Source organism: Schistocerca gregaria, unplaced genomic scaffold, assembly GCF_023897955.1.
Source record: "Schistocerca gregaria isolate iqSchGreg1 unplaced genomic scaffold, iqSchGreg1.2 ptg000333l, whole genome shotgun sequence".
NCBI lineage: Eukaryota > Metazoa > Arthropoda > Insecta > Orthoptera > Acrididae > Schistocerca > Schistocerca gregaria.
In genome coordinates, this window is record NW_026061799.1 from 6,073,372 (window position 1) to 6,145,460 (window position 72,089).

A 72,089-nucleotide genomic window follows, 5' to 3' on the forward strand; every position below is an offset into this window, starting at 1 on the left:
AATGAATTCTAAATTCAACACATTAATCTGTCAAAATAGTAAATAAAGTAATATTAATCAATATAACAAAAAATATTTTAACCATATGGTCCTTTCGTACTAATATGGATTAACAATCTTAGGATAGAAACTGACCTGGCTCACGCCGGTCTGAACTCAGATCATGTAAGAATTTAAAGGTCGAACAGACCTAATCATTGGGCTCCTGCACCCAAAATTTTTCTTAATCCATCATCGAGGTCGCAATCTGCTTTGTCGATATGAGCTCTCAAAAACAATTACGCTGTTATCCCTAAGGTAACTTAATCTTATGATCATAAATTATGGATCAAAATAACAAACATAAATAAATGATATAATAATGAGGAGTTTATCTATTCTTCATGTCACCCCAACAAAACATCATCATTAAATATAGAAAGACAAACAAAAAACTATATAAAAGTAAAATGTCAAGCTCTATAGGGTCTTCTCGTCCTAAAGAAGAATTTAAGCCTTTTGACTCAAAAGTTAAATTCAAAAATTTATTAAGAGACAGTTGATTTCTCGTCAAGCCATTCATTCCAGCCACTAATTAAGAGACTAATGATTATGCTACCTTTGCACGGTCAAAATACCGCGGCTCTTTAAAAATACGCTCAGTGAGCAGGCCAGACCTCAAAATATAAACAAGAGGACATGTTTTTGATAAACAGGCGGAAATCAATTTTGCCTAGTTCCTTATAATAAGTTCACAAGGTAAAAATTTCATACAAATAAATATACTAATTCTATCATTATTACAAAAATTTTAAAATGAAATTAATAATCTTAATAAAAAACCTAAAATATTTATAAAATCAAAATAAAAAATAATGAACTAAAACGTAATCTTAAAGATAGCTGGTTTAAAGCTTACTATTATATTTTTATAAAATAAATTATAGGTTATTAACTTCAAAGCTTATCCCTTAAAGAATAAATAAGTTAATATTTTTACTTAAAAAATTAAATAAAAACAAAAAACTTTAAAAAATTAAATTTTTTCTTAAGAAACTAGATATCTTGGGAAACGATTAACATCTCATTTCTATAAATAATTTAATAATAATTATGATACATTAACTATAAATTATTTATAAATCAACCCAAATCGAGACAAGTAAAATAAATACTAAAATTTTGATAAACCCTGATACAAAAGGTACAATAAATAAAATCTACTTAATAAAATTTAAAATAATATTTCATAAAACACTTACATTACCAATAAACTATAATTTAAAAAATCAATTCTATAAAATATACTAAGACAAAAATACAATAAAATTATTTATATTAAATAATTAAATAAACAAAAAATAAATATAATAAAATAAATAATCAAGATATCCTGATTTGCACAGAAAAATTTTCAGTGTAAATGAAACACTTTACTAATAAGTTATATCTTGAAACTCTTCCTAGATACACTTTCCAGTACATCTACTATGTTACGACTTATCTCATCTAAATTGAAGCTACTTTAAAATAAAATAGAATAATCAATAATGAGAGCGACGGGCGATGTGTACACATCTCAGAGCGAATATCAGTTAAATTAAATAAATTAAATTACTATCAAATCCACCTTCATTAACAGTATTTCACTATCAAATCCGTTATAAACAAAAATCTATTGTAACCCACCTCCTCTTAACTATAAGCTGCACCTTGACCTGAAATATTTTATAATTATAAATCTTGAGAATTATAACTCTAAAAAGATTCTCTGATAACGGAGATATACAAACAAATAAATTAAGTAGAGTAAATCGTGTATTATCAATCATGGGGTAGGTTCCTCTGAATGGAATGAGATACCGCCAAATTCTTTGGGTTTAAAGACCTTAACTAATAGTACCCTGGTAAATATAATTAACATTTAAAATAATAGGGTATCTAATCCTAGTTTATTGTTTAAATTTCACAGATTCATAAAAAGGGCCACAAATAAATTTTAACATTTCACCTTACAAATTTATATTTCAACCCTAATAATATAAACAACTGTTTTAACCAATAATATTCACTTGTATCAATCGTATAACCGCGGCTGCTGGCACGAATAATGCCGATACTAAATCAATTGCTAAATCCAAAATCACTTGATAATTAAATCAAATTACTGCAAAAAGAACATTTAGTCTAACAAAACTTACATATAATACAAAGAAAAAGTGAATAAACAAGCAAGAATAAAACTTTTAAAAATAAAAGATAAGAAAATTTTAAATCTATTAATTCAGGAAAAAATAAAAGATTCAAATATTTAAAGAAAAAAAAGAAAAAAACCACAAACATTAACAAAAAAAAAAGAAACGCCCCTATGTATGACCACAACAACTTCTCTATTATATATAATTAAAGATTAATATGGAACATGTATAGCAATAAATGTATTATATTCTTTCATATTTAATCTTTCTTTTCACTAATAAATAAAGAAAGATTAAATAATATAATAAATATATTTTATACAATTATGTAATTTAATATAATATGTTATTAATATGAATTCTTTTTTTTATATTAAGTTAACTTTCATATATATTAGTTAAATAATCTAATTATAGATAATTTTCATAATTATATTATTATAATTAATATAATTATTTATATTAATTATAATATTTTATATTTAAATTAATAATTTTATTTATTATATCCAATTATAATAATATTAAATATTAAATTACATATTATTATATATATATTATATTATAATAACCTATTTTAATCTAAAAACATAAGTAGCTATAATCCTAGGTAAATAATTGCATTAAAATAATCAATTGATAATGGTAAGATGAACTTATAATACTTTAATTTCAATTAAATGTAATATATTAATATAAATTATTTATTATATATATATATATATAAAATAAAATGAGCAGGATAAATTAATCCTAATTAAACAAAATAATACATAAAAGAATTTCAAAAAAAAACTTTCGATTTATATATTAAATAAATGATGTGCCTGATTAAAGGGTTACCTTGATAGGGTAAATAAAGTAAATAAAATTACCTTCATTAAAATTACATAAGATAGAATTAAACTACCTCCTTTAGTATCAAAAACTAACGTGCATCATACACCTTAATGTAAAAAGGTAAGCTAAACAAGCTAATGGGTTCATACCCCATTTATAGAGGTATCAATCCTCTCCTTTTTAATGACCACAACTCTACATAACTTCTCTTCCTATCAACATTAATGATAGGAACGATCCTGTCCATTTCATCAAATTCCTGATTTGGGGTTTGAATAGGACTTGAGATCAACTTACTTTCATTTATTCCGCTCCTAACAAGAAATAAAAATATAATAATAAATGAATCATCAATTAAATATTTTATTGTCCAAGCAATAGCATCGACAATATTATTATTTTCAATTTTGCTGATTCAAATAAAATATCCCATGGGATGGGAAACAGAATTTATCCCATCAATAATAATTAGATCTAGACTATTATTAAAGATTGGAGCTACACCTTTCCATTTCTGATTTCCAGAAGTTATAGGAGCATCAAGATGAAATAATTGTTTAACATTAATAACATGACAAAAAATCGCCCCAATAATGGTCTTATCTTATTGTATTCAATTAAGAACTTTTATTTGAACAATTATTATCTTAAGAATTATTATTGGGGCAATAGGAGGTTTAAATCAAACATCCTTACGACAACTTTTAGCATATTCATCAATCAGACATCTAGGTTGAATAATTAGATCATTAACAGTCAGAGAAAACATCTGAGAACTATACTTCATTATTTACTCACTATTAAGATTAATTATAGTTTTATTATTTAAGCAAATAAATTTATTTTTCATAAATCAAATTTATTCAGCCAGAAATATAAAAACCGAAATTAAATTCATAATATTCTTATCTTTATTATCTTTAGGTGGACTACCACCATTCCTTGGATTCTTACCAAAATGAATTGTAATACAACCATTAATAGAAAACAATATAACAACTATTATAACTATTATAGTTGTATTAACTACAATTACACTCTACTAGTATATACGTATTAGATTCTCAGCTCTAATTATATCATACACAGAAAATTCGTGATCTATAAAGATAAAGTCCCAAAAATCAAGAATCATTCTTCCTATAACAGTAATAATTTCAACAATAGGATTGATTTCAACATCAACCTTAATTTCATTATACTAAGGACTTAAGTTAATCAAACTAATAACCTTCAAAGTTATAATTAAAAGAATAATCTTTTAGGCCTTAGTAAAATTTTACACCTCTAGAATTGCAGTCTAGAATCATAATTGAATATAAGACCTAAATATGATAAGAGAGAAAACATCTCATAAGTAGATTTACAGTCTACCACCTAAAATTCAGCCATCTTACCGCAAAAATGATTATTCTCAACAAACCATAAGGACATTGGTACTTTATACTTCATATTTGGAGCATGAGCAGGAATAGTAGGAACATCAATAAGAATACTTATTCGTGCTGAACTTGGCCAACCCGGATCTCTAATTGGGGATGACCAGATTTATAATGTTATTATTACAGCTCACGCATTCGTAATAATTTTCTTTATAGTAATACCTATTATAATTGGTGGATTTGGTAATTGACTTGTTCCACTAATAATTGGTGCACCAGATATAGCATTTCCACGAATAAATAATATAAGTTTTTGATTACTACCACCTTCACTAACCCTTCTTCTTACATCTTCTATAGTAGATAATGGTGCTGGTACAGGATGAACAGTTTACCCTCCTCTAGCAGGAGCTATTGCACACGGGGGTGCATCTGTAGATCTAGCTATTTTTTCACTGCACTTAGCAGGTGTATCATCTATTCTTGGTGCAGTGAATTTCATTACAACAGCAATTAATATACGATCAGAAAGTATAACTTTAGATCAAACACCTTTATTTGTATGATCTGTAGCTATTACAGCATTACTTCTCCTTCTTTCACTTCCAGTTTTAGCAGGAGCTATTACTATATTATTACAGATCGAAATTTAAATACATCATTCTTTGACCTCGACGATACTCTGACTACCCAGACGCATATACATCATGAAACGTAGTATCAAGAATTGGGTCTACAATTTCTATTGTAGGAATCATTATATTCATTGTAATTATATGAGAAAGAATGATTACAAACCGAGCAATTATATTTAGAGCTAACATAAGAAGATCAACAGAATGACTACAAAATAACCCTCCTGCAGAACATAGTTACTCAGAATTACCATTAATCTCTAGATTCTAATATGGCAGATTAGTGCAGTAGATTTAAGCTCTACAAATAAAGGTTTGACCTTTTATTAGAAAATATTTATTAATGGCAACATGATCAAATTTATCTCTTCAAGATGGAGCTTCACCATTAATGGAGCAATTATCATTCTTTCATGATCATACTATGGTCGTATTATTATTAATTACAGTAATTGTAGGTTATGCCCTAAGTTATATATTATTTATTGCCTATACTAACCGTAATATACTTCATGGACATTTAATTGAAACAATCTGAACAGCTTTACCAGCAATTACATTAATTTTTATTGCCCTTCCATCATTACGACTATTATATTTACTTGATGATTCAGTAGATGCAATAATTACAATTAAAACCATTGGACGACAATGATATTGAAGATATGAATATTCAGACTTCATAGACGTAGAATTTGACACTTATATAACACCAGAACATGCCCTAGAAAATGATGGATTCCGACTACTAGATGTAGATAACCGAACAATCCTACCAATAAATACAGAAGTACGAGTATTAACAAGAGCATCAGATATTCTACACTCATGAGCAGTTCCTGCATTAGGGGTTAAAATTGATGCAACGCCAGGTCGGTTAAATCAAGGAACATTCACAATAAATCGACCTGGATTATTCTTTGGACAATGCTCAGAAATCTGTGGAGCAAACCACAGATTTATACCAATTGTAATTGAAAGAACTTCAGTAAATTTATTTATTAAGTGATTATCTAAGATAATTTAAGGAGTTAGTTAAAATAAATAACATTAGAGTGTCAATCTAAAGTAACTAAAAAAAATTAGTACACCTTGAAATTCATCAGATGACTGAAAGTAAGTAATGGTCTCTTACACCAAATAATAGTAAATTAACGACTACTTCTGATGGGGAAATTATATCCAAATCCCTCAAATATCCCCTCTTATATGATTCTCACTATTCATTATATTTTCAGCTACATTAATCTTGTTTAATCAAATAAACTTCTTCTCATTTAAACCTAACCTTATTAAAAGAGCAGAAAAAGGAACAATTGAAATAAAAAACTTAAATTGAAAATGATAACAAATCTATTCTCAGCATTTGACCCATCAACTAACATCTTTAATTTATCATTAAATTGAACTAGAACATTTCTAGGACTATTATTAATCCCATCACTATTTTGACTTACACCATCACGAATTAACATTATCTGAAATAAACTAAATTTAACCTTACATAATGAATTTAAAACACTTCTTGGACCAAAATCATTTAATGGAACAACATTCATTTTCATCTCAATTTTTATTATAATATTATTTAACAATTTCATAGGATTATTCCCTTATATTTTTACTAGAACAAGACATTTAGCATTAACATTTGCAATTGCCCTACCTATATGGCTAAGATTTATATTATTTGGATGAATTAACCATACTAATCATATATTTACACACCTTGTACCACAAGGTACACCGCCTGCATTAATATCATTTATAGTACTAATTGAAACAATTAGTAATGTTATTCGACCAGGTACATTAGCAGTACGGTTGGCAGCAAATATAATTGAAGGACACTTATTATTAACCTTATTAGGAAACACAGGACCATCTATAGCAATAAACTTAATCTCATTACTAATTATTGGACAAATACTTCTATTAATTCTAGAATCAGCAGTAGCAATAATTCAAGCCTATGTTTTCTCAATTCTAAGAACTCTATATTCTAGAGAAGTATATTAAACCTATGTTAACAACTCACTCAAACCACCCATTCCACTTAGTAGACTATAGACCTTGACCATTAACAGGAGCAATTGGAGCAATAGTCCTAGTATCAGGACTAGCAAAATGATTCCACCTATTTAATATTAACTTATTCATAATTGGATTTGGAATTACCCTACTAACTATAATTCAATGATGACGAGATGTAGTACGACAAGGAACATATCAAGGATTACATACAGGATTTGTATCAATTGGATTACGATGAGGAATAATATTATTTATTGCATCAGAGGTATTATTTTTCGTTTCTTTTTTTTGAGCATTCTTTAGAAGAAGATTAGCACCAACAATTGAACTAGGAATACTATGACCTCCAATAGGAATTCAACTCTTTAACCCTATACAAATTCCATTACTTAATACAGCTATTCTTTTAGCATCAGGAGTAACAGTAACATGAGCACATCATAGTTTAATGGAATCTAATCATACTCAAGCACTACAAGGATTATTCTTCACAGTGTTATTAGGACTATACTTTACAATACTTCAAGCATATGAATATTGATAAGCACCTTTTACCATTGCAGATGCAGTTTATGGATCAACATTCTTTGTTGCAACAGGATTCCATGGTTTACACGTAATTATTGGAACAATCTTTTTATCAACATGTCTACTTCGACACTCAATAAATCAATTTTCACCAAGACATCAGTTTGGATTTGAAGCAGCAGCATGATACTGACACTTCGTAGACGTAGTATGATTATTCTTATATATCTCTATTTATTGATGAGGTAGATAATTGTTTTTCTAGTATAAATAGTACATTTGACTTCCAATCAGAAAGCTTGATATAAATCAAGAAAAACAATTCTAATTCTATCAACAAGAGTTTTCATTAGATTTATTATTCCAATAATTGTTATAATCCTGGCAACAACACTATCAAAAAAATTAATTAATGATCGAGAAAAAAGATCACCATTTGAATGTGGGTTTGATCCAAAAAGATCAGCACGAATACCATTCTCAATACGGTTCTTCCTAATCGCAGTAATCTTTTTAATTTTTGATGTAGAAATTGCACTAATTCTACCAATTGTAATTATTTTTAAAACTTCAGACATTATAATCTGAACAGTATCAACAATATTTTTTATTCTAGTTCTATTAGGAGGACTATACCATGAATGAAACCAAGGAGCATTACAATGAGCAGAATAAAGGGTTGTAGTTAAATATAACATTTGGGTTGCATTCAAAAAGTATTGATATTATCAATCAACCTTAAATAGAATAAGAAGCGAAATATTGCAGTCAGTTTCGACCTGGAAGATTGGTATGTACTACCCTTATTCTTATTAATTGAAGCCAAAAAGAGGCGTATTACTGTTAATAATATAATTGAACTATAATAGTTCCAATTAAGGAAATGTAAAGCCAATATGAAAGCTGCTAACTTTTTATATTAGCGGTTAAACTCCGTTAACATTTCTAAAATTTATATAGTTTAAATAAAACATTACATTTTCACTGTAAAAATAATATATCTATATTTATATATACTTAAAAGTAAAAATACTTCCTTAACATCTTCAGTGTCACGCTCTAATTATAAGCTATTTAAGTAAACGAAAAACAATATTACCAAAATAAATATTCAAAAAATAAAAGTTAAAAGATAAATCTTGAAATTAGAATCATATCAACCTTGAATATAACCAATTAAATAAATAAATAATCTATATAAACCTTGACCACCAAGTAATTCACCTCAACCATAATCAAATGACTTAGATGAATAATAACCTATTTTTAAAGGAATATATCTAATAAACTTAGTAGAAAGAAAAGGTATAAATCATATAGAACCAGCAAATCTAACAAAAGAAAGTATACTTAAAGAAAATAAATTATGAGAAAAATCAAAATTAGAAATAAGATAACCTAAATAAGCACCTAAAATAACAACTGTAATAGTTAAAAACTTTAAATAATAAGGTAAAGCAATCACATGAGCAATAGGAAAAATTAATCAAGATAAAAGACTACCACCAAAAACAGCAACAAACAATAGACCAATTATTCCAAATGAAATATAATAACCCTTATCATCAAAAGAAAATCTAGAATAAAAATTATTATCACCAGATATTGAATAATAAAACAAACGAAAAGAATAAGAAGCAGTTAAACCAGTAGAAAAAAAATAAAGAAAAAAAATTAAACAATTAATTCATCTTAAACAAACCATCTCAAGAATTAAATCCTTTGAATAAAATCCCGCTAAAAAAGGTATTCCACACAAAGATAAACTAGAAACATTAAAACAAACTGAAGTTAAAGGTATGAAATTAACAATTGATCCTATAAAACGAATATCCTGAGAATCCTTCAAATTATGAATTATTGAACCTGCACATATAAATAATAATGCCTTAAATAAAGCATGAGCCAATAAATGAAAAAATGCAAGCTTTGGATAACCTATAGCCAAAATTCTTATTATTAAACCAAGTTGTCTTAAAGTAGAAAGAGCAATAATCTTCTTTAAATCAAACTCAAAATTAGCGCCCAATCCAGCCATAAATATAGTTATACAACCAATTAAAAGTAAAAATCAACCACAATTATAAGTATCCAATATTGGTCTAAAACGAATTAATAAATAAACACCAGCAGTAACAAGAGTAGAAGAATGAACTAAAGCAGAAACAGGAGTAGGAGCTGCTATAGCAGCAGGAAGTCATGAAGAGAAAGGAATCTGAGCTCTCTTAGTTATAGCTGCTAAAACAATTAATATAGTAATGAGCTTTATTTCAAAAGAATTAGAAATAAAATCATTATAATAAATATAATTTCAACCACCAAAATTTAACATTCATGCAATAGAAATTAAAATAGCAACATCACCAATACGATTAGAAAGTGCAGTTAATATACCAGCACTATAAGATTTTACATTTTGATAATAAATAACTTAACAATAAGAAACTAAACCTAAACCATCTCAACCTAATAAAATTCTAATTAAATTAGGACTAATAATTAAAAAACCTATAGAAAGAATAAATATTAAAACAATAATAATAGAACGATTTATATTCTTTTCACCAGATATATAATCCTCTCTATAATAAATAACCAAAGAAGAAATATATATAACAAAAGATATAAAAATAAGAGATATTCAATCCAAAATTAAAGTTATAACAACTATAGAACCATTTAAATTGAAAAGCTCTCACTCAACAAAAACTCTATAATCAATTATTAAATAATAAATACCTAAAATAAAAATTATAGTTCTCGAAATAAACAAAGAAAAAAAAACTCAAAGAACAAATAGAAAATAAATTCACGGCCTAAGATGAAAAACTTCATATCATTGATTCCACAAAACAATATTTTTAATTAAAATACTTAAGCAAACTAAACAAAGAAATATTCACCCTTTAAACAGAGAATATTTAAAGGCAATCAATGTAAAAGTAAAAGATGATATTCACGAAAATAACCAAGAGAACAAGTATAAACACCAGAATAATAATTCCCATGCTGAGAATAAGAATATATATACAAAGTATAAACAGCTCTAAAAAAAGATAAAAAAATCAAAGCAAAGAATCTAAAAGAAGATCAAGATATAATTCTATTTAATAATCTAATTTCACCTACCAAATTTAAAGAAGGAGGAGCAGCCATATTTGATGATCTTAAAAGAAATCATCATAAAGCCATTCTTGGCATCAAATTAATTATACCCTTGTTAATTAATAATCTTCGTCTACCTAAACGTTCATAAATAATATTAGATAAACAAAATAAACCAGAAGAACATAAACCATGACCAACCATTAGAGAAAGAGAACCTACACAACCTCATCAATTCATAGTCATCAATCCACCAATAACCATTCTTATATGAGCAACAGAAGAATATGCAATTAAAGACTTTAAATCAACCTGACGAAAACAAATAAATCTTACAATAACACCCCCAGATAAACCTAAAGACAATCAAAAATAATTAAACTTTAAACCCAAATAAGAAATAACCTTTATAACACGAAAAATACCATAACCACCTAACTTTAATAAAACACCAGCAAGAATTATTCTACCTGAAATAGGGGCCTCTACATGAGCCTTAGGAAGTCATAAATGAACCAAAAACATAGGTATCTTAACTAAAAAAGCCAAAATTATAAATACATAAAACATAAAATAATAAGAACCAAAATCAACCAATAAAGGAAAATATAAAGTATTAGAAAAATCATAAACCTTAAATAAAACTAATAATAAAGGTAATCTAGCAACCAAAGTATAAAAAATTAAATAAACACCAGCCTGCAAACGCTCAGGTTGATAACCCCAACCCAAAATTAAAAGTAAAGTAGGAACTAATCTAGCCTCAAAAAAAATATAAAAAGAAAGAAGACTTAATCTATGTATAATATGTAATTTAATATTTAATATTATTATAATTGGATATAATAAATAAAATTATTAATTTACATATAAAATATTATAATTAATATAAATAATTATATTAATTATAATAATATAATTATGTAAATTATCTATAATTAGATTATTTAACTAATATATATGAAAGTTAACTTAATATAAAAAAAAGAATTCATATTAATAACATATTATATTAAATTACATAATTGTATAAAATATATTTATTATATTATTTAATCTTTCTTTATTTATTAGTGAAAAGAAAGATTAAATAAGAAAGAATATAATACATTTATTGCTATACATGTTCCATATTAATCTTTAATTATATATAATAGAGAAGTTGCTGTGGTCATACATAGGGGCGTTTCTTTTTTTTTGTTAATGTTTGTGGTTTTTTTCTTTTTTTTCTTTAAATATTTGAATCTTTTATATTTTCCTGAATTAATAGTTTAAAATTTTCTTATTTTTTATTTTTAAAAGTTTTATTCTTGCTTGTTATTCACTTTTTCTTTGTATTATATGTAAGTTTTGTTAGACTAAATGTTCTTTTTGCAGTAATTTGATTTAATTATAAAGTGATTTTGGATTTAGCAATTGATTTAGTATCGGCATAATTCGTGCCAGCAGCCGCGGTTATACGATTGATACAAGTGAATATTATTGGTTAAAACAGTTGTTTATATTATTAGGGTTGAAATATAAATTTGTAAGGTGAAATGTTAAAATTTATTTGTGGCCCTTTTTATGAATCTGTGAAATTTAAATAATAAACTAGGATTAGATACCCTATTATTTTAAATGTTAATTATATTTACCAGGGTACTATTAGTTAATGTCTTTAAACCCAAAGAATTTGACGGCATCTCATTCCATTCAGAGGAACCTACCCCATGATTGATAATACATGATTTACTCTACTTAATTTATTTGTTTGTATATCTCCGTTATCAGAGAATCTTTTTAGAGTTATAATTCTCAAGATTTATAATTATAAAATATTTCAGGTCAAGGTGCAGCTTATAGTTAAGAGGAGGTGGGTTACAATAGATTTTTGTTTATAACGGATTTGATAGTGAAATACTGTTAATGAAGGTGGATTTGATAGTAATTTAATTTATTTAATTTAACTGATATTCGCTCTGAGATGTGTACACATTGCCCGTCGCTCTCATTATTGATTATTCTATTTTATTTTAAAGTAGCTTCAATTTAGATGAGATAAGTCGTAACATAGTAGATGTACTGGAAAGTGTATCTAGGAAGAGTTTCAAGATATAACTTATTAGTAAAGTGTTTCATTTACACTGAAAATTTTTCTGTGCAAATCAGGATACCTTGATTATTTATTTTATTATATTTATTTTTTGTTTATTTAATTATTTAATATATATAATTTTATTGTATTTTTGTCTTAGTATATTTTATAGAATTGATTTTTTAAATTATAGTTTATTGGTAATGTAAGTGTTTTATGAAATATTATTTTAAATTTTTTTAAGTAGATTTTATTTATTGTACCTTTTGTATCAGGGTTTATCAAAATTTTAGTATTTATTTTACTTGTCTCGATTTGGGTTGATTTATAAATAATTTATAGTTAATGTATCATAATTATTATTAAATTATTTATAGAAATGAGATGTTAATCGTTTCCCAAGATATCTAGTTTCTTAAGAAAAAATTTAATTTTTTAAAGTTATTTGTTTTTATTTAATTTTTTAAGTAAAAATATTAACTTATTTATTCTTTAAGGGATAAGCTTTGAAGTTAATAACCTATAATTTATTTTATAGAAATATAATAGTAAGCTTTAAACCAGCTATCTTTAAGATTACGTTTTAGTTCATTATTTTTTATTTTGATTTTATAAATATTTTAGGTTTTTTATTAAGATTATTAATTTAATTTTAAAATTTTTGTAATAATGACAGAATTAGTATATTTATTTGTATGAAATTTTTACCTTGTGAACTTATTATAAGGAACTAGGCAAAATTGATTTCCGTCTGTTTATCAAAAACATGTCCTCTTGTTTATATTTTGAGGTCTGGCCTGCTCACTGAGCGTATTTTTAAAGAGCCGCGGTATTTTGACCGTGCAAAGGTAGCATAATCATTAGTCTCTTAATTAGTGGCTGGAATGAATGGCTTGACGAGAAATCAACTGTCTCTTAATAAATTTTTGAATTTAACTTTTGAGTCAAAAGGCTTAAATTCTTCTTTAGGACGAGAAGACCCTATAAAGCTTGACATTTTACTTTTATATAGTTTTTTGTTTGTCTTTCTATATTTAATGATGATGTTTTGTTGGGGTGACATGAAGAATAGATAAACTCTTCATTATTATATCATTTATTTATGTTTGTTATTTTGATCCATAATTTATGATCATAAGATTAAGTTACCTTAGGGATAACAGCGTAATTGTTTTTGAGAGCTCATATCGACAAAGCAGATTGCGACCTCGATGTTGGATTAAGAAAAATTTTGGGTGCAGGAGCCCAATGATTAGGTCTGTTCGACCTTTAAATTCTTACATGATCTGAGTTCAGACCGGCGTGAGCCAGGTCGGTTTCTATCCTAAGATTGTTAATCCATATTAGTACGAAAGGACCATATGGTTAAAATATTTTTTGTTATATTGATTAATATTAATTTATTTACTATTTTGACAGATTAATGTGTTGAATTTAGAATTCATTTATGTAGATTTTTTCTACAAATAGTATTGATACTTTATGATTTATTTATATTTATTTTGAATTTTCTTTTATTGGTTATTTGTGTTTTAATTAGTGTTGCCTTTTTAACTTTATTAGAGCGTAAGGTTTTAGGTTATATTCAGATTCGAAAGGGTCCAAATAAGGTAGGTTTTGTTGGAATTCCTCAGCCATTTAGAGATGCTATTAAGTTAATTTGTAAGGAGAAGCCAATTCCTATTATATCTAATTACCTACTTTATTATTTTCCCCCTGTTTTTAATTTAATGATTTCTTTAGCCGTTTGAGTAATTTTTCCTTATTTAACTTATATGTGTTCTTTTTCTTATGGATTTTTATTTTTTTTTATGTTGTACTAGATTAGGTGTTTATACTGTTATAATTGCTGGTTGATCTTCTAATTCAAATTATTCATTATTAGGTTCTCTTCGTTCTGTTGCTCAAACAATTTCTTATGAAGTTAGTTTAGCTTTAATTTTATTGTCTTTAATTATTTTAATTGGTAGTTATAATATGTTTGATTTTATAAACTATCAGCTTTATTGTTGATTTATTATTATTTCTTTTCCTTTAGCTTTAGCTTGTTTTGCTTCTTGCTTAGCTGAAACTAATCGTACTCCTTTTGATTTTGCTGAAGGGGAATCTGAGTTAGTTTCAGGATTTAATATTGAGTATGGTGCGGGTGGTTTTACTTTAATTTTTTTAGCTGAATATACTAGAATTGTCTTCATAAGAATGTTATTGGCTTTAATTTTTTTGGGCGGTGATTTTTATTCTTTTATATTTTTTATTAAGCTTGCTATTATATCTTTTGGTTTTATTTGGGTTCGTGGAACATTACCACGGTTCCGTTATGATAAATTAATGTACTTAGCTTGAAAAAGTTTTTTACCTTTATCTTTGAATTTTTTTATTTTCTTTGTTGGTTTAAAGATTTTATTTATCTCATTTGTTTAGTGAAATTTTTTGAGAAAAGCTAATAGAAGAGTTAAACTTCTAATTTTATGTTTTCAAAACATATGCTTTTCCTAAGCTAATTAACTTTATTCCTTAATTAATTTATCTCATGCGTTTGCGACATGGACATTAATTAAGAAATATGTGAAGTAAATAATTGTTAAGATTTGACCTGTTATAATATAAGGTTCTTCAACAGGTCGTTTACCAATTCACGTTAGTAAGCATACAACAACTACTATAATTCAGAATAAAATTTGATTAATAGGGTAAAATTGAATGCCTCGGAATGGTGTTTTATTATAAAATGGTAAAATTATTAAGATTCTAATTGATAAAAATAATGCAATAACACCTCCTAACTTATTAGGGATAGATCGTAGAATTGCATATGCAAATAGGAAATATCATTCTGGTTGAATGTGAACTGGTGTTACTAATGGGTTGGCAGGTACAAAGTTATCTGGATCTCCTAATAGGTAAGGATTAATTAAACATAGTATAATTAATAATGATGTTATTATTACAAATGTAATAGAATCCTTAAAGGTAAAGTATGGATGGAATGGAATTTTTTCAATATCTCCATTTAGTCCAAGAGGATTATTAGATCCTGTTTGGTGAAGAAAAAATAAATGAATTGCTGCTATAGCAGCAATAATAAATGGTAATACAAAATGGAATGTGAAGAATCGATTTAATGTTGCATTATCAACAGCGAATCCTCCTCATACTCATTGGACTAAATCTGTTCCTAAGTATGGGATTGCTGATAATAAATTAGTAATAACTGTTGTACCTCAAAAAGATATTTGGCCTCAGGGTAAGACATATCCTATAAATGCAGTTGCTATAACTAAAAATAAAATCACTGTACCAATTAATCATCTATGTATATATACATAAGATCCATAGTAAATTTCAAGGTGTACTAATTTTTTTTAGTTACTTTAGATTGACACTCTAATGTTATTTATTTTAACTAACTCCTTAAATTATCTTAGATAATCACTTAATAAATAAATTTACTGAAGTTCTTTCAATTACAATTGGTATAAATCTGTGGTTTGCTCCACAGATTTCTGAGCATTGTCCAAAGAATAATCTAGGTCGATTTATTGTGAATGTTCCTTGATTTAACCGACCTGGCGTTGCATCAATTTTAACCCCTAATGCAGGAACTGCTCATGAGTGTAGAACATCTGATGCTCTTGTTAATACTCGTACTTCTGTATTTATTGGTAGGATTGTTCGGTTATCTACATCTAGTAGTCGGAATCCATCATTTTCTAGGTCTTGTTCTGGTGTTATATAAGTGTCAAATTCTACGTCTATGAAGTCTGAATATTCATATCTTCAATTTCATTGTCGTCCAATGGTTTTAATTGTAATTATTGCATCTACTGAATCATCAAGTAAATATAATAGTCGTAATGATGGAAGGGCAATAAAAATTAATGTAATTGCTGGTAAAGCTGTTCAGATTGTTTCAATTAAATGTCCATGAAGTATATTACGGTTAGTATAGGCAATAAATAATATATAACTTAGGGCATAACCTACAATTACTGTAATTAATAATAATACGACCATAGTATGATCATGAAAGAATGATAATTGCTCCATTAATGGTGAAGCTCCATCTTGAAGAGATAAATTTGATCATGTTGCCATTAATAAATATTTTCTAATAAAAGGTCAAACCTTTATTTGTAGAGCTTAAATCTACTGCACTAATCTGCCATATTAGAATCTAGAGATTAATGGTAATTCTGAGTAACTATGTTCTGCAGGAGGGTTATTTTGTAGTCATTCTGTTGATCTTCTTATGTTAGCTCTAAATATAATTGCTCGGTTTGTAATCATTCTTTCTCATATAATTACAATGAATATAATGATTCCTACAATAGAAATTGTAGACCCAATTCTTGATACTACGTTTCATGATGTATATGCGTCTGGGTAGTCAGAGTATCGTCGAGGTATTCCTGCTAATCCTAGGAAGTGTTGAGGAAAGAATGTTAAATTTACTCCAATGAATATAATTGTAAATTGGATTTTTAATCATGTATTATTTATAGTTAATCCTGTAAATAGTATATATCATTGAATGACACCTCCTATAATTGCAAATACTGCTCCTATAGATAATACATAATGAAAGTGGGCTACTACATAATATGTATCATGTAATACAATATCAAGTGATGAATTTGCTAATACTAATCCTGTTAATCCACCAATTGTAAATAGGAAAATAAATCCTAGAGCTCATAATAATGGTGGATTGAACTTGAATTTAGTTCCATATAATGTAGCTAATCATCTAAATACCTTAATTCCTGTAGGTACAGCAATAATTATTGTTGCTGATGTAAAATATGCTCGTGTGTCAACATCCATTCCTACTGTAAATATATGATGTGCTCATACAATAAATCCTATTAGTCCAATTGATAGTATAGCATAAATTATACCTAATGTTCCAAATGATTCAATTTTTCCTCTTTCTTGACATACAATATGTGAAATAATTCCGAACCCCGGTAGAATTAAAATATAAACTTCTGGGTGTCCAAAGAATCAAAATAGATGTTGATATAGAATTGGGTCACCCCCTCCTGCAGGGTCAAAGAATGATGTATTTAAATTTCGATCTGTTAATAATATAGTAATAGCTCCTGCTAAAACTGGAAGTGAAAGAAGGAGAAGTAATGCTGTAATAGCTACAGATCATACAAATAAAGGTGTTTGATCTAAAGTTATACTTTCTGATCGTATATTAATTGCTGTTGTAATGAAATTCACTGCACCAAGAATAGATGATACACCTGCTAAGTGCAGTGAAAAAATAGCTAGATCTACAGATGCACCCCCGTGTGCAATAGCTCCTGCTAGAGGAGGGTAAACTGTTCATCCTGTACCAGCACCATTATCTACTATAGAAGATGTAAGAAGAAGGGTTAGTGAAGGTGGTAGTAATCAAAAACTTATATTATTTATTCGTGGAAATGCTATATCTGGTGCACCAATTATTAGTGGAACAAGTCAATTACCAAATCCACCAATTATAATAGGTATTACTATAAAGAAAATTATTATGAATGCGTGAGCTGTAATAATAACATTATAAATCTGGTCATCCCCAATTAGAGATCCGGGTTGGCCAAGTTCAGCACGAATAAGTATTCTTATTGATGTTCCTACTATTCCTGCTCATGCTCCAAATATGAAGTATAAAGTACCAATGTCCTTATGGTTTGTTGAGAATAATCATTTTTGCGGTAAGATGGCTGAATTTTAGGTGGTAGACTGTAAATCTACTTATGAGATGTTTTCTCTCTTATCATATTTAGGTCTTATATTCAATTATGATTCTAGACTGCAATTCTAGAGGTGTAAAATTTTACTAAGGCCTAAAAGATTATTCTTTTAATTATAACTTTGAAGGTTATTAGTTTGATTAACTTAAGTCCTTAGTATAATGAAATTAAGGTTGATGTTGAAATCAATAATATTGTTGAAATTATTACTGTTATAGGAAGAATGATTCTTGATTTTTGGGACTTTATCTTTATAGATCACAAATTTTCTGTGTATGATATAATTAGAGCTGAGAATCTAATACGTATATAGTAGTAGAGTGTAATTGTACTTAATACAACTATAATAGTTATAATAGTTGTTATATTGTTTTCTATTAATGATTGTATTACAATTAATTTTGGTAAGAATCCAAGGAATGGTGGTAGTCCACCTAAAGATAATAAAGATAAGAATATTATGAATTTAATTTCGGTTTTTATATTTCTGGCTGAATAAATTTGATTTATGAAAAATAAATTTATTTGCTTAAATAATAAAACTATAATTAATCTTAATAGTGAGTAAATAATGAAGTATAGTTCTCAGATGTTTTCTCTGACTGTTAATGATCTAATTATTCAACCTAGATGTCTGATTGATGAATATGCTAAAAGTTGTCGTAAGGATGTTTGATTTAAACCTCCTATTGCCCCAATAATAATTCTTAAGATAATAATTGTTCAAATAAAAGTTCTTAATTGAATACAATAAGATAAGACCATTATTGGGGCGATTTTTTGTCATGTTATTAATGTTAAACAATTATTTCGTCTTGATGCTCCTATAACTTCTGGAAATCAGAAATGGAAAGGTGCAGCTCCAATCTTTAATAATAGTCTAGATCTAATTATTATTGATGGGATAAATTCTGTTTCCCATCCCATGGGATATTTTATTTGAATCAGCAAAATTGAAAATAATAATATTGTCGATGCTATTGCTTGGACAATAAAATATTTAATTGATGATTCATTTATTATTATATTTTTATTTCTTGTTAGGAGCGGAATAAATGAAAGTAAGTTGATCTCAAGTCCTATTCAAACCCCAAATCAGGAATTTGATGAAATGGACAGGATCGTTCCTATCATTAATGTTGATAGGAAGAGAAGTTTTGTAGAGTTGTTGGTCATTAAAAAGGAGAGGATTGATACCTCTATAAATGGGGTATGAACCCATTAGCTTGTTTAGCTTACCTTTTTACATTAAGGTGTATGATGCACGTTAGTTTTTGATACTAAAGGAGGTAGTTTAATTCTATCTTATGTAATTTTAATGAAGGTAATTTTATTTACTTTATTTACCCTATCAAGGTAACCCTTTAATCAGGCACTTCATTTATTTAATATATAAATCGAAAGTTTTTTTTTGAAATTCTTTTATGTATTATTTTGTTTAATTAGGATTAATTTATCATGCTCATTTTTATATATATATATATATATAATAAATGATTTATATTAATATATTACATTTAATTGAAATAGAAGTATTATAAGTTCATCTTACCATTATCAATTGATTATTTTAATGCAATTATTTACCTAGGATTATAGCTACTTATGTTTTTAGCTTAAAATAGGTTATTATAATATAATATATATAATAATATGTAATTTAATATTTAATACTATTATAATTGGATATAATAAATAAAATTATTAATTTAAATATAAAATATTGTAATTAATATAATTATTTATATCCAATAGGAATTCAACCCTTTAACCCTATACAAATTCCATTACTTAATACAGCTATTCTTTTAGCATCAGGAGTAACAGTAACATGAGCACATCATAGTTTAATGGAATCTAATCATACTCAAGCACTACAAGGATTACTCTTCACAGTGTTATTAGGACTATACTTTACAATTCTTCAAGCATATGAATATTGAGAAGCACCTTTTACCATTGCAGATCAACATTCTTTGTTGCAACAGGATTCCATGGTTTACACGTAATTATTGGAACAATCTTTTTATCAACATGTCTACTTCGACACTCAATAAATCAATTTTCACCAAGACATCACTTTGGATTTGAAGCAGCAGCATGATACTGACACTTCGTAGATGTAGTATGATTATTCTTATATATCTCTATTTATTGATGAGGTAGATAATTGTTTTTCTAGTATAAATAGTACACTTGACTTCCAATCAGAAAGCTTGATATAAATCAAGAAAAACAATTCTAATTCTATCAACAAGAGTTTTCATTAGATTTATTATTCCAATAATTGTTATAATCCTGGCAACAACACTATCAAAAAAATTAATTAATGATCGAGAAAAAAGATCACCATTTGAATGTGGGTTTGATCCAAAAAGATCAGCACGAATACCATTCTCAATACGATTCTTCCTAATCGCAGTAATCTTTTTAATTTTTGATGTAGAAATTGCACTAATTCTACCAATTGTAATTATTTTTAAAACTTCAGACATTATAATCTGAACAGTATCAACAATATTTTTTATTCTAGTTCTATTAGGAGGACTATACCATGAATGAAACCAAGGAGCATTACAATGAGCAGAATAAAGGGTTGTAGTTAAATATAACATTTGGGTTGCATTCAAAAAGTATTGATATTATCAATCAACCTTAAATAGAATAAGAAGCGAAATATTGCAGTCAGTTTCGACCTGGAAGATTGGTATGTACTACCCTTATTCTTATTAATTGAAGCCAAAAAGAGGCGTATTACTGTTAATAATATAATTGAACTATAATAGTTCCAATTAAGGAAATGTAAAGCCAATATGAAAGCTGCTAACTTTTTATATTAGCGGTTAAACTCCGTTAACATTTCTAAAATTTATATAGTTTAAATAAAACATTACATTTTCACTGTAAAAATAATATATCTATATTTATAAATACTTAAAAGTAAAAATACTTCCTTAACATCTTCAGTGTCACGCTCTAATTATAAGCTATTTAAGTAAACGAAAAACAATATTACCAAAATAAATATTCAAAAAATAAAAGTTAAAAGATAAATCTTGAAATTAGAATCATATCAACCTTGAATATAACCAATTAAATAAATAAATAATCTATATAAACCTTGACCACCAAGTAATTCACCTCAACCATAATCAAATGACTTAGATGAATAATAACCTATTTTTAAAGGAATATATCTAATAAACTTAGTTGAAAGAAAAGGTATAAATCATATAGAACCAGCAAATCTAACAAAAGAAAGTATACTTAAAGAAAATAAATTATGAGAAAAATCAAAATTAGAAATAAGATAACCTAAATAAGCACCTAAAATAACAACTGTAATAGTTAAAAACTTTAAATAATAAGGTAAAGCAATCACATGAGGAATAGGAAAAATTAATCAAGATAAAAGACTACCACCAAAAACAGCAACAAACAATAGACCAATTATTCCAAATGAAATATAATAACCCTTATCATCAAAAGAAAATCTAGAATAAAAATTATTATCACCAGATATTGAATAATAAAAGAAACGAAAAGAATAAGAAGCAGTTAAACCAGTAGAAAAAAAATAAAAGAAAAAAATTAAACAATTAATTCATCTTAACAAACCATCTCAAGAATTAAATCCTTGGAATAAAATCCCGCTAAAAAAGGTATTCCACACAAAGATAAACTAGAAACATTAAAACAAACTGAAGTTAAAGGTATGAAATTAACAATTGATCCTATAAAACGAATATCCTGCGAATCCTTCAAATTATGAATTATTGAACCTGCACATATAAATAATAATGCCTTAAATAAAGCATGAGCCAATAAATGAAAAAATGCAAGCTTTGGATAACCTATAGCCAAAATTCTTATTATTAAACCAAGTTGTCTTAAAGTAGAAAGAGCAATAATCTTCTTTAAATCAAACTCAAAATTAGCGCCCAATCCAGCCATAAATATAGTTATACAACCAATTAAAAGTAAAAATCAACCACAATTATAAGTATCCAATATTGGTCTAAACGAATTAATAAATAAACACCAGCAGTAACAAGAGTAGAAGAATGAACTAAAGCAGAAACAGGAGTAGGAGCTGCTATAGCAGCAGGAAGTCATGAAGAGAAAGGAATCAGAGCCCTCTTAGATGTAGCTGCTAAAACAATTAATATAGTAATGAGCTTTATTTCAAAAGAATTAGAAATAAAATCATAATAATAAATATAATTTCAACCACCAAAATTTAACATTCATGCAATAGAAATTAAAATAGCAACATCACCAATACGATTAGAAAGTGCAGTTAATATACCAGCACTATAAGATTTTACATTTTGATAATAAATAACTAAACAATAAGAAACTAAACCTAAACCATCTCAACCTAATAAAATTCTAATTAAATTAGGACTAATAATTAAAAAACCTATAGAAAGAATAAATATTAAAACAATAATAATAAAACGATTTATATTCTTTTCACCAGATATATAATCCTCTCTATAATAAATAACCAAAGAAGAAATATATATAACAAAAGATATAAAAATAAGAGATATTCAATCCAAAATTAAAGTTATAACAACTATAGAACCATTTAAATTGAAAAGCTCTCACTCAACAAAAACTCTATAATCAATTATTAAATAATAAATACCTAAAATAAAAATTATAGTTCTCGAAATAAACAAAGAAAAAAAACTCAAAGAACAAATAGAAAATAAATTCACGGCCTAAGATGAAAAACTTCATATCATTGATTCCACAAAACAATATTTTTAATTAAAATACTTAAGCAAACTAAACAAAGCAATATTCACCCTTTAAACAGAGAATATTTAAAGGCAATCAATGTACAAGTAAAAGATGATATTCACGAAAATAACCAAGAGAACAAGTATAAACACCAGAATAATAATTTCCATGCTGAGAATAAGAATATATATACAAAGTATAAACAGCTCTAAAAAAAGATAAAAAAATCAAAGCAAAGAATCTAAAAGAAGATCAAGATATAATTCTATTTAATAATCTAATTTCACCTACCAAATTTAAAGAAGGAGGAGCAGCCATATTTGATGATCTTAAAAGAAATCATCATAAACCATTCTTGGCATCAAATTAATTATACCCTTGTTAATTAATAATCTTCGTCTACCTAAACGTTCATAAATAATATTAGATAAACAAAATAAACCAGAAGAACATAAACCATGACCAACCATTAGAGAAAGAGAACCTACACAACCTCATCAATTCATAGTCATCAATCCACCAATAACCATTCTTATATGAGCAACAGAAGAATATGCAATTAAAGACTTTAAATCAACCTGACGAAAACAAATAAATCTTACAATAACACCCCCAGATAAACCTAAAGACAATCAAAAATAATTAAACCTTAAACCCAAATAAGAAATAACCTTTATAACACGAAAAATACCATAACCACCTAACTTTAATAAAACACCAGCAAGAATTATTCTACCTGAAATAGGGGCCTCTACATGAGCCTTAGGAAGTCATAAATGAACCAAAAACATAGGTATCTTAACTAAAAAAGCCAAAATTATAAATACATAAAACATAAAATAATAAGAACCAAAATCAACCAATAAAGGAAAATATAAAGTATTAGAAAATTCATAAACCTTAAATAAAACTAATAATAAAGGTAATCTAGCAACCAAAGTATAAAAAATTAAATAAACACCAGCCTGCAAACGCTCAGGTTGATAACCCCAACCAAAAATTAAAAGTAAAGTAGGAACTAATCTAGCCTCAAAAAAAATATAAAAAGAAAGAAGACTTAATCTAGCAAATGAACAATAAAGCATAATTATTAAAATCAAAACCATAAAAACAAAAAAATTAGAATGATATGAACTTAAATAAACTGAACCTCTAGCAGTGATTATTAAAGAACAAATCCAAAAACTAAGTAAAATTAAACTAAAAGAAAAATAATCAATACCAAAATAATATCTAATTATATTCAAATCAGCATATGAATAAACACAAATTATAAAAACAAAACCCAACAGAAACATTAAAGAATGAACCAACCATCAACAATTATTTAATAAACAAAGAGGGATCAAAAAAATAGTTATAAATAAATACTTTAACATAAAGATAAACCAAAAGAATTAAAAAAATCATTACCATGAGAACGAATTATTGAAACTAAAATAGAAAGACCTAAAGCACCCTCACAAACAGAAAAAACTAAAAAAATAACAGGAAAAAAATAATCATAATCAAACTCAATAAGAAAAACAATAACTAACATAAATAAAGAAAGAACAATATATTCTAATCTCAAAAGAACCATTAATAAATGTTTACGTTTAGAAGAAAAAACATAAACACCAGCAAAATAAATCAATAAAGAAGGAAAAATAGAGAATATAAACATTAGTGTTAATAGTTTAAAAAAAACGCCGGTCTTGTAAACCGGAAATAAGTCCAGCCCCCACTTTTAAAACTTCAGAGGTGGAAAAGCTTCCATCATCGGTCCCCAAAACCGGTATTTTAAATAAACTAACCCCTGAAATGATCAAAATAATAATTATATCATTATCAAATGTAATAAATATTAATTTTATTAAATTAAGACACCCAATATCAATAATGCTTTTTATTATCCTTCAAACCTTCCTAGTTGGATTAATAACAGGAACAATAATAGAAAGATATTGATTATCATATATTTTATTTTTAACATTTCTTGGTGGTATACTAGTATTATTTATTTACATTACAAGAATTGCATCAAACGAAATATTTCAGCCTAAATCAATCACTATAATTATTACATTAATAATGTGAGTATTTATCATATTAATATTAATTATTCTAGATATATCTATATTTATAGACTTTTTCAAAAACACCGAAACTATAAATATTGATAATTCAATCAATTATCAAGAAATAACAATATCTTTAGAAAAATTATATAATAGACCAACATTCATTATTACAATAATAATAATAATTTATTTATTTTTAGCACTACTAGCAGTTGTTAAAATCACCAATATTAATCAGGGACCTATTCGTAAAATAAGATAATTACTAATGAATAAACCCTTACGATTAAGACATCCTTTAATTAAAATTATTAATAACTCTTTAATTGACTTACCTGCCCCAACAAATATTTCATTTTGATGAAATTTTGGATCCCTATTAGGGTTATGTTTGGTAATTCAAATCGTAACTGGACTATTTTTAGCTATACATTATACATCAAATATTGAAATAGCATTCAGTAGTGTAGTACACATCTGCCGAGACGTAAATAATGGTTGAATTATCCGAACCTTACACGCAAATGGAGCATCTATATTTTTTATTTGTATTTACTTACATGTAGGACAGGGAATTTACTATGGATCTTATATATATATATATATACATACCTGAATAATTGGTACAGTGATTTTATTTTTAGTTATAGCAACTGCATTTATAGGATATGTCTTACCCTGAGGCCAAATATCTTTTTGAGGTGCAACAGTAATTACTAATTTATTATCAGCAATCCCATACTTAGGAACAGATTTAGTCCAATGAGTATGAGGAGGATTCGCTGTTGATAATGCAACATTAAATCGATTCTTCACATTCCATTTTGTATTACCATTTATTATTGCTGCTATAGCAGCAATTCATTTATTTTTTCTTCACCAAACAGGATCTAATAATCCTCTTGGACTAAATGGAGATATTGAAAAAATTCCATTCCATCCATACTTTACCTTTAAGGATTCTATTACATTTGTAATAATAACATCATTATTAATTATACTATGTTTAATTAATCCTTACCTATTAGGAGATCCAGATAACTTTGTACCTGCCAACCCATTAGTAACACCAGTTCACATTCAACCAGAATGATATTTCCTATTTGCATATGCAATTCTACGATCTATCCCTAATAAGTTAGGAGGTGTTATTGCATTATTTTTATCAATTAGAATCTTAATAATTTTACCATTTTATAATAAAACACCATTCCGAGGCATTCAATTTTACCCTATTAATCAAATTTTATTCTGAATTATAGTAGTTGTTGTATGCTTACTAACGTGAATTGGTAAACGACCTGTTGAAGAACCTTATATTATAACAGGTCAAATCTTAACAATTATTTACTTCACATATTTCTTAATTAATGTCCATGTCGCAAACGCATGAGATAAATTAATTAAGGAATAAAGTTAATTAGCTTAGGAAAAGCATATGTTTTGAAAACATAAAATTAGAAGTTTAACTCTTCTATTAACTTTTCTCAAAAAATTTCACTAAACAAATGAGATAAATAAAATCTTTAAACCAACAAAGAAAATAAAAAAATTCAAAGATAAAGGTAAAAAACTTTTTCAAGCTAAGTACATTAATTTATCATAACGGAACCGTGGTAATGTTCCACGAACCCAAATAAAACCAAAAGATATAATAGCAAGCTTAATAAAAAATATAAAAGAATAAAAATCACTGCCCAAAAAAATTAAAGCCAATAACATTCTTATGAAGACAATTCTAGTATATTCAGCTAAAAAAATTAAAGTAAAACCACCCGCACCATACTCAATATTAAATCCTGAAACTAACTCAGATTCCCCTTCAGCAAAATCAAAAGGAGTACGATTAGTTTCTGCTAAGCAAGAAGCAAAACAAGCTAAAGCTAAAGGAAAAGAAATAATAATAAATCAACAATAAAGCTGATAGTTTATAAAATCAAACATTTTAAAACTACCAATTAAAATAATTAAAGACAATAAAATTAAAGCTAAACTAACTTCATAAGAAATTGTTTGAGCAACAGAACGAAGAGAACCTAATAATGAATAATTTGAATTAGAAGATCAACCAGCAATTATAACAGTATAAACACCTAATCTAGTACAACATAAAAAAAATAAAAATCCATAAGAAAAAGAACACATATAAGTTAAATAAGGAAAAATTACTCAAACGGCTAAAGAAATCATTAAATTAAAAACAGGGGAAAAATAATAAAGTAGGTAATTAGATATAATAGGAATTGGCTGCTCCTTACAAATTTACTTAATAGCATCTCTAAATGGCTGAGGAATTCCAACAAAACCTACCTTATCTGGACCCTTTCGAATCTGAATATAACCTAAAACCTTACGCTCTAATAAAGTTAAAAAGGCAACACTAATTAAAACACAAATAACCAATAAAAGAAAATTCAAAACAAATATAAATAAATCATAAAGTATCAATACTATTTGTAGAAAAAATCTACATAAATGAATTCTAAATTCAACACATTAATCTGTCAAAATAGTAAATAAATTAATATTAATCAATATAACAAAAAATATTTTAACCATATGGTCCTTTCGTACTAATATCGATTAACAATCTTAGGATAGAAACCGACCTGGCTCACGCCGGTCTGAACTCAGATCATGTAAGAATTTAAAGGTCGAACAGACCTAATCATTGGGCTCCTGCACCCAAAATTTTTCTTAATCCAACATCGAGGTCGCAATCTGCTTTGTCGATATGAGCTCTCAAAAACAATTACGCTGTTATCCCTAAGGTAACTTAATCTTATGATCATAAATTATGGATCAAAATAACAAACATAAATAAATGATATAATAATGAAGAGTTTATCTATTCTTCATGTCACCCCAACAAAACATCATCATTAAATATAGAAAGACAAACAAAAAACTATATAAAAGTAAAATGTCAAGCTCTATAGGGTCTTCTCGTCCTAAAGAAGAATTTAAGCCTTTTGACTCAAAAGTTAAATTCAAAAATTTATTAATAGACAGTTGATTTCTCGTCAAGCCATTCATTCCAGCCACTAATTAAGAGACTAATGATAATGCTACCTTTGCACGGTCAAAATACCGCGGCTCTTTAAAAATACGCTCAGTGAGCAGGCCAGACCTCAAAATATAAACAAAAGGACATGTTTTTGATAAACAGGCGGAAATCAATTTTGCCTAGTTCCTTATAATAAGTTCACAAGGTAAAAATTTCATACAAATAAATATACTAATTCTATCATTATTACAAAAATTTTAAAATGAAATTAATAATCTTAATAAAAAACCTAAAATATTTATAAAATCAAAATAAAAAATAATGAACTAAAATGTAATCTTAAAGATAGCTGGTTTAAAACTTACTATTATATTTCTATAAAATAAATTATAGGTTATTAGCTTCAAAGCTTATCCCTTAAAGAATAAATAAGTTAATATTTTTACTTAAAAAATTAAATGAAAACAAATAACTTTAAAAAATTAAATTTTTTCTTAAGAAACTAGATATCTTGGGAAACGATTAACATCTCATTTCTATAAATAATTTAATAATAATTATGATACATTAACTATAAATTATTTATAAATCAACCCAAATCGAGACAAGTAAAATAAATACTAAAATTTTGATAAACCCTGATACAAAAGGTACAATAAATAAAATCTACTTAATAAAATTTAAAATAATATTTCATAAAACACTTACATTACCAATAAACTATAATTTAAAAAATCAATTCTATAAAATATACTAAGACAAAAATACAATAAAATTATTTATATTAAATAATTAAATAAACAAAAAATAAATATAATAAAATAAATAATCACGATATCCTGATTTGCACAGAAAAATTTTCAGTGTAAATGAAACACTTTACTAATAAGTTATATCTTGAAACTCTTCCTAGATACACTTTCCAGTACATCTACTATGTTACGACTTATCTCATCTAAATTGAAGCTACTTTAAAATAAAATAGAATAATCAATAATGAGAGCGACGGGCGATGTGTACACATCTGAGAGCCAATATCAGTTAAATTAAATAAATTAAATTACTATCAAATCCACCTTCATTAACAGTATTTCACTATCAAATCCGTTATAAACAAAAATCTATTGTAACCCACCTCCTCTTAACTATAAGCTGCACCTTGACCTGAAATATTTTATAATTATAAATCTTGAGAATTATAACTCTAAAAAGATTCTCTGATAACGGAGATATACAAACAAATAAATTAAGTAGAGTAAATCGTGTATTATCAATCATGGGGTAGGTTCCTCTGAATGGAATGAGATACCGCCAAATTCTTTGGGTTTAAAGACCTTAACTAATAGTACCCTGGTAAATATAATTAACATTTAAAATAATAGGGTATCTAATCCTAGTTTATTATTTAAATTTCACAGATTCATAAAAAGGGCCACAAATAAATTTTAACATTTCACCTTACAAATTTATATTTCAACCCTAATAATATAAACAACTGTTTTAACCAATAATATTCACTTGTATCAATCGTATAACCGCGGCTGCTGGCACGAATTATGCCGATACTAAATCAATTGCTAAATCCAAAATCACTTGATAATTAAATCAAATTACTGCAAAAAGAACATTTAGTCTAACAAAACTTACATATAATACAAAGAAAAAGTGAATAAACAAGCAAGAATAAAACTTTTAAAAATAAAAAATAAGAAAATTTTAAATCTATTAATTCAGGAAAAAATAAAAGATTCAAATATTTAAAGAAAAAAAAAGAAAAAACCACAAACATTAACAAAAAAAAAGAAACGCCCCTATGTATGACCACAACAACTTCTCTATTATATATAATTAAAGATTAATATGGAACATGTATAGCAATAAATGTATTATATTCTTTCTTATTTAATCTTTCTTTTCACTAACAAATAAAGAAAGATTAAATAATATAATAAATATATTTTATACAATTATGTAATTTAATATAATATGTTATTAATATGAATTCTTTTTTTTATATTAAGTTAACTTTCATATATATTAGTTAAATAATCTAATTATAGATAATTTACATAATTATATTATTATAATTAATATAATTATTTATATTAATTATAATATTTTATATTTAAATTAATAATTTAATTTATTATATACAATTATAATAATATTAAATATTAAATTACATATTATTATATATATTATATTATAATAACCTATTTTAAGCTAAAAACATAAGTAGCTGTAATCCTAGGTAAATAATTGCATTAAAATAATCAATTGATAATGGTAAGATGAACTTATAATACTTTAATTTCAATTAAATGTAATATATTAATATAAATTATTTATTATATATATATATATATAAATAAAATGAGCAGGATAAATTAATCCTAATTAAACAAAATAATACATAAAAGAATTTCTAAAAAAAACTTTCGATTTATATATTAAATAAATGAAGTGCCTCATTAAAGGGTTACCTTGATAGGGTAAATAAAGTAAATAAAATTACCTTCATTAAAATTACATAAGATAGAATTAAACTACCTCCTTTAGTATCAAAAACTAACGTGCATCATACACCTTAATGTAAAAAGGTAAGCTAAACAAGCTAATGGGTTCATACCCCATTTATAGAGGTAACAATCCTCTCCTTTTTAATGACCAACAACTCTACAAAACTTCTCTTCCTATCAACATTAATGATAGGAACGATCCTGTCCATTTCATCAAATTCCTGTTTTGGGGTTTGAATAGGACTTGAGATCAACTTACTTTCATTTATTCCGCTCCTAACAAGAAATAAAAATATAATAATAAATGAATCATCAATTAAATATTTTATTGTCCAAGCAATAGCATCGACAATATTATTATTTTCAATTTTGCTGATTCAAATAAAATATCCCATGGGATGGGAAACAGAATTTATCCCATCAATAATAATTAGATCTAGACTATTATTAAAGATTGGAGCTGCACCTTTCCATCTCTGATTTCCAGAAGTTATAGGAGCATCAAGATGAAATAATTGTTTAACATTAATAACATGACAAAAAATCGCCCCAATAATGGTCTTATCTTATTGTATTCAATTAAGAACTTTTATTTGAACAATTATTATCTTAAGAATTATTATTGGGGCAATAGGAGGTTTAAATCAAACATCATTACGACAACTTTTAGCATATTCATCAATCAGACATCTAGGTTGAATAATTAGATCATTAACAGTCAGAGAAAACATCTGAGAACTATACTTCATTATGTACTCACTATTAAGATTAATTATAGTTTTATTATTTAAGCAAATAAATTTATTTTTCATAAATCAAATTTATTCAGCCAGAAATATAAAAACCGAAATTAAATTCATAATATTCTTATCTTTATTATCTTTAGGTGGATTACCACCATTCCTTGGATTCTTACCAAAATGAATTGTAATACAATCATTAATAGAAAACAATATAACAACTATTATAACTATTATAGTTGTATTAACTACAATTACACTCTACTACTATATACGTATTAGATTCTCAGCTCTAATTATATCATACACAGAAAATTCGTGATCTATAAAGATAAAGTCCCAAAAATCAAGAATCATTCTTCCTATAACAGTAATAATTTCAACAATAGGATTGATTTCAACATCAACCTTAATTTCATTATACTAAGGACTTAAGTTAATCAAACTAATAACCTTCAAAGTTATAATTAAAAGAATAATCTTTTAGGCCTTAGTAAAATTTTACACCTCTAGAATTGCAGTCTAGAATCATAATTGAATATAAGACCTAAATATGATAAGAGAGAAAACATCTCATAAGTAGATTTACAGTCTACCACCTAAAATTCAGCCATCTTACCGCAAAAATGATTATTCTCAACAAACCATAAGGACATTGGTACTTTATACTTCATATTTGGAGCATGAGCAGGAATAGTAGGAACATCAATAAGAATACTTATTCGTGCTGAACTTGGCCAACCCGGATCTCTAATTGGGGATGACCAGATTTATAATGTTATTATTACAGCTCACGCATTCGTAATAATTTTCTTTATAGTAATACCTATTATAATTGGTGGATTTGGTAATTGACTTGTTCCACTAATAATTGGTGCACCAGATATAGCATTTCCACGAATAAATAATATAAGTTTTTGATTACTACCACCTTCACTAACCCTTCTTCTTACATCTTCTATAGTAGATAATGGTGCTGGTACAGGATGAACAGTTTACCCTCCTCTAGCAGGAGCTATTGCACACGGGGGTGCATCTGTAGATCTAGCTATTTTTTCACTGCACTTAGCAGGTGTATCATCTATTCTTGGTGCAGTGAATTTCATTACAACAGCAATTAATATACGATCAGAAAGTATAACTTTAGATCAAACACCTTTATTTGTATGATCTGTAGCTATTACAGCATTACTTCTCCTTCTTTCACTTCCAGTTTTAGCAGGAGCTATTACTATATTATTAACAGATCGAAATTTAAATACATCATTCTTTGACCCTGCAGGAGGGGGTGACCCAATTCTATATCAACATCTATTTTGATTCTTTGGACACCCAGAAGTTTATATTTTAATTCTACCGGGGTTCGGAATTATTTCACATATTGTATGTCAAGAAAGAGGAAAAATTGAATCATTTGGAACATTAGGTATAATTTATGCTATACTATCAATTGGACTAATAGGATTTATTGTATGAGCACATCATATATTTACAGTAGGAATGGATGTTGACACACGAGCATATTTTACATCAGCAACAATAATTATTGCTGTACCTACAGGAATTAAGGTATTTAGATGATTAGCTACATTATATGGAACTAAATTCAAGTTCAATCCACCATTATTATGAGCTCTAGGATTTATTTTCCTATTTACAATTGGTGGATTAACAGGATTAGTATTAGCAAATTCATCACTTGATATTGTATTACATGATACATATTATGTAGTAGCCCACTTTCATTATGTATTATCTATAGGAGCAGTATTTGCAATTATAGGAGGTGTCATTCAATGATATCCACTATTTACAGGATTAACTATAAATAATACATGATTAAAAATCCAATTTACAATTATATTCATTGGAGTAAATTTAACATTCTTTCCTCAACACTTCCTAGGATTAGCAGGAATACCTCGACGATACTCTGACTACCCAGACGCATATACATCATGAAACGTAGTATCAAGAATTGGGTCTACAATTTCTATTGTAGGAATCATTATATTCATTGTAATTATATGAGAAAGAATGATTACAAACCGAGCAATTATATTTAGAGCTAACATAAGAAGATCAACAGAATGACTACAAAATAACCCTCCTGCAGAACATAGTTACTCAGAATTACCATTAATCTCTAGATTCTAATATGGCAGATTAGTGCAGTAGATTTAAGCTCTACAAATAAAGGTTTGACCTTTTATTAGAAAATATTTATTAATGGCAACATGATCAAATTTATCTCTTCAAGATGGAGCTTCACCATTAATGGAGCAATTATCATTCTTTCATGATCATACTATGGTCGTATTATTATTAATTACAGTAATTGTAGGTTATGCCCTAAGTTATATATTATTTATTGCCTATACTAACCGTAATATACTTCATGGACATTTAATTGAAACAATCTGAACAGCTTTACCAGCAATTACATTAATTTTTATTGCCCTTCCATCATTACGACTATTATATTTACTTGATGATTCAGTAGATGCAATAATTACAATTAAAACCATTGGACGACAATGATATTGAAGATATGAATATTCAGACTTCATAGACGTAGAATTTGACACTTATATAACACCAGAACTAGACCTAGAAAATGATGGATTCCGACTACTAGATGTAGATAACCGAACAATCCTACCAATAAATACAGATGTACGAGTATTAACAAGAGCATCAGATGTTCTACACTCATGAGCAGTTCCTGCATTAGGGGTTAAAATTGATGCAACGCCAGGTCGGTTAAATCAAGGAACATTCACAATAAATCGACCTGGATTATTCTTTGGACAATGCTCAGAAATCTGTGGAGCAAACCACAGATTTATACCAATTGTAATTGAAAGAACTTCAGTAAATTTATTTATTAAGTGATTATCTAAGATAATTTAAGGAGTTAGTTAAAATAAATAACATTAGAGTGTCAATCTAAAGTAACTAAAAAAAATTAGTACACCTTGAAATTCATCAGATGACTGAAAGTAAGTAATGGTCTCTTAAACCAAATAATAGTAAATTAACGACTACTTCTGATGGGGAAATTATATCCAAATCCCTCAAATATCCCCTCTTATATGATTCTCACTATTCATTATATTTTCAGCTACATTAATCTTGTTTAATCAAATAAACTTCTTCTCATTTAAACCTAACCTTATTAAAAGAGCAGAAAAAGGAACAATTGAAATAAAAAACTTAAATTGAAAATGATAACAAATCTATTCTCAACATTTGACCCATCAACTAACATCTTTAATTTATCATTAAATTGAACTAGAACATTTCTAGGACTATTATTAATCCCATCACTATTTTGACTTACACCATCACGAATTAACATTATCTGAAATAAACTAAATTTAACCTTACATAATGAATTTAAAACACTTCTTGGACCAAAATCATTTAATGGAACAACATTCATTTTCATCTCAATTTTTATTATAATATTATTTAACAATTTCATAGGATTATTCCCTTATATTTTTACTAGAACAAGACATTTAGCATTAACATTTGCAATTGCACTACCTATATGGCTAAGATTTATATTATTTGGATGAATTAACCATACTAATCATATATTTACACACCTTGTACCACAAGGTACACCGCCTGCATTAATATCATTTATAGTACTAATTGAAACAATTAGTAATGTTATTCGACCAGGTACATTAGCAGTACGGTTGGCAGCAAATATAATTGCAGGACACTTATTATTAACCTTATTAGGAAACACAGGACCATCTATAGCAATAAACTTAATCTCATTACTAATTATTGGACAAATACTTCTATTAATTCTAGAATCAGCAGTAGCAATAATTCAAGCCTATGTTTTCTCAATTCTAAGAACTCTATATTCTAGAGAAGTATATTAAACCTATGTTAACAACTCACTCAAACCACCCATTCCACTTAGTAGACTATAGACCTTGACCATTAACAGGAGCAATTGGAGCAATAGTCCTAGTATCAGGACTAGCAAAATGATTCCACCTATTTAATATTAACTTATTCATAATTGGATTTGGAATTACCCTACTAACTATAATTCAATGATAACGAGATGTAGTACGAGAAGGAACATATCAAGGATTACATACAGGATTTGTATCAATTGGATTACGATGAGGAATAATTTTATTTATTGCATCAGAGGTATTATTTTTCGTTTCTTTTTTTTGAGCATTCTTTAGAAGAAGATTAGCACCAACAATTGAACTAGGAAATCTATGACCTCCAATAGGAATTCAACCCTTTAACCCTATACAAATTCCATTACTTAATACAGCTATTCTTTTAGCATCAGGAGTAACAGTAACATGAGCACATCATAGTTTAATGGAAACTAATCATACTCAAGCACTACAAGGATTATTCTTCACAGTGTTATTAGGACTATACTTTACAATACTTCAAGCATATGAATATTGAGAAGCACCTTTTACCATTGCAGATGCAGTTTATGGATCAACATTCTTTGTTGCAGCAGGATTCCATGGTTTACACGTAATTATTGGAACAATCTTTTTATCAACATGTCTACTTCGACACTCAATAAATCAATTTTCACCAAGACATCACTTTGGATTTGAAGCAGCAGCATGATACTGACACTTCGTAGACATAGTATGATTATTCTTATATATCTCTATTTATTGATGAGGTAGATAATTGTTTTTCTAGTATAAATAGTACATTTGACTTCCAATCAGAAAGCTTGATATAAATCAAGAAAAACAATTCTAATTCTATCAACAAGAGTTTTCATTAGAATTATTATTCCAATAATTGTTATAATCCTGGCAACAACACTATCAAAAAAATTAATTAATGATCGAGAAAAAAGATCACCATTTGAATGTGGGTTTGATCCAAAAAGATCAGCACGAATACCATTCTCAATACGATTCTTCCTAATCGCAGTAATCTTTTTAATTTTTGATGTAGAAATTGCACTAATTCTACCAATTGTAATTATTTTTAAAACTTCAGACATTATAATCTGAACAGTATCAACAATATTTTTTATTCTAGTTCTATTAGGAGGACTATACCATGAATGAAACCAAGGAGCATTACAATGAGCAGAATAAAGGGTTGTAGTTAAATATAACATTTGGGTTGCATTCAAAAAGTATTGATATTATCAATCAACCTTAAATAGAATAAGAAGCGAAATATTGCAGTCAGTTTCGACCTGGAAGATTGGTATGTACTACCCTTATTCTTATTAATTGAAGCCAAAAAGAGGCGTATTACTGTTAATAATATAATTGAACTATAATAGTTCCAATTAAGGAAATGTAAAGCCAATATGAAAGCTGCTAACTTTTTATATTAGCGGTTAAACTCCGTTAACATTTCTAAAATTTATATAGTTTAAATAAAACATTACATTTTCACTGTAAAAATAATATATCTATATTTATAAATACTTAAAAGTAAAAATACTTCCTTAACATCTTCAGTGTCACGCTCTAATTATAAGCTATTTAAGTAAACGAAAAACAATATTACCAAAATAAATATTCAAAAAATAAAAGTTAAAAGATAAATCTTGAAATTAGAATCATATCAACCTTGAATATAACCAATTAAATAAATAAATAGTCTATATAAACCTTGACCACCAAGTAATTCACCTCAACCATAATCAAATGACTTAGATGAATAATAACCTATTTTTAAAGGAATATATCTAATAAACTTAGTTGAAAGAAAAGGTATAAATCATATAGAACCAGCAAATCTAACAAAAGAAAGTATACTTAAAGAAAATAAATTATGAGAAAAATCAAAATTAGAAATAAGATAACCTAAATAAGCACCTAAAATAACAACTGTAATAGTTAAAAACTTTAAATAATAAGGTAAAGCAATCACATGAGGAATAGGAAAAATTAATCAAGATAAAAGACTACCACCAAAAACAGCAACAAACAATAGACCACTTATTCCAAATGAAATATAATAACCCTTATCATCAAAAGAAAATCTAGAATAAAAATTATTATCACCAGATATTGAATAATAAAACAAACGAAAAGAATAAGAAGCAGTTAAACCAGTAGAAAAAAAATAAAGAAAAAAAATTAAACAATTAATTCATCTTAAACAAACCATCTCAAGAATTAAATCCTTTGAATAAAATCCCGCTAAAAAAGGTATTCCACACAAAGATAAACTAGAAACATTAAAACAAACTGAAGTTAAAGGTATGAAATTAACAATTGATCCTATAAAACGAATATCCTGAGAATCCTTCAAATTATGAATTATTGAACCTGCACATATAAATAATAAAGCCTTAAATAAAGCATGAGCCAATAAATGAAAAAATGCAAGCTTTGGATAACCTATAGCCAAAATTCTTATTATTAAACCAAGTTGTCTTAAAGTAGAAAGAGCAATAATCTTCTTTAAATCAAACTCAAAATTAGCGCCCAATCCAGCCATAAATATAGTTATACAACCAATTAAAAGTAAAAATCAACCACAATTATAAGTATCCAATATTGGTCTAAAACGAATTAATAAATAAACACCAGCAGTAACAAGAGTAGAAGAATGAACTAAAGCAGAAACAGGAGTAGGAGCTGCTATAGCAGCAGGAAGTCATGAAGAGAAAGGAATCTGAGCTCTCTTAGTTATAGCTGCTAAAACAATTAATATAGTAATGAGCTTTATTTCAAAAGAATTAGAAATAAAATCATAATAATAAATATAATTTCAACCACCAAAATTTAACATTCATGCAATAGAAATTAAAATAGCAACATCACCAATACGATTAGAAAGTGCAGTTAATATACCAGCACTATAAGATTTTACATTTTGATAATAAATAACTAAACAATAAGAAACTAAACCTAAACCATCTCAACCTAATAAAATTCTAATTAAATTAGGACTAATAATTAAAAAACCTATAGAAAGAATAAATATTAAAACAATAATAATAAAACGATTTATATTCTTTTCACCAGATATATAATCCTCTCTATAATAAATAACCAAAGAAGAAATATATATAACAAAAGATATAAAAATAAGAGATATTCAATCCAAAATTAAAGTTATAACAACTATAGAACCATTTAAATTGAAAAGCTCTCACTCAACAAAAACTCTATAATCAATTATTAAATAATAAATACCTAAAATAAAAATTATAGTTCTCGAAATAAACAAAGAAAAAAAACTCAAAGAACAAATAGAAAATAAATTCACGGCCTAAGATGAAAAACTTCATATCATTGATTCCACAAAACAATATTTTTAATTAAAATACTTAAGCAAACTAAACAAAGAAATATTCACCCTTTAAACAGAGAATATTTAAAGGCAATCAATGTAAAAGTAAAAGATGATATTCACGAAAATAACCAAGAGAACAAGTATAAACACCAGAATAATAATTCCCATGCTGAGAATAAGAATATATATACTAAGTATAAACAGCTCTAAAAAAAGATAAAAAAATCAAAGCAAAGAATCTAAAAGAAGATCAAGATATAATTCTATTTAATAATCTAATTTCACCTACCAAATTTAAAGAAGGAGGAGCAGCCATATTTGATGATCTTAAAAGAAATCATCATAAAGCCATTCTTGGCATCAAATTAATTATACCCTTGTTAATTAATAATCTTCGTCTACCTAAACGTTCATAAATAATATTAGATAAACAAAATAAACCAGAAGAACATAAACCATGACCAACCATTAGAGAAAGAGAACCTACACAACCTCATCAATTCTTAGTCATCAATCCACCAATAACCATTCTTATATGAGCAACAGAAGAATATGCAATTAAAGACTTTAAATCAACCTGACGAAAACAAATAAATCTTACAATAACACCCCCAGATAAACCTAAAGACAATCCAAAATAATTAAACTTTAAACCCAAATAAGAAATAACTTTTATAACATGAAAAATACCATAACCACCTAACTTTAATAAAACACCAGCAAGAATTATTCTACCTGTAATAGGGGCCCCTACATGAGCCTTAGGAAGTCATAAATGAACCAAAAACATAGGTATCTTAACTAAAAAAGCCAAAATTATAAATACATAAAACATAAAATAATAAGAACCAAAATCAACCAATAAAGAAAAAATATAAATTATTAGAAAAATCATAAACCTTAAATAAAACTAATAATAAAGGTAATCTAGCAACCAAAGTATAAAAAATTAAATAAACACGAGCCTGCAAACGCTCAGGTTGATAACCCCAACCCAAAATTAAAAGTAAAGTAGGAACTAATCTAGCCTAAAAAAAATATAAAAAGAAAGAAAACTTAATCTAGCAAATGAACAATAAAGCATAATTATTAAAATCAAAACCATAAAAACAAAAAATTAGAATGATATGAACTTAAATAAACTGAACCTCTAGCAGTGATTATTAAAGAACAAATCCAAAAACTAAGTAAAATTAAACTAAAAGAAAAATAATCAATACCAAAATAATATCTAATTATATTCAAATCAGCATATGAATAAACACAAGTTATAAAAACAAAACCCGACAGAAACATTAAAGAATGAACCAACCATCAACAATTATTTAATAAACAAAGAGGGATCAAAAAATTAGTTATAAATAAATACTTTAACATAAAGATAAACCAAAAGAATTAAAAAAATCACTACCATGAGAACGAATTATTGAAACTAAAATAGAAAGACCTAAAGCACCCTCACAAACAGAAAAAACTAAAAAAATAACAGGAAAAAAATAATCATAATCAAACTCAATAAGAAAAACAATAACTAACATAAATAAAGAAAGAACAATATATTCTAATCTCAAAAGAACCATTAATAAATGTTTACGTTTAGAAGAAAAAACGTAAACACCAGCAAAATAAATCAATAAAGAAGTAAAAATAGAGAATATAAACATTAGTTTTAATAGTTTAAAAAAAACGCCGGTCTTGTAAACCGGAAATAAGTCCAGCCCCCACTTTTAAAACTTCAGAGGTGGAAAAGCTTCCAACATCGGTCCCCAAAACCGGTATTTTAAATAAACTAACCCCTGTAATGATCAAAATAATAATTATATCATTATCAAATGTAATAAATATTAATTTTATTAAATTAAGACACCCAATATCAATAATGCTTTTTATTATCCTTCAAACCTTCCTAGTTGGATTAATAACAGGAACAATAATAGAAAGATATTGATTATCATATATTTTATTTTTAACATTTCTTGGTGGTATACTAGTATTATTTATTTACATTACAAGAATTGCATCAAACGAAATATTTCAGCCTAAATCAATCACTATAATTATTACATTAATAATGTGAGTATTTATCATATTAATATTAATTATTCTAGATATATCTATATTTATAGACTTTTTCAAAAACACCGAAACTATAAATATTGATAATTCAATCAATTATCAAGAAATAACAATATCTTTAGAAAAATTATATAATAGACCAACATTCATTATTACAATAATAATAATAATTTATTTATTTTTAGCACTACTAGCAGTTGTTAAAATCACCAATATTAATCAGGGACCTATTCGTAAAATAAGATAATTACTAATGAATAAACCCTTACGATTAAGACATCCTTTAATTAAAATTATTAATAACTCTTTAATTGACTTACCTGCCCCAACAAATATTTCATTTTGATGAAATTTTGGATCCCTATTAGGGTTATGTTTGGTAATTCAAATCGTAACTGGACTATTTTTAGCTATACATTATACATCAAATATTGAAATAGCATTCAGTAGTGTAGTACACATCTGCCGAGACGTAAATAATGGTTGAATTATCCGAACCTTACACGCAAATGGAGCATCTATATTTTTTATTTGTATTTACTTACATGTAGGATGGGGAATTTACTATGGATCTTATATATATATACATACCTGAATAATTGGTACAGTGATTTTATTTTTAGTTATAGCAACTGCATTTATAGGATATGTCTTACCCTGAGGCCAAATATCTTTTTGAGGTGCAACAGTAATTACTAATTTATTATCAGCAATCCCATACTTAGGAACAGATTTAGTCCAATGAGTATGAGGAGGATTCGCTGTTGATAATGCAACATTAAATCGATTCTTCACATTCCATTTTGTATTACCATTTATTATTGCTGCTATAGCAGCAATTCATTTATTTTTTCTTCACCAAACAGGATCTAATAATCCTCTTGGACTAAATGGAGATATTGAAAAAATTCCATTCCATCCATACTTTACCTTTAAGGATTCTATTACATTTGTAATAATAACATCATTATTAATTATACTATGTTTAATTAATCCTTACCTATTAGGAGATCCAGATAACTTTGTACCTGCCAACCCATTAGTAACACCAGTTCACATTCAACCAGAATGATATTTCCTATTTGCATATGCAATTCTACAATCTATCCCTAATAAGTTAGGAGGTGTTATTGCATTATTTTTATCAATTAGAATCTTAATAATTTTACCATTTTATAATAAAACACCATTCCGAGGCATTCAATTTTACCCTATTAATCAAATTTTATTCTGAATTATAGTAGTTGTTGTATGCTTACTAACGTGAATTGGTAAACGACCTGTTGAAGAACCTTATATTATAACAGGTCAAATCTTAACAATTATTTACTTCACATATTTCTTAATTAATGTCCATGTCACAAACGCATGAGATAAATTAATTAAGGAATAAAGTTAATTAGCTTAGGAAAAGCATATGTTTTGAAAACATAAAATTAGAAGTTTAACTCTTCTATTAACTTTTCTCAAAAAATTTCACTAAACAACTGAGATAAATAAAATCTTTAAACCAACAAAGAAAATAAAAAAATTCAAAGATAAAGGTAAAAAACTTTTTCAAGCTAAGTACATTAATTTATCATAACGGAACCGTGGTAATGTTCCACGAACCCAAATAAAACCAAAAGATATAATAGCAAGCTTAATAAAAAATATAAAAGAATAAAAATCACCGCCCAAAAAAATTAAAGCCAATAACATTCTTATGAAGACAATTCTAGTATATTCAGCTAAAAAAATTAAAGTAAAACCACCCGCACCATACTCAATATTAAGTCCTGAAACTAACTCAGATTCCCCTTCAGCAAAATCAAAAGGAGTACGATTAGTTTCTGCTAAGCAAGAAGCAAAACTAGCTAAAGCTAAAGGAAAAGAAATAATAATAAATCAACAATAAAGCTGATAGTTTATAAAATCAAACATATTAAAACTACCAATTAAAATAATTAAAGACAATAAAATTAAAGCTAAACTAACTTCATAAGAAATTGTTTGAGCAACAGAACGAAGAGAACCTAATAATGAATAATTTGAATTAGAAGATCAACCAGCAATTATAACAGTATAAACACCTAATCTAGTACAACATAAAAAAAATAAAAATCCATAAGAAAAAGAACACATATAAGTTAAATAAGGAAAAATTACTCAAACGGCTAAAGAAATCATTAAATTAAAAACAGGGGAAAAATAATAAAGTAGGTAATTAGATATAATAGGAATTGGCTGCTCCTTACAAATTAACTTAATAGCATCTCTAAATGGCTGAGGAATTCCAACAAAACCTACCTTATCTGGACCCTTTCGAATCTGAATATAACCTAAAACCTTACGCTCTAATAAAGTTAAAAAGGCAACACTAATTAAAACACAAATAACCAATAATAGAAAATTCAAAACAAATATAAATAAATCATAAAGTATCAATACTATTTGTAGAAAAAATCTACATAAATGAATTCTAAATTCAACACATTAATCTGTCAAAATAGTAAATAAATTAATATTAATCAATATAACAAAAAATATTTTAACCATATGGTCCTTTCGTACTAATATGGATTAACAATCTTAGGATAGAAACCGACCTGGCTCACGCCGGTCTGAACTCAGATCATGTAAGAATTTAAAGGTCGAACAGACCTAATCATTGGGCTCCTGCACCCAAAATTTTTCTTAATCCAACATCGAGGTCGCAATCTGCTTTGTCGATATGAGCTCTCAAAAACAATTACGCTGTTATCCCTAAGGTAACTTAATCTTATGACCATAAATTATGGATCAAAATAACAAACATAAATAAATGATATAATAATGAAGAGTTTATCTGTTCTTCATGGCACCTCAACAAAACATCATCATTAAATATAGAAAGACAAACAAAAAACTATATAAAAGTAAAATGTCAAGCTCTATAGGGTCTTCTCGTCCTAAAGAAGAATTTAAGCCTTTTGACTCAAAAGTTAAATTCAAAAATTTATTAAGAGACAGTTGATCTCTCGTCAAGCCATTCATTCCAGCCACTAATTAAGAGACTAATGATTATGCTACCTTTGCACGGTCAAAATACCGCGGCTCTTTAAAAATACGCTCAGTGAGCAGGCCAGACCTCAAAATATAAACAAGAGGACATGTTTTTGATAAACAGGCAGAAATCAATTTTGCCTAGTTCCTTATAATAAGTTCACAAGGTAAAAATTTCATACAAATAAATATACTAATTCTATCATTATTACAAAAATTTTAAAATTAAATTAATAATCTTAATAAAAAACCTAAAATATTTATAAAATCAAAATAAAAAATAATGAACTAAAACGTAATCTTAAAGATAGCTGGTTTAAAGCTTACTATTATATTTCTATAAAATAAATTATAGGTTATTAACTTCAAAGCTTATCCCTTAAAGAATAAATAAGTTAATATTTTTACTTAAATAATTAAATAAAAACAAATAACTTTAAAAAATTAAATTTTTTCTTAAGAAACTAGATATCTTGGGAAACGATTAACATCTCATTTCTATAAATAATTTAATAATAATTATGATACATTAACTATAAATTATTTATAAATCAACCCAAATCGAGACAAGTAAAATAAATACTAAAATTTTGATAAACCCTGATACAAAAGGTACAATAAATAAAATCTACTTAAAAAAATTTAAAATAATATTTCATAAAACACTTACATTACCAATAAACTATAATTTAAAAAATCAATTCCTTAAAATATACTAAGACAAAAATACAATAAAATTATTTATATTAAATAATTAAATAAACAAAAAATAAATATAATAAAATAAATAATCAAGATATCCTGATTTGCACAGAAAAATTTTCAGTGTAAATGAAACACTTTACTAATAAGTTATATCTTGAAACTCTTCCTAGATACACTTTCCAGTACATCTAGTATGTTACGACTTATCTCATCTAAATTGAAGCTACTTTAAAATAAAATAGAATAATCAATAATGAGAGCGACGGGCGATGTGTACACATCTCAGAGCCAATATCAGTTAAATTAAATAAATTAAATTACTATCAAATCCACCTTCATTAACAGTATTTCACTATCAAATCCGTTATAAACAAAAATCTATTGTAACCCACCTCCTCTTAACTATAAGCTGCACCTTGACCTGAAATATTTTATAATTATAAATCTTGAGAATTATAACTCTAAAAAGATTCTCTGATAACGGAGATATACAAACAAATAAATTAAGTAGAGTAAATCGTGTATTATCAATCATGGGGTAGGTTCCTCTGAATGGAATGAGATACCGCCAAATTCTTTGGGTTTAAAGACCTTAACTAATAGTACCCTGGTAAATATAATTAACATTTAAAATAATAGGGTATCTAATCCTAGTTTATTATTTAAATTTCACAGATTCATAAAAAGGGCCACAAAAAAATTTTAACATTTCACCTTACAAATTTATATTTCAACCCTAATAATATAAACAACTGTTTTAACCAATAATATTCACTTGTATCAATCGTATAACCGCGGCTGCTGGCACGAATTATGCCGATACTATATCAATTGCTAAATCCAAAATCACTTGATAATTAAATCAAATTACTGCAAAAAGAACATTTAGTCTAACAAAACTTACATATAATACAAAGAAAAAGTGAATAAACAAGCAAGAATAAAACTTTTAAAAATAAAAAATAAGAAAATTTTAAATCTATTAATTCAGGAAAAAATAAAAGATTCAAATATTTAAAGAAAAAAAAAGAAAAAAACCACAAACATTAACAAAAAAAAAGAAACGCCCCTATGTATGACCACAACAACTTCTCTATTATATATAATTAAAGATTAATATGGAACATGTATAGCAATAAATGTATTATATTCTTTCTTATTTAATCTTTCTTTTCACTAATAAATAAAGAAAGATTAAATAATATAATAAATATATTTTATACAATTATGTAATTTAATATAATATGTTATTATTATGAATTCTTTTTTTATATTAAGTTAACTTTCATATATATTAGTTAAATAATCTAATTATAGATAATTTACATATTTATATTACTATAATTAATATAATTATTTATATTAATTATAATATTTTATATTTAAATTAATAATTTTATTTATTATATCCAATTATAATAATATTACATATTAAATTACATATTATTATATTTATTATATTATAATAACCTATTTTAAGCTAAAAACATAAGTAGCTATAATCCTAGGTAAATAATTGCATTAAAATAATCAATTGATAATGGTAAGATGAACTTATAATACTTTAATTTCAATTAAATGTAATATATTAATATAAATTATTTATTATATATATATATATATATATATATATATATATATATAAATAAAATGAGCAGGATAAATTAATCCTAATTAAACAAAATAATACATAAAGGAATTTCAAAAAAAAACTTTCGATTTATATATTAAATAAATGAAGTGCCTGATTAAAGGGTTACCTTGATGGGGTATATAAAGTAAATAAAATTACCTTCATTAAAATTACATAAGATAGAATTAAACTACCTCCTTTAGTATCAAAAACTAACGTGCATCATACACCTTAATGTAAAAAGGTAAGCTAAACAACCATTAATTCAGGAAAAAATAAAAGATTCAAATATTTAAAGAAAAAAAAGAAAAAAACCACAAACATTAACAAAAAAAAAAAGAAACGCCCCTATGTATGACCACAACAACTTCTCTATTATATATAATTAAAGATTAATACAGTTATAATAGTTGTTATATTGTTTTCTATTAATGATTGTATTACAATTCATTTTGGTAAGAATCCAAGGAATGGTGGTAGTCCACCTAAAGATAATAAAGATAAGAATATTATGAATTTAATTTCGGTTTTTATATTTCAGGGTGAATAAATTTGATTTAAGAAAAATAAATTTATTTGCTTAAATAATAAAACTATAATTAATCTTAATAGTGAGTAAATAATGAAGTATAGTTCTCAGATGTTTTCTCTGACTGTTAATGATCTAATTATTCAACCTAGATGTCTGATTGATGAATATGCTAAAAGTTGTCGTAAGGATGTTTGATTTAAACCTCCTATTGCCCCAATAATAATTCTTAAGATAATAATTGTTCAAATAAAAGTTCTTAATTGAATACAATAAGATAAGACCATTATTGGGGCGATTTTTTGTCATGTTATTAATGTTGAACAATTATTTCATCTTGATGCTCCTATAACTTCTGGAAATCAGAAATGGAAAGGTGCAGCTCCAATCTTTAATAATAGATCTAATTATTATTGATGGGATAAATTCTGTTTCCCATCCCATGGGATATTTTATTTGAATCAGCAAAATTGAAAATAATAATATTGTCGATGCTATTGCTTGGACAATAAAATATTTAATTGATGATTCATTTATTATTATATTTTTATTTCTTGTTAGGAGCGGAATAAATGAAAGTAAGTTGACCTCAAGTCCTATTCAAACCCCAAATCAGGAATTTGATGAAATGGACAGGATCGTTCCTATCATTAATGTTGATAGGAAGAGAAGTTTTGTAGAGTTGTTGGTCATTAAAAAGGAGAGGATTGATACCTCTATAAATGGGGTATAAACCCATTAGCTTGTTTAGCTTACCTTTTTACATTAAGGTGTATGATGCACGTTAGTTTTTGATACTAAAGGAGGTAGTTTAATTCTATCTTATGTAATTTTAATGAAGATTAGTTTATTTACTTTATTTACCCTAGCAAGGTAACCCTTTAATCAGGCACTTCATTTATTTAATATATAAATCGAAAGTTTTATTGAAATTCTTTTATGTATTATTTTGTTTAATTAGGATTAATTTATCCTGCTCATTTTATTTTATATATATATATATATAATAAATAATTTATATTAATATATTACATTTAATTGAAATTAAAGTATTATAAGTTCATCTTACCATTATAAATTGATTATTTTAATGCAATTATTTACCTAGGATTATAGCTACTTATGTTTTTAGCTTAAAATAGGTTATTATAATATAATATATATAATAATATGTAATTTCATATTTAATATTATTATAATTGGATATAATAAATAAAATTATTAATTTAAATATGTAATATTGTAATTAATATAAATAATTATATTAATTATAATAATATAATTATGTAAATTATCTATAATTAGATTATTTAACTAATATATATGAAAGTTAACTTAATATAAAAAAAAGAATTCATATTAATAACATATTATATTAAATTACATAATTGAAAAAAATATATTTATTATATTATTTAATCTTTCTTTATTTATTAGTGAAAAGAAAGATTAAATAAGAAAGAATATAATACATTTATTGCTATACATGTTCCATATTAATATTTAATTATATATAATAGAGAAGTTGTTGTGGTCATACATAGGGGCGTTTCTTTTTTTTTTGTTTTGTTAATGTTTGTGGTTTTTTTCTTTTTTTTCTTTAAAAAATTGAATCTTTTATTTTTTCCTGAATTAATAGATTTAAAATTTTCTTATTTTTTATTTTTAAAAGTTTTATTCTTGCTTGTTTATTCACTTTTTCTTTGTATTATATGTAAGTTTTGTTAGACTAAATGTTCTTTTTGCAGTAATTTGATTTAATTATCAAGTGATTTTGGATTTAGCAATCGATTTAGTATCGGCATAATTCGTGCCAGCAGCCGCGGTTATACGATTGATACAAGTGAATATTATTGGTTAAAACAGTTGTTTATATTATTAGGGTTGAAATATAAATTTGTAAGGTGAAATGTTAAAATTTATTTGTGGCCCTTTTTATGAATCTGTGAAATTTAAATAATAAACTAGGATTAGATACCCTATTATTTTAAATGTTAATTATATTTACCAGGGTACTATTAGTTAAGGTCCTTAAACCCAAAGAATTTGGCGGTACCTCATTCCATTCAGAGGAACCTACCCCATGATTGATAATACACGATTTACTCTACTTAATTTATTTGTTTGTATATCTCCGTTATCAGAGAATCTTTTTAGAGTTATAATTCTCAAGATTTATAATTATAAAATATTTCAGGTCAAGGTGCAGCTTATAGTTAAGAGGAGGTGGGTTACAATAGATTTTTGTTTATAACGGATTTGATAGTGAAATACTGTTAATGAAGGTGGATTTGATAGTAATTTAATTTATTTAATTTAACTGATATTGGCTCTGAGATGTGTACACATCGCCCGTCACTCTCATTATTGATTATTCTATTTTATTTTAAAGTAGCTTCAATTTAGATGAGATAAGTCGTAACATAGTAGATGTACTGGAAAGTGTATCTAGGAAGAGTTTCAAGATATAACTTATTAGTAAAGTGTTTCATTTACACTGAAAATTTTTCTGTGCAAATCAGGATATCTTGATTATTTATTTTATTATATTTATTTTTTGTTTATTTAATTATTTAATATAAATAATTTTATTGTATTTTTGTCTTAGTATATTTTATAGAATTGATTTTTTAAATTATAGTTTATTGGTGATGTAAATGTTTTATGAAATATTATTTTAAATTTTTTTAAGTAGATTTTATTTATTGTACCTTTTGTATCAGGGTTTATCAAAATTTTAGTATTTATTTTACTTGTCTCGATTTGGGTTGATTTATAAATAATTTATAGTTAATGTATCATAATTATTATTAAATTATTTATAGAAATGAGATGTTAATCGTTTCCCATGATATCTAGTTTCTTAAGAAAAAATTTAATTTTTTAAAGTTATTTGTTTTTATTTGATTTTTTAAGTAAAAATATTAACTTATTTATTCTTTAAGGGATAAGCTTTGAAGTTAATAACCTATAATTTATTTTATAGAAATATAATAGTATGCTTTAAACCAGCTATCTTTAAGATTACGTTTTAGTTCATTATTTTTTATTTTGATTTTATAAATATTTTAGGTTTTTTATTAAGATAATTAATTTAATTTTAAAATTTTTGTAATAATGATAGAATTAGTATATTTTATTTGTATGAAATTTTTACCTTGTGAACTTATTATAAGGAACTAAGCAAAATTGATTTCCGCCTGTTTATCAAAAACATGTCCTCTTGTTTATATTTTGAGGTCTGGCCTGCTCACTGAGCGTATTTTTAAAGAGCCGCGGTATTTTGACCGTGCAAAGGTAGCATAATCATTAGTCTCTTAATTAGTGGCTGGAATGAATGGCTTGACGAGAAATCAACTGTCTCTTAATAAATTTTTGAATTTAACTTTTGAGTCAAAAGGCTTAAATTCTTCTTTAGGACGAGAAGACCCTATAGAGCTTGACATTTTACTTTTATATAGTTTTTTGTTTGTCTTTCTATATTTAATGATGATGTTTTGTTGGGGTGACATGAAGAATAGATAAACTCTTCATTATTATATCATTTATTTATGTTTGTTATTTTGATCCATAATTTATGATCATAAGATTAAGTTACCTTAGGGATAACAGCGTAATTGTTTTTGAGAGCTCATATCGACAAAGCAGATTGCGACCTCGATGTTGGATTAAGAAAAATTTTGGGTGCAGGAGCCCAATGATTAGGTCTGTTCGACCTTTAAATTCTTACATGATCTGAGTTCAGACCGGCGTGAGCCAGGTCGGTTTCTATCCTAAGATTGTTAATCCATATTAGTACGAAAGGACCATATGGTTAAAATATTTTTTGTTATATTGATTAATATTAATTTATTTACTATTTTGACAGATTAATGTGTTGAATTTAGAATTCAACAATTCAACAATTTAGAATTCAACAAATAGTATTGATACTTTATGATTTATTTATATTTATTTTGAATTTTCTTTTATTGGTTATTAGTGTTGCCTTTTGAACTTGATTAGAGCGTAAGGTTTTAGGTTATATTCAGATTCGAAAGGGTCCAAATAAGGTAGGTTTTGTTGGAATTCCTCAGCCATTTAGAGATGCTATTAAGTCAATTTGTAAGGAGCAGCCAATTCCTATTATATCTAATTACCTACTTTATTATTTTTCCCCTGTTTTTAATTTAATGATTTCTTTAGCCGTTTGAGTAATTTTTCCTTATTTAACTTATATGTGTTCTTTTTCTTATGGATTTTTATTTTTTTTATGTTGTACTAGATTAGGTGTTTATACTGTTATAATTGCTGGTTGATCTTCTAATTCAAATTATTCATTATTAGGTTCTCTTCGTTCTGTTGCTCAAACAATTTCTTATGAAGTTAGTTTAGCTTTAATTTTATTGTCTTTAATTATTTTAATTGGTAGTTTTAATATGTTTGATTTTATAAACTATCAGCTTTATTGTTGATTTATTATTATTTCTTTTCCTTTAGCTTTAGCTTGTTTTGCTTCTTGCTTAGCTGAAACTAATAGTACTCCTTTTGATTTTGCTGAAGGGGAATCTGAGTTAGTTTCAGGATTTAATATTGAGTATGGTGCGGGTGGTTTTACTTTAATTTTTTTAGCTGAATATACTAGAATTGTCTTCATAAGAATGTTATTGGCTTTAATTTTTTTGGGCGGTGATTTTTATTCTTTTATATTTTTTATTAAGCTTGCTATTATATCTTTTGGTTTTATTTGGGTTCGTGGAACATTACCACGGTTCCGTTATGATAAATTAATGTACTTAGCTTGAAAAAGTTTTTTACCTTTATCTTTGAATTTTTTTATTTTCTTTGTTGGTTTAAAGATTTTATTTATCTCATTTGTTTAGTGAAATTTTTTGAGAAAAGTTAATAGAAGAGTTAAACTTCTAATTTTATGTTTTCAAAACATATGCTTTTCCTAAGCTAATTAACTTTATTCCTTAATTAATTTATCGCATGCGTTTGCGACATGGACATTAATTAAGAAATATGTGAAGTAAATAATTGTTAAGATTTGACCTGTTATAATATAAGGTTCTTCAACAGGTCGTTTACCAATTCACGTTAGTAAGCATACAACAACTACTATAATTCAGAATAAAATTTGATTAATAGGGTAAAATTGAATGCCTCGGAATGGTGTTTTATTATAAAATGGTAAAATTATTAAGATTCTAATTGATAAAAATAATGCAATAACACCTCCTAACTTATTAGGGATAGATCGTAGAATTGCATATGCAAATAGGAAATATCATTCTGGTTGAATGTGAACTGGTGTTACTAATGGGTTGGCAGGTACAAAGTTATCTGGATCTCCTAATAGGTAAGGATTAATTAAACATAGTATAATTAATAATGATGTTATTATTACAAATGTAATAGAATCCTTAAAGGTAAAGTATGGATGGAATGGAATTTTTTCAATATCTCCATTTAGTCCAAGAGGATTATTAGATCCTGTTTGGTGAAGAAAAAATAAATGAATTGCTGCTATAGCAGCAATAATAAATGGTAATACAAAATGGAATGTGAAGAATCGATTTAATGTTGCATTATCAACAGCGAATCCTCCTCATACTCATTGGACTAAATCTGTTCCTAAGTATGGGATTGCTGATAATAAATTAGTAATTACTGTTGTACCTCAAAAAGATATTTGGCCTCAGGGTAAGACATATCCTATAAATGCAGTTGCTATAACTAAAAATAAAATCACTGTACCAATTATTCAGGTATGTATATATATATATAAGATCCATAGTAAATTCCCCGTCCTACATGTAAGTAAATACAAATAAAAAATATAGATGCTCCATTTGCGTGTAAGGTTCGGATAATTCAACCATTTTTTACGTCTCGGCAGATGTGTACTACACTACTGAATGCTATTTCAATATTTGATGTGTAATGTATAGCTAAAAATAGTCCAGTTACGATTTGAATTACCAAACAAAATGAAATATTTGTTGGGGCAGGTAAGTCAATTAAAGAGTTATTAATAATTTTAATTAAAGGATGTCTTAATCGTAAGGGTTTATTCATTAGTAATTATCTTATTTTACGAATAGGTCCCTGATTAATATTGGTGATTTTAACAACTGCTAGTAGTGCTAAAAATAAATAAATTATTATTATTATTGTAATAATGAATGTTGGTCTATTATATAATTTTTCTAAAGATATTGTTATTTCTTGATAATTGATTGAATTATCAATATTTATAGTTTCGGTGTTTTTGAAAAAGTCTATAAATATAGATATATCTAGAATAATTAATATTAATATGATAAATACTCACATTATTAATGTAATAATTATAGTGATTGATTTAGGCTGAAATATTTCGTTTGATGCAATTCTTGTAATGTAAATAAATAATACTAGTATACCACCAAGAAATGTTAAAAATAAAATATATGATAATCAATATCTTTCTATTATTGTTGCTGTTATTAATCCAACTAGGAAGGTTTGAAGGATAATAAAAAGCATTATTGATATTGGGTGTCTTAATTTAATAAAATTAATATTTATTACATTTGATAATGATATAATTATTATTTTGATCATTTCAGGGGTTAGTTTATTTAAAATACCGGTTTTGGGGACCGATGATGGAAGCTTTTCCACCTCTGAAGTTTTAAAAGTGGGGGCTGGACTTATTTCCGGTTTACAAGACCGGCGTTTTTTTAAAACTATTAAAACTAATGTTTATATTCTCTATTTTTACTTCTTTATTGATTTATTTTGCTGGTGTTTATGTTTTTTCTTCTAAACGTAAACATTTATTAATGGTTCTTTTGAGATTAGAATATATTGTTCTTTCTTTATTTATGTTAGTTATTGTTTTTCTTATTGAGTTTGATTATGATTATTTTTTTCCTGTTATTTTTTTAGTTTTTTCTGTTTGTGAGGGTGCTTTAGGTCTTTCTATTTTAGTTTCAATAATTCGTTCTCATGGTAATGATTTTTTTAATTCTTTTGGTTTATCTTTATGTTAAAGTATTTATTTATAACTATTTTTTTGATCCCTCTTTGTTTATTAAATAATTGTTGATGGTTGGTTCATTCTTTAATGTTTCTGTCAGGTTTTGTTTTTATAATTTGTGTTTATTCATATGCTGATTTGAATATAATTAGATATTATTTTGGTATTGATTATTTTTCTTTTAGTTTAATTTTACTTAGTTTTTGGATTTGTTCTTTAATAATCACTGCTAGAGGTTCAGTTTATTTAAGTTCATAACATTCTAATTTTTTTGTTTTTATGGTTTTGATTTTAATAATTATGCTTTATTGTTCATTTGCTACATTAAGTCTTCTTTCTTTTTATATTTTTTTTGAGGCTAGATTAGTTCCTACTTTACTTTTAATTTTGGGTTGGGGTTATCAACCTGAGCGTTTGCAGGCTGGTGTTTATTTAATTTTTTATACTTTGGTTGCTAGATTACCTTTATTATTAGTTTTATTTAAGGTTTATGATTTTTCTAATACTTTATATTTTCCTTTATTGGTTGATTTTGGTTCTTATTATTTTATGTTTTATGTATTTATAATTTTGGCTTTTTTAGTAAAGATACCTATGTTTTTGGTTCATTTATGACTTCCTAAGGCTCATGTAGAGGCCCCTATTTCAGGTAGAATAATTCTTGCTGGTGTTTTATTAAAGTTAGGTGGTTATGGTATTTTTCGTGTTATAAAGGTTATTTCTTATTTGGGTTTAAAGTTTAATTATTTTGATTGTCTTTAGGTTTATCTGGGGGTGTTATTGTACGATTTATTTGTTTTCGTCAGGTTGATTTAAAGTCTTTAATTGCATATTCTTCTGTTGCTCATATAAGAATGGTTATTGGTGGATTGATGACTATGAATTGATGAGGTTGTGTAGGTTCTCTTTCTCTAATGGTTGGTCATGGTTTATGTTCTTCTGGTTTATTTTGTTTATCTAATATTATTTATGATCGTTTAGGTAGACGAAGATTATTAATTAACAAGGGTATAATTAATTTGATGCCAAGAATGGCTTTATGATGATTTCTTTTAAGATCATCAAATATGGCTGCTCCTCCTTCTTTAAATTTGGTAGGTGAAATTAGATTATTAAATAGAATTATATCTTGATCTTCTTTTAGATTCTTTGCTTTGATTTTTTTATCTATTTTTAGAGCTGTTTATACTTTGTATATATATTCTTATTCTCAGCATGGGAATTATTATTCTGGTGTTTATACTTGTTCTCTTGGTTATTTTCGTGAATATCATCTTTTACTTTTACATTGATTGCCTTAAAATATTCTCTGTTTAAAGGGTGAATATTTCTTTGTTTAGTTTGCTTAAGTATTTTAATTAAAAATATTGTTTTGTGGAATCAATGACATGAAGTTTTTCATCTTAGGCCATGAATTTATTTTCTATTTGTTCTTTGAGTTTTTTTTCTTTGTTTATTTCGAGAACTATAATTTTTATTTTAGGTATTTATTATTTAATAATTGATTATAGAGTTTTTGTTGAGTGAGAGCTTTTCAATTGAAATGGTTCTATAGTTGTTATAACTTTAATTTTGGATTGAATATCTCTTATTTTTATATCTTTTGTTATATATATTTCTTCTTTGGTTATTTATTATAGAGAGGATTATATATCTGGTGAAAAGAATATAAATCGTTTTATTATTATTGTTTTAATATTTATTCTTTCTATAGGTTTTTTAATTATTAGTCCTAATTTAATTAGAATTTTATTAGGTTGAGATGGTTTATGTTTAGTTTCTTATTGTTTGATTATTTATTATCAAAATGTAAAATCTTATAGTGCTGGTATATTAACTGCACTTTCTAATCGTATTGGTGATGTTGCTATTTTAATTTCTATTGCATGAATGTTAAATTTTGGTGGTTGAAATTATATTTATTATTATGATTTTTTTTCTAATTCTTTTGAAATAAAGCTCATTACTATATTAATTGTTTTAGCAGCTATAACTAAGAGAGCTCAGATTCCTTTCTCTTCATGACTTCCTGCTGCTATAGCAGCTCCTACTCCTGTTTCTGCTTTAGTTCATTCTTCTACTCTTGTTACTGCTGGTGTTTATTTATTAATTCGTTTTAGACCAATATTGGATACTTATAATTGTGGTTGATTTTTACTTTTAATTGGTTGTATAACTATATTTATGGCTGGATTGGGCGCTAATTTTGAGTTTGATTTAAAGAAGATTATTGCTCTTTCTACTTTAAGACAACTTGGTTTAATAATAAGAATTTTGGCTATAGGTTATCCAAAGCTTGCATTTTTTCATTTATTGGCTCATGCTTTATTTAAGGCATTATTATTTATATGTGCAGGTTCAATAATTCATAATTTGAAGGATTCTCAGGATATTCGTTTTATAGGATCAATTATTAATTTCATACCTTTAACTTCAGTTTGTTTTAATGTTTCTAGTTTATCTTTGTGTGGAATACCTTTTTTAGCGGGATTTTATTCAAAGGATTTAATTCTTGAGATGGTTTGTTTAAGATGAATTAATTGTTTAATTTTTTTTCTTTATTTTTTTTTCTACTGGTTTAACTGCTTCTTATTCTTTTCGTTTGTTTTATTATTCAATATCTGGTGATAATAATTTTTATTCTAGATTTTCTTTTGATGATAAGGGTTATTATATTTCATTTGGAATAATTGGTCTATTGTTTGTTGCTGTTTTTGGTGGTAGTCTTTTATCTTGATTAATTTTTCCTATTCCTCATGTGATTGCTTTACCTTATTATTTAAAGTTTTTAACTATTACAGTTGTTATTTTAGGTGCTTATTTAGGTTATCTTATTTCTAATTTTGATTTTTCTCATAATTTATTTTCTTTAAGTATACTTTCTTTTGTTAGATTTGCTGGTTCTATATGATTTATACCTTTTCTTTCAACTAAGTTTATTAGATATATTCCTTTAAAAATAGGTTATTATTCATCTAAGTCATTTGATTATGGTAGAGGTGAATTACTTGGTGGTCAAGGTTTATATAGATTATTTATTTATTTAATTGGTTATATTCAAGGTTGATATGATTCTAATTAAAAAGATTTATCTTTTAACTTTTATTTTTTGAATATTTATTTTGGTAATATTGTTTTTCGTTTACTTAAATAGCTTATAATTAGAGCGTGACACTGAAGATGTTAAGGAAGTATTTTTACTTTTAAGTATTTATAAATATAGATATATTATTTTTACAGTGAAAATGTAATGTTTTATTTAAACTATATAAATTTTAGAAATGTTAACGGAGTTTAACCGCTAATATAAAAAGTTAGCAGCTTTCATATTGGCTTTACATTTCCTTAATTGGAACTATTATAGTTCAATTATATTATTAACAGTAATACGCCTCTTTTTGGCTTCAATTAATAAGAATAAGGGTAGTACATACCAATCTTCCAGGTCGAAACTGACTGCAATATTTCGCTTCTTATTCTATTTAAGGTTGATTGATAATATCAATACTTTTTGAATGCAACCCAAATGTTATATTTAACTACAACCCTTTATTCTGCTCATTGTAATGCTCCTTGGTTTCATTCATGGTATAGTCCTCCTAATAGAACTAGAATAAAAAATATTGTTGATACTGTTCAGATTATAATGTCTGAAGTTTTAAAAATAATTACAATTGGTAGAATTAGTGCAATTTCTACATCAAAAATTAAAAAGATTACTGCGATTAGGAAGAATCGTATTGAGAATGGTATTCGTGCTGATCTTTTTGGATCAAACCCACATTCAAATGGTGATCTTTTTTCTCGATCATTAATTAATTTTTTTGATAGTGTTGTTGCCAGGATTATAACAATTATTGGAATAATAAATCTAATGAAAACTCTTGTTGATAGAATTAGAATTGTTTTTCTTGATTTATATCAAGCTTTCTGATTGGAAGTCAAATGTACTATTTATACTAGAAAAACAATTATCTACCTCATCAATAAATAGAGATATATAAGAATAATCATACTACGTCTACGAAGTGTCAGTATCATGCTGCTGCTTCAAATCCAAATTGATGTCTTGGTGAAAATTGATTTATTGAGTGTCGAAGTAGACATGTTTTAAAAAAGATTGTTCCAATAATTACGTGTAAACCATGGAATCCTGTTGCAACAAAGAATGTTGATCCATAAACTGCATCTGCAATGGTAAAAGGTGCTTCTCAATATTCATATGCTTGAAGTATTGTAAAGTATAGTCCTAATAACACTGTGAAGATTAATCCTTGTAGTGCTTGAGTATGATTAGATTCCATTAAACTATGATGTGCTCATGTTACTGTTACTCCTGATGCTAAAAGAATAGCTGTATTAAGTAATGGAATTTGTATTGGGTTAAAGGGTTGAATTCCTATTGGAGGTCATAGTATTCCTAGTTCAATTGTTGGTGCTAATCTTCTTCTAAAGAATGCTCAAAAAAAAGAAACGAAAAATAATACCTCTGATGCAATAAATAAAATTATTCCTCATCGTAATCCAATTGATACAAATCCTGTATGTAATCCTTGATATGTTCCTTCTCGTACTACATCTCGTCATCATTGAATTATAGTTAGTAGGGTAATTCCAAATCCAATTATGAATAAGTTAATATTAAATAGGTGGAATCATTTTGCTAGTCCTGATACTAGGACTATTGCTCCAATTGCTCCTGTTAATGGTCAAGGTCTATAGTCTACTAAGTGGAATGGGTGGTTTGAGTGAGTTGTTAACATAGGTTTAATATACTTCTCTAGAATATAGAGTTCTTAGAATTGAGAAACCATAGGCTTGAATTATTGCTACTGCTGATTCTAGAATTAATAGAAGTATTTGTCCAATAATTAGTAATGAGATTAAGTTTATTGCTATAGATGGTCCTGTGTTTCCTAATAAGGTTAATAATAAGTGTCCTGCAATTATATTTGCTGCCAACCATACTGCTAATGTACCTGGTCGAATAACATTACTAATTGTTTCAATTAGTACTATAAATGATATTAATGCAGGTGGTGTACGTTGTGGTACAAGGTGTGTAAATATATGATTAGTATGGTTAATTCATCCAAATAATATAAATCTTAGCCATATAGGTAGGGCAATTGCAAATGTTAATGCTAAATGTCTTGTTCTAGTAAAAATATAAGGGAATAATCCTATGAAATTGTTAAATAATATTATAATAAAAATTGAGATGAAAATGAATGTTGTTCCATTAAATGATTTTGGTCCAAGAAGTGTTTTAAATTCATTATGTAAGGTTAAATTTAGTTTATTTCAGATAATGTTAATTCGTGATGGTGTAAGTCAAAATAGTGATGGGATTAATAATAGTCCTAGAAATGTTCTAGTTCAATTTAATGATAAATTAAAGATGTTAGTTGATGGGTCAAATGTTGAGAATAGATTTGTTATCATTTTCAATTTAAGTTTTTTATTTCAATTGTTCCTTTTTCTGCTCTTTTAATAAGGTTAGGTTTAAATGAGAAGAAGTTTATTTGATTAAACAAGATTAATGTAGCTGAAAATATAATGAATAGTGAGAATCATATAAGAGGGGATATTTGAGGGATTTGGATATAATTTCCCCATCAGAAGTAGTCGTTAATTTACTATTATTTGGTTTAAGAGACCATTACTTACTTTCAGTCATCTGATGAATTTCAAGGTGTACTAATTTTTTTTAGTTACTTTAGATTGACACTCTAATGTTATTTATTTTAACTAACTCCTTAAATTATCTTAGATAATCACTTAATAAATAAATTTACTGAAGTTCTTTCAATTACAATTGGTATAAATCTGTGGTTTGCTCCACAGATTTCTGAGCATTGTCCAAAGAATAATCCAGGTCGATTTATTGTGAATGTTCCTTGATTTAACCGACCTGGCGTTGCATCAATTTTAACCCCTAATGCAGGAACTGCTCATGAGTGTAGAACATCTGATGCTCTTGTTAATACTCGTACTTATGTATTTATTGGTAGGATTGTTCGGTTATCTACATCTAGTAGTCGGAATCCATCATTTTCTAGGTCTTGTTCTGGTGTTATATAAGTGTCAAATTCTACGTCTATGAAGTCTGAATATTCATATCTTCAATATCATTGTCGTCCAATGGTTTTAATTGTAATTATTGCATCTACTGAATCATCAAGTAAATATAATAGTCGTAATGATGGAAGGGCAATAAAAATTAATGTAATTGCTGGTAAAGCTGTTCAGATTGTTTCAATTAAATGTCCATGAAGTATATTACGGTTAGTATAGGCAATAAATAATATATAACTTAGGGCATAACCTACAATTACTGTAATTAATAATAATACGACCATAGTATGATCATGAAAGAATGATAATTGCTCCATTAATGGTGAAGCTCCATCTTGAAGAGATAAATTTGATCATGTTGCCATTAATAAATATTTTCTAATAAAAGGTCAAACCTTTATTTGTAGAGCTTAAATCTACTGCACTAATCTGCCATATTAGAATCTAGAGATTAATGGTAATTCTGAGTTACTATGTTCTGCAGGAGGGTTATTTTGTAGTCATTCTGTTGATCTTCTTATGTTAGCTCTAAATATAATTGCTCGGTTTGTAATCATTCTTTCTCATATAATTACAATGAATATAATGATTCCTACAATAGAAATTGTAGACCCAATTCTTGATACTACGTTTCATGATGTATATGCGTCTGGGTAGTCAGAGTATCGTCGAGGTATTCCTGCTAATCCTAGGAAGTGTTGAGGAAAGAATGTTAAATTTACTCCAATGAATATAATTGTAAATTGGATTTTTAATCATGTATTATTTATAGTTAATCCTGTAAATAGTGGATATCATTGAATGACACCTCCTATAATTGCAAATACTGCTCCTATAGATAATACATAATGAAAGTGGGCTACTACATAATATGTATCATGTAATACAATATCAAGTGATGAATTTGCTAATACTAATCCTGTTAATCCACCAATTGTAAATAGGAAAATAAATCCTAGAGCTCATAATAATGGTGGATTGAACTTGAATTTAGTTCCATATAATGTAGCTAATCATCTAAATACCTTAATTCGTGTAGGTACAGCAATAATTATTGTTGCTGATGTAAAATATGCTCGTGTGTCAACATCCATTCCTACTGTAAATATATGATGTGCTCATACAATAAATCCTATTAGTCCAATTGATAGTATAGCATAAATTATACCTAATGTTCCAAATGATTCAATTTTTCCTCTTTCTTGACATACAATATGTGAAATAATTCCGAACCCCGGTAGAATTAAAATATAAACTTCTGGGTGTCCAAAGAATCAAAATAGATGTTGATATAGAATTGGGTCACCCCCTCCTGCAGGGTCAAAGAATGATGTATTTAAATTTCGATCTGTTAATAATATAGTAATAGCTCCTGCTAAAACTGGAAGTGAAAGAAGGAGAAGTAATGCTGTAATAGCTACAGATCATACAAATAAAGGTGTTTGATCTAAAGTTATACTTTCTGATCGTATATTAATTGCTGTTGTAATGAAATTCACTGCACCAAGAATAGATGATACACCTGCTAAGTGCAGTGAAAAAATAGCTAGATCTACAGATGCACCCCCGTGTGCAATAGCTCCTGCTAGAGGAGGGTAAACTGTTCATCCTGTACCAGCACCATTATCTACTATAGAAGATGTAAGAAGAAGGGTTAGTGAAGGTGGTAGTAATCAAAAACTTATATTATTTATTCGTGGAAATGCTATATCTGGTGCACCAATTATTAGTGGAACAAGTCAATTACCAAATCCACCAATTATAATAGGTATTACTATAAAGAAAATTATTTCGAATGCGTGAGCTGTAATAATAACATTATAAATCTGGTCATCCCCAATTAGAGATCCGGGTTGGCCAAGTTCAGCACGAATAAGTATTCTTATTGATGTTCCTACTATTCCTGCTCACGCTCCAAATATGAAGTATAAAGTACCAATGTCCTTATGGTTTGTTGAGAATAATCATTTTTGCGGTAAGATGGCTGAATTTTAGGTGGTAGACTGTAAATCTACTTATGAGATGTTTTCTCTCTTATCATATTTAGGTCTTATATTCAATTATGATTCTAGACTGCAATTCTAGAGGTGTAAAATTTTACTAAGGCCTAAAAGATTATTCTTTTAATTATAACTTTGAAGGTTATTAGTTTGATTAACTTAAGTCCTTAGTATAATGAAATTAAGGTTGATGTTGAAATCAATCCTATTGTTGAAATTATTACTGTTATAGGAAGAATGATTCTTGATTTTTGGGACTTTATCTTTATAGATCACGAATTTTCTGTGTATGATATAATTAGAGCTGAGAATCTAATATGTATATAGTAGTAGAGTGTAATTGTAGTTAATACAACTATAATAGTTATAATAGTTGTTATATTGTTTTCTATTAATGATTGTATTACAATTCATTTTGGTAAGAATCCAAGGAATGGTGGTAGTCCACCTAAAGATAATAAAGATAAGAATATTATGAATTTAATTTCGGTTTTTATATTTCTGGCTGAATAAATTTGATTTATGAAAAATAAATTTATTTGCTTAAATAATAAAACTATAATTAATCTTAATAGTGAGTAAATAATGAAGTATAGTTCTCAGATGTTTTCTCTGACTGTTAATGATCTAATTATTCAACCTAGATGTCTGATTGATGAATATGCTAAAAGTTGTCGTAAGGATGTTTGATTTAAACCTCCTATTGCCCCAATAATAATTCTTAAGATAATAATTGTTCAAATAAAAGTTCTTAATTGAATACAATAAGATAAGACCATTATTGGGGCGATTTTTTGTCATGTTATTAATGTTAAACAATTATTTCATCTTGATGCTCCTATAACTTCTGGAAATCAGAAATGGAAAGGTGCAGCTCCAATCTTTAATAATAGTCTAGATCTAATTATTATTGATGGGATAAATTCTGTTTCCCATCCCATGGGATATTTTATTTGAATCAGCAAAATTGAAAATAATAATATTGTCGATGCTATTGCTTGGACAATAAAATATTTAATTGATGATTCATTTATTATTATATTTTTATTTCTTGTTAGGAGCGGAATAAATGAAAGTAAGTTGATCTCAAGTCCTATTCAAACCCCAAATCAGGAATTTGATGAAATGGACAGGATCGTTCCTATCATTAATGTTGATAGGAAGAGAAGTTTTGTAGAGTTGTTGGTCATTAAAAAGGAGAGGATTGATACCTCTATAAATGGGGTATGAACCCATTAGCTTGTTTAGCTTACCTTTTTACATTAAGGTGTATGATGCACGTTAGTTTTTGATACTAAAGGAGGTAGTTTAATTCTATCTTATGTAATTTTAATGAAGGTAATTTTATTTACTTTATTTACCCTATCAAGGTAACCCTTTAATCAGGCACTTCATTTATTTAATATATAAATCGAAAGTTTTTTTTTTAAATAATTTTATGTATTATTTTGTTTAATTAGGATTAATTTATCCTGCTCATTTTATTTTTTATATATATATATATATATTAAATAATTTATATTAATATATTACATTTAATTGAAATTAAAGTATTATCAGTTCATCTTACCATTATCAATTGATTATTTTAATGCAATTATTTACCTAGGATTATAGCTACTTATGTTTTTAGCTTAAAATAGGTTATTATAATATAATATATATAATAATATGAAATTTAATATTTAATATTATTATAATTGGATATAATAAATAAAATTATTAATTTAAATATAAAATATTCTAATTAATATAAATAATTATATTAATTATAATAATATAATTATGTAAATTATCTATAATTAGATTATTTAACTAATATATATGAAAGTTAACTTAATATAAAAAAAAGAATTCATATTAATAACATATTATATTAAATTACATAATTGTATAAAATATATTTATTATATTATTTAATCTTTCTTTATTTATTAGTGAAAAGAAAGATTAAATAAGAAAGAATATAATACATTTATTGCTATACATGTTCCATATTAATCTTTAATTATATATAATAGAGAAGTTGTTGTGGTCATACATAGGGGCGTTTCTTTTTTTTTTGTTAATGTTTGTGGTTTTTTTCTTTTTTTTTCTTTAAATATTTGAATCTTTTATTTTTTCCTGAATTAATAGATTTAAAATTTTCTTATTTTTTATTGTTAAAAGTTTTATTCTTGCTTGTTTATTCACTTTTTCTTTGTATTATATGTAAGTTTTGTTAGACTAAATGTTCTTTTTGCAGTAATTTGATTTAATTATCAAGTGATTTTGGATTTAGCAATTGATTTAGTATCGGCATAATTCGTGCCAGCAGCCGCGGTTATACGATTGATACAAGTGAATATTATTGGTTAAAACAGTTGTTTATATTATTAGGGTTGAAATATAAATTTGTAAGGTGAAATGTTAAAATTTATTTGTGGCCCTTTTTATGAATCTGTGAAATTTAAATAATAAACTAGGATTAGATACCCTATTATTTTAAATGTTAATTATATTTACCAGGGTACTATTAGTTAAGGTCTTTAAACCCAAAGAATTTGGCGGTATCTCATTCCATTCAGAGGAACCTACCCCATGATTGATAATACACGATTTACTCTACTTAATTTATTTGTTTGTATATCTCCGTTATCAGAGAATCTTTTTAGAGTTATAATTCTCAAGATTTATAACTATAAAATATTTCAGGTCAAGGTGCAGCTTATAGTTAAGAGGAGGTGGGTTACAATAGATTTTTGTTTATAACGGATTTGATAGTGAAATACTGTTAATGAAGGTGGATTTGATAGTAATTTAATTTATTTAATTTAACTGATATTGGCTCTGAGATGTGTACACATCGCCCGTCGCTCTCATTATTGATTATTCTATTTTATTTTAAAGTAGCTTCAATTTAGATGAGATAAGTCGTAACATAGTAGATGTACTGGAAAGTGTATCTAGGAAGAGTTTCAAGATATAACTTATTAGTAAAGTGTTTCATTTACACTGAAAATTTTTCTGTGCAAATCAGGATATCTTGATTATTTATTTTATTATATTTATTTTTTGTTTATTTAATTATTTAATATAAATAATTTTATTGTATTTTTGTCTTAGTATATTTTATAGAATTGATTTTTTAAATTATAGTTTATTGGTAATGTAATTGTTTTATGAAATATTATTTTAAATTTTTTTAAGTAGATTTTATTTATTGTACCTTTTGTATCAGGGTTTATCAAAATTTTAGTATTTATTTTACTTGTCTCGATTTGGGTTGATTTATAAATAATTTATAGTTAATGTATCATAATTATTATTAAATTATTTATAGAAATGAGATGTTAATCGTTTCCCAAGATATCTAGTTTCTTAAGAAAAAATTTTTTTTTTTAAAGTTATTTGTTTTATTTAATTTTTTAAGTAAAAATATTAACTTATTTATTCTTTAAGGGATAAGCTTTGAAGTTAATAACCTATAATTTATTTTATAGAAATATAATAGTAAGCTTTAAACCAGCTATCTTTAAGATTACGTTTTAGTTCATTATTTTTTATTTTGATTTTATAAATATTTTAGGTTTTTTATTAAGATTATTAATTTAATTTTAAAATTTTTGTAATAATGATAGAATTAGTATATTTATTTGTATGAAATTTTTACCTTGTGAACTTATTATAAGGAACTAGGCAAAATTGATTTCCGCCTGTTTATCAAAAACATGTCCTCTTGTTTATATTTTGAGGTCTGGCCTGCTCACTGAGCGTATTTTTAAAGAGCCGCGGTATTTTGACCGTGCAAAGGTAGCATAATCATTAGTCTCTTAATTAGTGGCTGGAATGAATGGCTTGACGAGAAATCAACTGTCTCTTAATAAATTTTTGAATTTAACTTTTGAGTCAAAAGGCTTAAATGAGACGAGAAGACCCTATAGAGCTTGACATTTTACTTTTATATAGTTTTTTGTTTGTCTTTCTATATTTAATGATGATGTTTTGTTGGGGTGACATGAAGAATAGATAAACTCTTCATTATTATATCATTTATTTATGTTTGTTATTTTGATCCATAATTTATGATCATAAGATTAAGTTACCTTAGGGATAACAGCGTAATTGTTTTTGAGAGCTCATATCGACAAAGCAGATTGCGACCTCGATGTTGGATTAAGAAAAATTTTGGGTGCAGGAGCCCAATGATTAGGTCTGTTCGACCTTTAAATTCTTACATGATCTGAGTTCAGACCGGCGTGAGCCAGGTCGGTTTCTATCCTAAGATTGTTAATCCATATTAGTACGAAAGGACCATATGGTTAAAATATTTTTTGTTATATTGATTAATATTAATTTATTTACTATTTTGACAGATTAATGTGTTGAATTTAGAATTCATTTATGTAGATTTTTTCTACAAATAGTATTGATACTTTATGATTTATTTATATTTATTTTGAATTTTCTTTTATTGGTTATTTGTGTTTTAATTAGTGTTGCCTTTTTAACTTTATTAGAGCGTAAGGTTTTAGGTTATATTCAGATTCGAAAGGGTCCAAATAAGGTAGGTTTTGTTGGAATTCCTCAGCCATTTAGAGATGCTATTAAGTTAATTTGTAAGGAGCAGCCAATTCCTATTATATCTAATTACCTACTTTATTATTTTTCCCCTGTTTTTAATTTAATGATTTCTTTAGCCGTTTGAGTAATTTTTCCTTATTTAACTTATATGTGTTCTTTTTCTTATGGATTTTTATTTTTTTTATGTTGTACTAGATTAGGTGTTTATACTGTTATAATTGCTGGTTGATCTTCTAATTCAAATTATTCATTATTAGGTTCTCTTCGTTCTGTTGCTCAAACAATTTCTTATGAAGTTAGTTTAGCTTTAATTTTATTGTCTTTAATTATTTTAATTGGTAGTTTTAATATGTTTGATTTTATAAACTATCAGCTTTATTGTTGATTTATTATTATTTCTTTTCCTTTAGCTTTAGCTTGTTTTGCTTCTTGCTTAGCTGAAACTAATCGTACTCCTTTTGATTTTGCTGAAGGGGAATCTGAGTTAGTTTCAGGATTTAATATTGAGTATGGTGCGGGTGGTTTTACTTTAATTTTTTTAGCTGAATATACTAGAATTGTCTTCATAAGAATGTTATTGGCTTTAATTTTTTTGGGCGGTGATTTTTATTCTTTTATATTTTTTATTAAGCTTGCTATTATATCTTTTGGTTTTATTTGGGTTCGTGGAACATTACCACGGTTCCGTTATGATAAATTAATGTACTTAGCTAGAAAAAGTTTTTTACCTTTATCTTTGAATTTTTTTATTTTCTTTGTTGGTTTAAAGATTTTATTTATCTCATTTGTTTAGTGAAATTTTTTGAGAAAAGTTAATAGAAGAGTTAAACTTCTAATTTTATGTTTTCAAAACATATGCTTTTCCTAAGCTAATTAACTTTATTCCTTAATTAATTTATCTCATGCGTTTGCGACATGGACATTAATTAAGAAATATGTGAAGTAAATAATTGTTAAGATTTGACCTGTTATAATATAAGGTTCTTCAACAGGTCGTTTACCAATTCACGTTAGTAAGCATACAACAACTACTATAATTCAGAATAAAATTTGATTAATAGGGTAAAATTGAATGCCTCGGAATGGTGTTTTATTATAAAATGGTAAAATTATTAAGATTCTAATTGATAAAAATAATGCAATAACACCTCCTAACTTATTAGGGATAGATCGTAGAATTGCATATGCAAATAGGAAATATCATTCTGGTTGAATGTGAACTGGTGTTACTAATGGGTTGGCAGGTACAAAGTTATCTGGATCTCCTAATAGGCAAGGATTAATTAAACATAGTATAATTAATAATGATGTTATTATTACAAATGTAATAGAATCCTTAAAGGTAAAGTATGGATGGAATGGAATTTTTTCAATATCTCCATTTAGTCCAAGAGGATTATTAGATACTGTTTGGTGAAGAAAAAATAAATGAATTGCTGCTATAGCAGCAATAATAAATGGTAATACAAAATGGAATGTGAAGAATCGATTTAATGTTGCATTATCAACAGCGAATCCTCCTCATACTCATTGGACTAAATCTGTTCCTAAGTATGGGATTGTTGATAATAAATTAGTAATTACTGTTGTACCTCAAAAAGATATTTGGCCTCAGGGTAAGACATATCCTATAAATGCAGTTGCTATAACTAAAAATAAAATCACTGTACCAATTATTCAGGTATATATATATATATAAGATCCATAGTAAATTCCCCGTCCTACATGTAAGTAAATACAAATAAAAAATATAGATGCTCCATTTGCGTGTAAGGTTCGGATAATTCAACCATTATTTACGTCTCGGCAGATGTGTACTACACTACTGAATGCTATTTCAATATTTGATGTATAATGTATAGCTAAAAATAGTCCAGTTACGATTTGAATTACCAAACATAACCCTAATAGGGATCCAAAATTTCATCAAAATGAAATATTTGTTGGGGCAGGTAAGTCAATTAAAGAGTTATTAATAATTTTAATTAAAGGATGTCTTAATCGTAAGGGTTTATTCATTAGTAATTATCTTATTTTACGAATAGGTCCCTGATTAATATTGGTGATTTTAACAACTGCTAGTAGTGCTAAAAATAAATAAATTATTATTATTATTGTAATAATGAATGTTGGTCTATTATATAATTTTTCTAAAGATATTGTTATTTCTTGATAATTGATTGAATTATCAATATTTATAGTTTCGGTGTTTTTGAAAAAGTCTATAAATATAGATATATCTAGAATAATTAATATTAATATGATAAATACTCACATTATTAATGTAATAATTATAGTGATTGATTTAGGCTGAAATATTTCGTTTGATGCAATTCTTGTAATGTAAATAAATACTAGTATACCACCAAGAAATGTTAAAAATAAAATATATGATAATCAATATCTTTCTATTATTGTTCCTGTTATTAATCCAACTAGGAAGGTTTGAAGGATAATAAAAAGCATTATTGATATTGGGTGTCTTAATTTAATAAAATTAATATTTATTACATTTGATAATGATATAATTATTATTTCGATCATTTCAGGGGTTAGTTTATTTAAAATACCGGTTTTGGGGACCGATGATGGAAGCTTTTCCACCTCTGAAGTTTTAAAAGTGGGGGTTGGACTTATTTTCGGTTTACAAGACCGGCGTTTTTTTTAAACTATTAAAACTAATGTTTATATTCTCTATTTTTACTTCTTTATTGATTTATTTTGCTGGTGTTTATGTTTTTTCTTCTAAACGTAAACATTTATTAATGGTTCTTTTGAGATTAGAATATATTGTTCTTTCTTTATTTATGTTAGTTATTGTTTTTCTTATTGAGTTTGATTATGATTATTTTTTTCCTGTTATTTTTTTAGTTTTTTCTGTTTGTGAGGGTGTTTTAGGTCTTTCTATTTTAGTTTCAATAATTCGTTCTCATGGTAATGATTTTTTTAATTCTTTTGGTTTATCTTTATGTTAAAGTATTTATTTATAACTATTTTTTTGATCCCTCTTTGTTTATTAAATAATTGTTGATGGTTGGTTCATTCTTTAATGTTTCTGTCGGGTTTTGTTTTTATAATTTGTGTTTATTCATATGCTGATTTGAATATAATTAGATATTATTTTGGTATTGATTATTTTTCTTTTAGTTTAATTTTACTTAGTTTTTGGATTTGTTCTTTAATAATCACTGCTAGAGGTTCAGTTTATTTAAGTTCATATCATTCTAATTTTTTTGTTTTTATGGTTTTGATTTTAATAATTATGCTTTATTGTTCATTTGCTAGATTAAGTCTTCTTTCTTTTTATATTTTTTTTGAGGCTAGATTAGTTCCTACTTTACTTTTAATTTTGGGTTGGGGTTATCAACCTGAGCGTTTGCAGGCTGGTGTTTATTTAATTTTTTATACTTTGGTTGCTAGATTACCTTTATTATTAGTTTTATTATTAGTTTTATGATTTTTCTAATACTTTATATTTTCCTTTATTGGTTGATTTTGGTTCTTATTATTTTATGTATTATGTATTTATAATTTTGGCTTTTTTAGTTAAGATACCTATGTTTTTGGTTCATTTATGACTTCCTAAGGCTCATGTAGAGGCCCCTATTTCAGGTAGAATAATTCTTGCTGGTGTTTTATTAAAGTTAGGTGGTTATGGTATTTTTCGTGTTATAAAGGTTATTTCTTATTTGGGTTTAAAGTTTAATTATTTTTGATTGTCTTTAGGTTTATCTGGGGGCGTTATTGTAAGATTTATTTGTTTTCGTCAGGTTGATTTAAAGTCTTTAATTGCATATTCTTCTGTTGCTCATATAAGAATGGTTATTGGTGGATTGATGACTATGAATTGATGAGGTTGTGTAGGTTCTCTTTCTCTAATGGTTGGTCATGGTTTATGTTCTTCTGGTTTATTTTGTTTATCTAATATTATTTATGAACGTTTAGGTAGACGAAGATTATTAATTAACAAGGGTATAATTAATTTGATGCCAAGAATGGCTTTATGATGATTTCTTTTAAGATCATCAAATATGGCTGCTCCTCCTTCTTTAAATTTGGTAGGTGAAATTAGATTATTAAATAGAATTATATCTTGATCTTCTTTTAGATTCTTTGCTTTGATTTTTTTATCTTTTTTTAGAGCTGTTTATACTTTGTATATATATTCTTATTCTCAGCAAGGGAATTATTATTCTGGTGTTTATACTTGTTCTCTTGGTTATTTTCGTGAATATCATCTTTTACTTTTACATTGATTGCCTTTAAATATTCTCTGTTTAAAGGGTGAATATTTCTTTGTTTAGTTTGCTTAAGTATTTTAATTAAAAATATTGTTTTGTGGAATCAATGATATGAAGTTTTTCATCTTAGGCCGTGAATTTATTTTCTATTTGTTCTTTGAGTTTTTTTTCTTTGTTTATTTCGAGAACTATAATTTTTATTTTAGGTATTTATTATTTAATAATTGATTATAGAGTTTTTGTTGAGTGAGAGCTTTTCAATTTAAATGGTTCTATAGTTGTTATAACTTTAATTTTGGATTGAATATCTCTTATTTTTATATCTTTTGTTATATATATTTCTTCTTTGGTTATTTATTATAGAGAGGATTATATATCTGGTGAGAAGAATATAAATCGTTTTATTATTATTGTTTTAATATTTATTCTTTCTATAGGTTTTTTAATTATTAGTCCTAATTTAATTAGAATTTTATTAGGTTGAGATGGTTTAGGTTTAGTTTCTTATTGTTTAGTTATTTATTATCAAAATGTAAAATCTTATAGTGCTGGTATATTAACTGCACTTTCTAATCGTATTGGTGATGTTGCTATTTTAATTTCTATTGCATGAATGTTAAATTTTGGTGGTTGAAATTATATTTATTATTATGATTTTATTTCTAATTCTTTTGAAATAAAGCTCATTACTATATTAATTGTTTTAGCAGCTATAACTAAGAGAGCTCAGATTCCTTTCTCTTCATGACTTCCTGCTGCTATAGCAGCTCCTACTCCTGTTTCTGCTTTAGTTCATTCTTCTACTCTTGTTACTGCTGGTGTTTATTTATTAATTCGTTTTAGACCAATATTGGATACTTATAATTGTGGTTGATTTTTACTTTTAATTGGTTGTATAACTATATTTATGGCTGGATTGGGCGCTAATTTTGAGTTTGATTTAAAGAAGATTATTGCTCTTTCTACTTTAAGACAACTTGGTTTAATAATAAGAATTTTGGCTATAGGTTATCCAAAGCTTGCATTTTTTCATTTATTGGCTCATGCTTTATTTAAGGCATTATTATTTATATGTGCAGGTTCAATAATTCATAATTTGAAGGATTCTCAGGATATTCGTTTTATAGGATCAATTGTTAATTTCATACCTTTAGCTTCAGTTTGTTTTAATGTTTCTAGTTTATCTTTGTGTGGAATACCTTTTTTAGCGGCATTTTATTCAAAGGATTTAATTCTTGAGATGGTTTGTTTAAGATGAATTAATTGTTTAATTTTTTTCTTTATTTTTTTTCTACTGGTTTAACTGCTTCTTATTCTTTTCGTTTGTTTTATTATTCAATATCT

General features: G+C 26.3%; 1 protein-coding gene, 2 long non-coding RNA genes and 1 pseudogene across 3 annotated transcripts in view; 1 reads left to right on the forward strand and 3 right to left on the reverse strand.

The window, feature by feature from the left end:
* Positions 1-1,565: 1,565 nt before the first annotated feature.
* LOC126306493 (uncharacterized) lies at positions 1,566-49,209 on the reverse strand. Its single transcript, XR_007553564.1, has 2 exons — positions 48,914-49,209; positions 1,566-1,671 (listed from the first exon to the last, which is right to left on the reverse strand). It is a non-coding gene; the product is annotated as an uncharacterized LOC126306493 (long non-coding RNA).
* LOC126306459 (NADH-ubiquinone oxidoreductase chain 5-like) lies at positions 8,783-10,107 on the reverse strand (annotated as a pseudogene).
* LOC126306471 (NADH-ubiquinone oxidoreductase chain 5-like) lies at positions 22,090-22,651 on the reverse strand. The gene has a single exon (XM_049992064.1). The coding sequence runs from the start codon at positions 22,474-22,476 to the stop codon at positions 22,132-22,134; it is 345 nt and encodes a 114-aa protein (XP_049848021.1). The 5' UTR covers positions 22,477-22,651; the 3' UTR covers positions 22,090-22,131.
* An 8,629-nt stretch (positions 49,210-57,838) lies between the features above and the next one.
* The window catches only part of LOC126306484 (uncharacterized), a 17,028-nt gene continuing 2,777 nt past the window's right edge, over positions 57,839-72,089 (forward strand). The window contains exon 1 of the long non-coding RNA XR_007553554.1: positions 57,839-58,067. This is a non-coding gene — a long non-coding RNA (uncharacterized LOC126306484). The remainder of the gene's footprint in view (positions 58,068-72,089) is intronic.

Bases quoted from the DNA above. Each gene is read 5' to 3' on its own strand.
- LOC126306471 (XM_049992064.1), bottom strand. From the start codon at position 22,476: ATGGCTGGATTGGGCGCTAATTTTGAGTTTGATTTAAAGAAGATTATT.